Here is a 72,089-nt window from a genome sequence, read left to right on the forward strand (position 1 = left end):
AGAGAGAGATGTCCATAAATATACAAGAAACCTACAGAATTCCAAACAGACTGGACCAGAACAGAAATACCTCCCATCACATAATAATCAAAACACAAACTATACTAAAGAAAGAAAGAATATTAAAGGCAGTAAGAGAAAAAGGCCAAGTAACATATAAAGGAAGACCTATCAGAATCACACCAGACTTCTCACCAGAGACTATGAAAGCTAGAAGATCCTGGGCAGATCTCACACAGACTCTAAGAGAACACAAATGCCAGCCAAAACTACTATACCCAGCAAAACTCTCAATCACCATAGATGGAGAAACCAAGATATTCCATGACAAAACCAAATTTACACAATACCTTTCTACAAACTCAGCCCTACAAAGAATAACATGAGGAAAACTCCAATACAAGGAGGAAAACTTCACCCTGGAAAAAGCAAGAGAGTAACGTTCTTTCATCAAACCCAAAAGAAGATAAGCAATCAAATATAAAAAACAACATCAAAAATGACAGGAAGTAATGATAACTATTCCTTAATATCTCTTAACATCAATGGACTTAATTCCCTAATAAAAAAACATAGACTAACAGACTAGATACGTAAAAAGGACCCTACATTTTGCTGCATACAGGAAACACACCTCAGTATCAAAGACAAACACTATCTTAGAGTAAAAGGCTGGAAGACAATTTTACAAGCAAATGATCTCAGGAAACAAGCCAGAATAGCCACTCTAATATCAGATAAAATTGACTTTCAACCTAAAGTCATCAAAAGAGACACTGAGGGACACTTCTTGATGGTCAAAGGAAAAATACAGCAAGAAGAACTCTCAATCCTGAACATCTATGGTCCAAATGCAAGGGTTTCCTCATTCATGAAAGAAACTTTACTAAAGCTCAAAGCACACATTGCACCTAACACAATAATTATGTGTGACTTCAACACTCCACTCTCCTCAATAGACCAATCAGGGAAACAGAAACTAAACAGGGACACAGTGAAACTAATTGAAGCTTTGGAACAATTAGAGTTAACAGATATATATAGAACATTTCATTCTAAAACAAAAGAATTTACGTTTTTCTCAGCACCCCACGGGACCTTCTTCAAAATCGACCATAAAATTGGTCACAAGACAGACCTCAACAAATATAAAAATATCAAAATAATCCCATGCCTCCTATCAGATCACTATGAAGGAAAAGTTGTCTTCAATAGCAACAAAATCAACAGAAAGCTCACATATAGAACAATACTATACTCAATGATACCTTGGTCAAGGAAGAAATAAAGAAAGAAATCAAAGACTTTTTAGAATTTAATGAAAATGAAGACACAACATACCCAAATCTATGAGACACAATAAAAGCAGTGCTAAGAGGAAAACTCATAGCCCGGAGAGCCTCCAAAAAGAAAATTGGGAGAGCATACACTAACAGTTTAATGACACACCTGAAAGTCCTGGAACAAAAAGAAGCTAATTCACCCAGGAGGAGTAGAAGACAGGAAATCATCAAACTCAGGGCAGAAATCAATCAAGCAGAAACAAAGAGAACTATACAAAGAATCAACAAAACCAGGGGCTGCTTCTTTGAAAAAAATCAACAAGATAGATAAACCCTTAGCCAGATTAACCAAGAGGCACAGAGACAGTATCCAGATTAACAAAATTAGAAATGAAAAGGGAGATATAACAACAGAAACAGAGGAAATTCAAAAACTCATCGGATCCTACTATAAAAGCCTATACTCAACACAACTAGAGAATTTGGAGGATATGGATAGTTTCCTGGACAGGTATGATATACCAAAATTAAATCAGGATCTAATAGATCATCTAAACAGAATGATAACCCCTAAAGAAATGAAAGGTGTCATAGAAAGTCTCCCAACCAAAAAAAAAAAGTAAGGGACCAGATGGTTTTAGTGCAGAATTCTATCAGACCTTCAAAGAAGACCTGACACCAATACTCTGCAAACTATTCCACAAAATAGAAACAGAAGGAACACTACCCAACTCATTCTATGAACCCACTATTATGCTGATATCAAAACAACACAAAGATCCAACAAAGAAAGAGAACTACAGGCCAATTTCCCTTATGAATATCAATGCAAAAATACTAAATAAAATTCTTGCTAAACGAATCTAAGAACACATCAAAACAATCATCCACTATGATCAAGTAGGCTTCATTCCAGGGATGCAGAGATGGTTCAATGTAAGGAAATCCATCAATGCAATCCACTATGTAAACAAACTCAAAGAAAAAAAACAATATGATTATTTCATTAGATGCTGAAAAAGCATTTGAAAAAATTTAGCATCCTTTCATGCTTAAAGTCTTGGAAAGAACAGGAATTCAAGGCCCATACCTAAACATAGTTAAAGCAAAATACAGCAAACTGGTAGCCAACATCAAACTAAATGGAGAGAAACTTGAAGCAATCCCACTAAAATCAGGGACTAGACAAGGCTGCCCTCTCTCTCCATATCTTTTCAATATAGTAATTGAAGTTTTCACTAGAGAAATTAGACAACAGAAGGAGAACAAAGGGATACAAAATGGAAAGGAAGAAATCAAATTGTCACTATTTACAGATAATTTGATAGTATATTTAAGTGACCCAAAAACCTCCACCAGAGAACTCCTACAGCTGATAAACAACTTCAGCAAAGTGGCTGGTTATAAAATCAACTCAAGCAAATCAGTAGCCTTCCTATACTCAAAGGATAGGCAGGCTGAGAAAGAAGTTAGGGAAATGACACCCTTCCCAATAGCCACAAACAATATAAATTATCTTGGTGTGACTCTAACCAAACATATAAAATATCTGTATGAGAAGAACTTTAGGTCTCTGAAGATGGAAATCGAAGAAGACCTCAGAAAAAATGGAAAATGGAAAGAAGACCTCATGGAAAAACCTGCCATTCTCTTGGATTGGCATGATTAATATAGTTAAAATGGCCATCTTACCAAAAGCAATATACAGATTCAATGCAATCCCCATCAAAATCCCAACTCAGTTCTTATTAGAGTTAGAAAAAGCAATTCTCAAATTCATCTGGAATAACAAAAAACAAAAACAAAAACAAAAACCAAAAAAACAGGATAGCTAAAACTATTCTCAACAGTAAAAGAGCTTCTGGGGGAATCAATATCCCAGACCTCAAGCAATACTACAGAGCAATAGTGTTAAAAACTGCATGGTATTGGCACAGGAACAGACAAGTGGACCAATGGAATAGAATTGAAGACCCAAAAATGAGTCTATACACCTATCATCACTTGATCTTCAACAAAGGAGCTGAAAACATCCAGTGGGAAAAAGATAGCCTTTTCACCAAATGGTGCTGGTTCAACTGGGGGTCAGCATGCAGAAGATTACAAATTGATCCTTTTTTATCTCCTTGTAATAAGCGCAACTCCAAGTGGATCAAGGACCTCCACATAAAACCAGACACACTGAAACTAATAGAAAAGAAACTGGGGAAAGCCCTTGAGGACATGGGCACAGGGGAAAAGTTCCTGAACAGAACACCAATAGCTTATGCTTTAAGATCAAGAATTGACAAATGGGACCTCATAAAATTACAAAGTTTCTTTCTGTAAGGCAAAGGACACTGTCAAAAGGACAAAATGGCAACCAACAAACTGGGAAAAAATCTTCACCAACCCTACATCCGACAGAGGGCTAATATTAAATATATACAAAGAACTCAAGAAGTTATACCCCAGGGAACCAAATAACCCTATTAAAAAAATGGTGTGCAAATCTACACAAAGAATTTTCACCTGAAGAATTTCAGATGGCTGAGAAACACCTTAAGAAATGCTCAACATCATTAGTCATTAGGGAAATGCAGATCAAAACAAACCTGAGATTTCACCTCACACCAATCAGAATGACTAAGGTTAAAAACTCAGGAGACAGCAGGTATTGGGGAGGATGTGGAGTAAGAGGAACACTCCTCCACTGCTGGTGGGATTGCAAAATGGTACAACCAATCTGCAAATCAGTCTGGCGGTTTCTCAGAAAACTGAACGTGACAATTCAGGAGGACCCTGCTATACCACTGCTCAGCATATACCCAGAGGATTCCCCAACATGCAATAAGGACACATGCTCCACTATGTTCATAGCAGCCCTATTTATAATATCCACAAGCTGAAAAGAACCCAGATGTCCCTCAATGAAGGAATGGATACAGAAAATGTGGTATATTTACAAAATGGAATACTACTCAGCAATTAAAAACAATGAATTCATGAAATTTGTAGGCAAATGGTTGGAACTGAAAAATATCATCCTAAGTGAGGTAACTCAATCACAAAAGAATATACATGAAATGCAATCACTGATTAGTGGATATTAACTAGCCCAGAAGCTATGAATACACAAGATACAAGTAGCATACAAAATGACTCCCATGAAGAAGTAAGAGGCAGGTCCTGATCCAGGAAAGGCCTGATTCAGCATTGTAGGGGAGTACCAGGACAGAGAAAAAAGGAGGGAGGTGATTGGAGAATGGGTGTAGAGAAGACTTATGGGACATATTGGGTGGGGGGAACTGGGAAAGGGGAAAGCATTTGGAATGTAAACAAAGAATTTAGAAAATAAAAATATAAAAAAAGCAAAAAAAGATTTACATGGAAAATATTTCAGATACAATAGAAGAGATACATAGAAAAACACATTAAAATTGACTATTTCATAGAAAATTAAAGAATAAAATGGTAGACATGTAAAACATTGCTAAATTAATTGAAATATGAGATAGAAACTTTTTATGATAAAACTGAAATTTTACATGGAAAATATTTATATAAACATGTAGATAAATTTCAGGTGTTAAAAATTTTAAACATGTTAAGATTGAAGATTATCATGGAAAATTTTATATAGATGTAACCATAGTAGGCATAAAAGTATTTCTAAGTTAATTGAAAGTGGAATTATAAACATTTTCTAATAGAAAATTTTCTTGAAGAATTACATGGAAAATATTTCTGATAAAATTGAAGAAATATATGGAAAAACATGTTAAAATCAAAGATTATCATGGAAATTATAAAGATAAAGTGATATGCATAAAGATAATTCTAAGTTGATTGATGGTGGAACTATAAATATTTTCAGATAAAATTGAAGATTTATATTGAAAATATTTCAGATAAAATTCAAGAAATATATAGAAAAACATGTTAAAATTGACTATTTCATGGAAAATTTTACATATAAAATGGTAGATATAAAGCCTCTTTCTAAATTAATTGAAGGTGGAATTAGAACCATTTGTAATAAAAAAAGATTTACATTGAAAGCATTTCTGATAAAATAGAGGAAATATATAGAAAGACATTAAAATTGAAGATTATCATGAAAAATAATGCAGATAAAATGGTAGACATAAAAAGCATTACTAAATTAATTAAAAGGGGAATTACATTTTCTTATATAACTGAAGATTTATATGAGAAATATTTCTGTTAGTCCATGTATTTTTATTGGGCAGTCGAGTGCATTGTGGAGAAAGAGGAACACTCCTCCACTGCTGGTGGGATTGCAAGATGGTGCAACCACTTTGGAAATCAGTTTGGCAGTTCCTCAGAAAACTGGGCATGATACTTCCTGAGGACCAGGTTATACCACTCCTGGGCATTCTGAAGAGGATACTTCAGAGGTTTCTTCAGCATGTAATAAGGACACATGTTCCACTATGTTCATAGCAGCCCTATTTGTAGTAGCCAGAAGCTGGAAAGAACCCTGGTGTCCTTCAACGGAGGAAAGGATACAAAAAAGGTGGTATATTTACACAATGGAGTACTATTCAGCCATTAGAAACAATGAATTCATGAAATTCTTAGACAAATGGATGGAGCTGGAGAACATCATACTAAGTGAGGTAACCCAGTCTCAAAGGATCAATCATGGTGTGCACTCACTGATAAGTGGATAATAGCCTAGAAACTTCGAATACCCAAGACATAATCCACATATTAAATGATGTCCAAAAAGAATGGAGGAGTGGCCCCTGGTTCTGGAAAGACTCAATGCAAGAGTATAGGCGAATTCCAGAACAGGGAAGCGGGAAGGGGTAGATGGAGGAACAGGGGGAGGGAAGAGGGCTTATGGGACTTGCGGGTAGTGGGAACCCAGAAAAGGGGAAATCATTTGAAATGTAAATAAAAAATATATCAATAAAAATAAAATAAAATAAAGAGATATTAAGGAACAGTGATTCTTGCTTCCTGTTATTTTGAAGTTATTTTTATGTTTGTATGAGTATCTTCTTTTGGGTTTGTTGGAAGAAGATTACTTTTTTGCTTTTTTTTAGGATGTAGTTTCCCTCTTTGTGTTGGTATGTTCCATCTATTATCCTTTGCAGGGCTGTATTTGTGGACAGATATTGTGTAAATTTGGTTTTAGCATGGAATATCTTGGTTTCTCCATCTATGATGGTTGAGAGTTTTGCTGGGTATAGTAGCCTGGGCTGGCATTTGTGTTCTCTTAGGGTCTGTATGAGGTCTGCCCAGGATCTTCTAGCTTATTTTGTCTCTGGTGAGAAGTCTGGTGCAATTCTGATAGGTCTTCCTGTATATGTTACTTGCCCTTTTTCCCTTACTACTTTTAATATTCTTTCTTTGTTTAGTGAATTTGGTGTTTTGGTTATTATGTGCCATGAGAGGTTTCTGTTCTAGTCCAGTCTGTTTGGAGTTCTGAAGGCTTCTTGTATGTTCATGGACATCTCTTTCTCTAGGTTAGGGAAGTTTTCTTCTATAATTATGTTGAAGATATCCACTGGCCATTTAAGTTGGAAATCCTCGCTCTCATCTATACCTATAATCCTTAGGTTTGGTCTTCTCATTGTGTCCTGGTGTTCATGGATGTTTTGGGTTGCCAGTTTTACGCATTTTGCATTTTCTTTGACTGTTGAGTCAATGTTTTCTATGGTATATTCGGCACCTGATATTCTTTCTTCTATTTCTTATATTCTGTTGTTGATGCTTGCATCTATGACTCCTAAATTCTTTCAAAGTTTGTCTTTTTTTTATTTTTTTATTCGATATAATTTATTTACATTTCAAATGATTTCCCCTTTTCTAGCACCCCCACTCCCCGAAAGTCCCATAAGCCCCCTTAACTTCCCCTGTCCTCCAACCCACCCCTTCCCACTTCCCCGTTCTAGTTTTGCCGAATAATGCTTCACTGAGTCTTTCCAGAACCAGGGGCCACTCCTCCTTTCTTCTTGTACCTCATTTGATGTGTGGATTATGTTTTGGGTATTCCAGTTTTCTAGGTTAATATCCACTTATTAGTGAGTGCATACCATGATTCACTTTTTGAGTCTGGGTTATGTCACTTAGTATGATGTTCTCTAGCTCCATCCATTTGCCTAAGAATGTCATGAATTCATTGTTTCTAATGGCTGAATAGTACTCCATTGTGTAGATATACCACATTTTTTGCATCCACTCTTCTGTTGAGGGATACCTGGGTTCTTTCCAGCATCTGGCAATTATAAATAGGGCTGATATGAACATATTAGAGCATGTATCCTTATTACATGGTGGGGAATCCTCTGGGTATATGCCCAGGAGTGGTATAACAGGATCTTCTGGAAGTGAGGTGCCCATTTTTCGGAGGAACCGCCAGACTGATTTCCAGAGTGGTTGTACCAATTTGCAACCCCACCAGCAGTGGAGGAGTGTTCCTCTTTCTCCAAAACCTCTCCAACATCTGCTGTCTCCTGAATTTTTAATCTTAGCCATTCTGACTGGTGTAAGATGAAATCTCAGGGTTGTTTTGATTTGCATTTCCCTAATGACTATTGAAGTTGAGCATTTTTTTTAAATTTTTTTTATTCGATATAATTTATTTACATTTCAAATGATTTCCCCTTTTCTAGCCCCCCCTCCCCGAAAGTCCCGTAAGGCCCCTTCTCTTCCCCTGTCCTCCCTCCCACCCCTTCCCAGTTCCCCGTTCTGGTTTTGCCGAATACTGTTTCACTGAGTCTTTCCAGAGCCAGGGACCACTCCTCCTTTCTTCTTGTACCTCATTTGATGTGTGGATTATGTTTTGGGTATTCCAGATTTCTAGGTTAATAACCACTTATTAGTGAGTGCATACCATGATTCACCTTTTGAGTCTGGGTTACCTCACTTAGTATGATGTTCTCTAGCTCCATCCATTTGCATAAGAATTTCATGAATTCGTTGTTTCTAATGGCTGAATAGTACTCCATTGTGTAGATATACCACATTTTTTGCATCCACTCTTCTGTTGAGGGATACCTGGGTTCTTTCCAGCATCTGGCAATTATAAATAGGGCTGCTATGAACATAGTAGAGCATGTATCCTTATTACATGGTGGGGAATCCTCTGGGTATATGCCCAGGAGTGGTATAGCAGGATCTTCTGGAAGTGAGGTGCCTAGTTTTCGGAGGAACCGCCAGACTGATTTCCAGAGTGTTTGTACCAATTTGCAACCCCACCAGCAGTGGAGGAGTGTTCCTCATTCTCCACACCCTTTCCAACACCTGCTGTCTCCTGAATTTTTAATCTTAGCCATTCTGACTGGTGTAAGATGAAATCTTAGTGTTGTTTTGATTTGCATTTCCCTAATGACTAATGAAGTTGAGCATTTTTTAAGATGCTTCTCTGCCATCCGAAGTTCTTCAGGTGAGAATTCTTTGTTTAACTCTGTACCCCATTTTTTAATAGGGTTGTCTGGTTTTCTGGAGTCTAACTTCTTGAGTTCTTTATATATATTGGATATTAGCCCTCTATCTGATGTAGGATTGGTGAAGATCTTTTCCCAATTTGTTGGTTGCCTATCTGTCCTCTTGATGGTGTCCTTTGTCTTACAGAAATTTTGTACTTTTTGAGGTCCCATTTGTCAATTCTTGATCTTAGAGCATACGCTATTGGTGTTCTGTTCAGAAACTTTCTCCCTGTATCGATGTCCTCAAGGGTCTTCCCCAGTTTCTTTTCTATTAGTTTCAGAGTGTCTGGCTTTATGTGGAGGTCCTTGATCCATTTGGATTTGAGCTTAGTACAAGGAGACAAGGATGGATCAATTCGCATTCTTCTGCATGCTGACCTCCAGTTGAACCAGCACCATTTGTTGAAAAGTGTGGGAAGCCATCCTGAGCTATTCGGACTATTGCTTACTCATGGCCCTAAGGTGGTGGCTGCTAAAATATAAGAACAATTAACTAGAGCCTCTCCCACTGGCATTGGTTTAGCCAATGTCTCGAAGATAACTGCAGAATGATCCTGCCTGCATCATCACCCGCGACTCCGGTAATTGTGGTGGAAGGAAGTCCTGAGATAACTGCGGCAGGCTCCAGCCTGTGCAAACACCTGTTGTCTCCACCAGAGGACCCTTATCTCTTCCTGCTGAAACTGCTAGGATTGCCCTTCCTTCCTTTGTCCTTGCCTTGGAGTACGCCCCTCCTGAAAGCCTTAAAACCTGTGTACCCCAGAACATTAAATGAGGCTTTGACACAACCCAGATTGATTTGCCGTTCTTGGTGCTTGGCCTCCTTCCTTCTCTCCCCCCTTTTGACCCTCAGGTAGCACCCCTTCAGAACCCTGGAATAACTGACCCACGGGACGGGTTACAGTGGCGCCCGAACCAGGGACCCAAAGTACGGTCAACTACCGGACGACGGAGGAGAAATCCCGGGAAAAGGAATCAAGGACCCCACAGACCGCATTGCTCATGTGTCGCTGGAGGGACAGGTGAGTGGCCAAACATTGTCGTCGATTGTCGTTGGGGGGAAAAAAAGAGGCTAAAGAGGCTTGATTCATAGGAGAAATCAAGCAATCATTCAGGGAGAGAGGAGTAAGAGTTAAGAAAAAAGATTTAATTAAGTTCATTTTGTCATGAGAAATGTCCTTGGTTAATTTTAAGTGGACCTGACATTCACCCGTTAACTTGAGATAAGGTTGGTAAAGAAATTAATAAGATTTTCATCAGATCCTACTACAAGAGCCTGTACTCAACACAACTGGAGAACCTGGAGGAAATGGACAATTTCCTTGACAGATACCAAATACCAAAATTAAATCAGGACCAACTAGACCATCTGAACAGTCCCATAAAGCCTAAAGAAATAGAAGGAGTCATAGAAAGTCTTCCAACCAAAAAAAGCACAGGACCAGATGGTTTCAGTGCAGAATTCTACCAGACCTTCAAAGAAGAGTTAACACCAATACTCTTCAAACTATTCCACAAAATAGAAACAGAAGGAACACTACCCAATTCCTTCTACGAAGCCACAATTACACTGATACCAAAGCCACACAAAGATCCAACAAAGAAAGAGAACTTCAGACCAATTTCCTTTATGAACATCGATGCAAAAATACTCAATAAAATTCTTGCCAACCGAACCCAAGAACACATCAAAACGATCATCCACCATGATCAAGTAGGCTTTATCCCGGGAATGCAGGGTTGGTTCAATATACGGAAATCCATCAATACAATCCACTACATAAACAAACTCAAAGAACAAAACCACATGGTCATTTCATTGGATGCTGAAAAAGCATTTGACAAAATTCAGCATCCTTTCATGCTTAAAGTCTTGGAGAGAACAGGAATTCAAGGCCCATACCTAAACATAGTAAAAGCAATATACAGCAAACTGGTAGCCAGCATCAAACTAAATGGAGAGAAACTTGAAGCAATCCCACTGAAATCAGGGACCAGACAAGGCTGCCCCCTTTCTCCTTATCTTTTCAATATTGTACTTGAGGTACTAGCTCGGGCAATTCGACAACATAAGGAGGTCAAAGGGATACAAATTGGAAAGGAGGAAGTCAAACTATCATTATTTGCAGACGACATGATAGTCTACCTAAGTGACCCAAAGAACTCCACTAGAGAGCTCCTACAGCTGATAAACAACTTCAGCAAAGTGGCAGGTTATAAAATCAACTCAAGCAAATCAGTGGCCTTCCTATACTCAAAGGATAAGCAGGCTGAGAAAGAAATTAGGGAAATGACCCCCTTCACAATAGCCACAAACAGTATAAAGTATCTTGGGTTGACTCTTACCAAACATGCGAAAGATCTGTATGACAAGAACTTCAAGACTCTGAAGAAGGAAATGGAAGAAGACTTCAAAAAATGGGAAAACCTCCCATGCTCATGGACCGGTAGAATCAATATAGTTAAAATGGCCATTTTGCCTAAAGCACTATACAGATTCAATGCAATACCCATCAAAATCCCAACTCAATTCTTCACAGAGTTAGAAAGAGCAATTATCAAATTCATCTGGAACAACAAAAAACCCAGGATAGCTAAAACTATTCTCAGCAACAAAAGAAAATCTGGGGGAATCAGTATCCCTGACCTCAAGCAATACTACAGAGCAATAGTTTTAAAAACTGCATGGTATTGGTACAGTGACAGGCAGGAGGATCAATGGAACAGGATTGAAGATCCAGAAATGAACCCACACACCTATGGCCACTTAATCCTCGACAAAGAGGCTGAAAACATCCAATGGAAAAAAGATAGCCTTTTCAACAAATGGTGCTGGTTCAACTGGAGGTCAGCATGCAGAAGAATGCGAATTGATCCATCCTTGTCTCCTTGTACTAAGCTCAAATCCAAATGGATCAAGGACCTCCACATAAAGCCAGACACTCTGAAGCTAATAGAAAAGAAACTGGGGAAGACCCTTGAGGACATCGGTACAGGGAGAAAGTTTCTGAACAGAACACCAATAGCGTATGCTCTAAGAGCAAGAATTGACAAATGGGACCTCATAAGGTTACAGAGTTTCTGTCAGGCAAAGGACACCATCAAGAGGACAGATCGGCAACCAACAAATTGGGAAAAGATCTTCGCCAATCCTACATCAGATAGAGGGCTAATATCCAATATATATAAAGAACTCAAGAAGTTAGACTCCAGAAAACCGAACAACCCTATTAAAAAATGGGGTACAGAGTTAAACAAAGAATTCTCACCTGAAGAACTTCGGATGGCGGAGAAGCATCTTAAAAAATGCTCAACTTCATTAGTCATTAGGGAAATGCAAATCAAAACAACCCTAAAATTTCATCTTACACCAGTCAGAATGGCTAAGATTAAAAATTCAGGAGACAGCAGGTGTTGGAGAGGGTGCGGAGAAAGAGGAACACTCCTCCACTGCTGGTGGGGTTGCAAATTGGTACAACCACTCTGGAAAGCAGTCTGGCGGTTCCTCCGAAAACTGGGCACCTCACTTCCAGAAGATCCTGCTATACCACTCCTGGGCATATACCCAGAGTATTCCCCACCATGTAATAAGGATACATGCTCTACTATGTTCATAGCAGCCCTATTTATAATTGCCAGATGCTGGAAAGGACCCAGGTATCCCTCAACAGAACAGTGGATACAAAAAATGTGGTATATCTACACAATGGAGTACTATTCAGCCATTAGAAACAATGAATTCATGAAATTCTTAGGCAAATGGATGGAGCTAGAGAACATCATACTAAGTGAGGTAACCCAGACTCAAAAGGTGAATCATGGTATGCACTCACTAATAAGTGGTTATTAACGTAGAAAACTGGAATACCCAAAACATAATCCACACATCAAATGAGATACAAGAAGAAAGCAGGAGTGGTCCCTGGTTCTGGAAAGTCTCAGTGAAACAGTATTTGGCAAAACCAGAATGGGGAACTGGGAAGGGGTGGTAGGGAGGACAGGGGAACAGAAGGGGGCTTACGGGACTTTCGGGGAGTTGGGGGGGCTAGAAAAGGGGAAATCATTTGAAATGTAAATAAATTATATCGAATAAAAAAAAACAAACAAAAAAAAGAAATTAATAAGATTTTAAAAACAGGTAGAGGTGAACCAATGTTTGATATATTCTTTAGTTACTGGAGGCTCATTCAGAGTATGAACGAGGACCCTGCTGAATATTGCCTCCGCCCTTTGTCTCAGGCAGCTTCTGTGACCTCGCTTTCCCCTAAAAAGAACTCTCCAAAACCTTCCTTGGTCTTTATAGACAGGTCTGAGTCCCCACCATCTGCTCCTGTAACTTCTCTTTATCCTCCGCTCCTGAGGGACCCATGCCTTGCTGATATGCCATTAAGTTTAGAGACCCCCTGGAGAGAAAGCCAACTTGGAGGAGAAAAGCTGCAGAGAGCAAGCAGTCCTCTTAAAGGAGCTAAGAGGGACAAATGGTCATTCTAACTTCAAGATTTATTTCAAAGTCAAATGCCTAGAAAAAGCCAGAGCCAAAACAAGCCCCTCCACGTGGCCCGCCACCCTATACCCAGCGATAGGCATGCAGTGCGGCTACTCTCAGCAAAGTCCCTCAGACCTTAACTGGGTCCAGGAAATCACCAGAGATCGTCCTATACTCAGCCTTAAAATAAATGGTAAAAGCTTTGAGGGTATCTTTGACTCAGGTGCCGATTCAACTGTGATCTCACAATGTGCTTGGCCCCCTGCTTGGCCTATTGCAAGCCTCTCTAACCCATCTGCAGGGGATTGGACAATCAAAAAAATACTCTCCAGAGCTCACAGTTGCTGACTTGGGAGGACAGAGGGAAATACTGTCTCTACTCAGCCCTTCATGGTCCCTGGTCTGCCTGTTAACCTCTAGGGAAGAGACATTCTCTCTCAAATGAAAGTCCTTATGTGTAGTCCCAATGAGGTTATTGCTCAACAAATGCTCTCCCAGGGCTATGTCCCTGGACAGGGACTAGGCAAAAATGGACAGGGGAGACCCATGCAGGTAGAATTCAGAGACTGCTGCTGAGGCGGCCAGAGAAAAACTGCTCATGGACAGCATGTAAGACCTGGACTCTCCTCCCACCCCTCTCCACAGGTGTGTGTGTTCGACTAGGCATCCTCCTTCCCCCTTGTTAAATCTTAAACAAGAGAAAAAGCAGATTACAGAAAAGCAGGTTTCCATGTGTAGGACACGGTATCAAAAAAAAAAAATATATATATATATATATATATATATATATATATATATATATATATATATATATATAATGGTTAGAAGCTATTTCAAAACTCTCCTAGAAAGGAGAAGAATATGGGAGACGTCCTGCTTTCTCTCTGAAACCTACTGGAGATCTCCTTAGTTCAGGTTAAGATATTTGGATCTTTTGGGGACATCAAGTTCCCTCACTGTCTATTGTACGTCTTTGGTGCACCAAAACTTGTCTATATGTGTGTCAATTCATGTTGTCTATTGTTTTGTTTGGCTGAATGATTGGTTGTTTTTATGTTTTATGTAAAAAAAAAATGGTAAAAAGGCGTTATTTTGCTGGCAGTCCTGCCAATTCCAGTTTACACAGAGGAGGCTAATTTGAGGTGCCTCACATTCTAAGATAGGAGTCAAAGACAACTGGAAAAAAAAGCTGCTTCTTAAAGGGCCAGGAGCCGGACAAGTGGAAATGGTTAATTCTCCTAGAAAAATTTCTATCATGATGATGATTGGGTTCAAAGTGCTTTATTCCTCTGAAGTTACAGCTAGAAAAAAAAATATGTATTTGGTGTAAATTTATGAGATTTGTATGATCGCTTCATTTTTATTTCTAATTAGTCTTAAAGGTATAAATGTTTTACATATCTTGGCTATAGAGTTATAAATTAATTGGTTATAATTTAAAAGGTATAGTGTTTTTAAGGAAAGGTTAGTTTAAAACTGGTGATTCAGTGTCAGAGCCATCTTAACTAGCTACACGAGGCTTTGACACAACCCAGATTGGCTTGTCGTTCTTGGTGCTTGGCCTCCCTCCTTCTCTCCCCTCCTTTTGACCCGCAGGTAGCACCCCTTCGGAACCCTGGAATAACTGACCCGCGGAACGGGTTACAGTGGCGCCCGAACAGGGACCTGAACCGCAACCCAGGAAATACAGGCCACTAAGATGCTTCTAAATTAGCATGGTGATTTTTGTGAATCTTGGCCTGGAGATTGGATTTATAAGAAATACGATTTAAAATAATGTCTCTTCAATAAGTTACAAAGTCATACATTCAAACACAAGATGATGGACAAACTTTACAATATAAAAATATATTTGCCATTAATTTTAAGGAGAAAAGATTGTTTAAAACTTGGTTTTGCTTCCACAAATTATAGTTATGCTTTGATATTACAGGTTCCTTTTGTTATTTGACCTCCATACAATAGGGTCTGATTACAGGCTACTCCTTGCAGGACCGGTGGGTGTAGGTCTGGCTTAAGAGATAACAAACTCAAATCAGGAGTTTTACATTTGAGTTAATACTAAGCTCAGAGCTTCCTCAAAGCTGCTCAAAGCTGCAGAGGCTTGAGAGATGCAGTTTTGTCTTGCAGGCCTCACTTAGAGAGTTTCTGGCCAAAAGAACATGTTTAACAGATTCATACAGATATGGTTTAAAATAAAGTTCACAGTTAGATCTGTAAAAGATAATAAGGCTATGTAAAAATTATAAAGGCATTAAAATTTGGCCTGTCTACTCCATACAAGATTATTATAGGTATAGAGGGTAGTTTTTTGCTTTGCATTCTGATAATTATAAAAACATTCACTTCTAATTTTAAAGGAGCATAAGCTAACTTAAAAAAAAAAACCAATAAAATAATTTCATTAGAAAGTTATTCCTCAAGAAATGGCTTGCTCTTAACATGGGCTTTTGAAGTTTTTAAGAAAATGATTTTCAAAAGGTGTTAAGATAAATATTTTGCCTAAGACACTGCTTTAAGTTTGTCATTTAAGCCTCTGATGTTCTCAAGATAGATGCAAAACAAATACTGAGAGACATAACTTGGAGAAAGCTACCATAAATATTTGTCAACAGTTTATGATATATGTTCAATTCCATTCCTTAACAAAGAGAACATTAATATAAAATCTCTCCAAATAAGGTTTTGACATCCTCCAATAAAGATTTGATATAATAATAAAATGTTACAAAATAAAATCATAAAAATATTTTTAAAAAGAATGTTTTAAGAGCATGATAAAATGTTTGTTCCTTATTTTAAACAACAATCAAATTGATTATTATTAATTGTTAATCTATTACATGACAAGCCTTTTTGACAAAATTAATAATTGTTATCTAAAAGATAAATTGTTAAAAATTTGCCTCTATACATGTTTTTATATTGTTATTGATTTATACATGCATCCTATAAAAATGCATCTACTATGGGAGTAAAGCTCATATAATTAGATCACATATTTATTCTTTTGAGTGTCCCCTTGCTTCAGCACAGATAATTGAACTGGGTGCTGTAGCTGTTCTTTTAAAATGTTAAAAATCAAACTTTTGATTTTTATATTAATAATATACATATATAGCTCATGGCTTACAATTGCTTGAAGTTGTTTCTTTTTAATGATACTAATTCTTAACTTTTACAATTATTTATACAAATACAATTCAAAAAATTAATCAAAAATATACATACAACTATTGACAGCTTTTCAAGCTTTCTAGTTATAACTGTTTTAACATAGAAACAAAATATAAAATTAGTCATTACATATGTTATTTTTAATACTAAATGTTCCAAATCAGATTAAGACAAATATTATAACTGATTATTATAATCAGTCATTTGAGATGTCTTATTAACAATTTGATATTAGTCATATTACTGAGATTCCTTATAATTCGCAAAGACAAGTTATTATAGAACAAGCCCATAGAACTTTACAATATTTTTATAATAAAAGAGGGGAGAATCACATCTCTATATACCACAAAAATTTAAAAATTTTAATGCCAGGGAACTCTAAGTGTAGAGAAGAGGTATGTTTGTGTTCTTTCTACAGGATGCTGAAGGAACATGCTAGCTGCCAGAGTATGCTGATGCTGAGATTTCACCCTGGCTCTCCACCTTGCTCTCCAGCCTTTTGGGGCCCCTCCCGGGTCTTTTGTTTCTTTTGTCATTTGGCCCCTGGGCTTTTAACAGATTAACCAGTTTTGTTAAATCACAGATCGATTCTGCCTTGACAGAAGCAGAGGTAGCAACCATAGGTATTCAGTTCTCCACCCTTGCTGCAGGCACAGAGCTTTCTTGGTTCCATAAGCGGTAGAAACGTCAATGCCAGGGAGGGTGACCTCTGGCTCCTAATAGTGGCTGAGGGCCATAAGCTGTGGAGTAGCCAATGACGGGAAATATTGTGGTGCCACGAGCCAGATGCACACCGCCTCTTGGCTGCAGGGTGACTCCATGACGGGATTATTGTGAGTCCGCTACCTGGATACCCGTCACACCCACCAAGGGCCTGATTAAGCCATTGGAGTGGGATGTGATGCCAGGAGTGGATGCAACTTACATAGCCTAAGGCAGAGGCCCTGCCCTACTAGGATCTAAAAAGGCCTAGTTACTGCAGTGCTGGACGTGGGGGCAAAACCACATAGCCTAAAACAGGCTCTCCACCGACCCTCTTTCCATAGCCACCACCCAACATAAGAAAGAAAAAAGGAGGAGATATGGGAAGCCATCTGAGCTATTCAGACTATTGCTTACTCATGGCCCTAAGGTGGTGGCTGCTAAAATATAAGAACAATTAACTAGAGCCTCTCCCGCTGGCATTGGTTTAGCCATTGTCTCGAAGATAACTGCAGAATGATCCTGCCGGCATCATCACCCATGAATCCGGTAATTGCGGTGGAAGGAAGTCCTGAGATAACTGCAGCAGGCTCCAGCCTGTGCAAACACCTGTTGTCTCCACCAGAGGACCCTTATCTCTTCCTGCTGAAACTGCTAGGATTGCCCTTTCTTCCTTTGTCCTTGCCTTGGGGTACGCCCCTCCTGAAAGCCTTAAAATCTGTGTACCCCGGAACATTAAACGAGGCTTTGACACAACCCAGATTGACTTGCCGTTCTTGGTGCTTGGCCTCCTTCCTTCTCTCCCCCCTTTTGACCCTCAGGTAGCACCCCTTCGGAACCCTGGAATAACTGACCCGCGGGACAGGTTACAGAAAAGGCTATCTTTTTTCCATTGGATGTTTTCAGCCTCTTTGTCGAGGATCAAGTGGCTATAGGTGTGTGGGTTCATTTCTGGATCTTCAATCCTGTTACATTGATCCTCCTGCCTGTCACTGTACCAATACCATGCAGTTTTTAACACTATTGCCCTGTAGTATTGCTTGAGGTCAGGGATACTCATTCCCCCAGATTTTCTTTTGTTGCTGAGAATAGTTTTAGCTATCCTGGGTTTTTTGTTGTTCCAGATGAATTTGATAATTGCTCTTTCTAACTCTGTGAAGAATTGAGTTGGGATTTTGATGGGTATTGCATTGAATCTGTATATTGCTTTTGGCAAAATGGCCATTTTAACTATATTGATTCTACCGATCCATGAGCATGGGAGGTTTTCCCATTTCTTGAGGTCTTCTTCCATTTTCTTCTTCAGATTCTTGAAGTTCTTGTCATACAGATCTTTCACATGTTTGGTAAGAGTCACTCCAAGATACTTTATACTGTTTGTGGCTATTGTGAAGGGGGTCATTTCCCTAATTTCTTTCTCAGCCTGCTTATCCTTTGAGTATAGGAAGGCCACTGATTTGCTTGTGTTGATTTTATAACCTGCCACTTTGCTGAAGATGTTTATCAGCTGTAGGAGCTCTCTAGTGGAGTTTTTTGGGTCACTTAGGTAGACTATCATGTCGTCTGCAAATAATGATAGTTTGACTTCTTCCTTTCCAATTTGTATCCCTTTGACCTCCTTATGTTGTCGAATTGCCTGAGCTAGTACATCAAGTACAATATTGAAAAGATAAGAAGAAAGGGGGCAGCCTTGTCTGGTCCCTGATTTCAGTGGGATTGCTTCAAGTTTCTCTCCATTTAGTTTGATGCTGGCTACCGGTTTGCTGTATATTGCTTTTACTATGTTTAGGTATGGGGCTTGAATTCCTGTTCTCTCCAAGACTTTAAGCATGAAAGGATGCTGAATTTTGTCAAATGGTTTTTCAGCATCCAATGAAATGACCATGTGGTTTTTTTTCTTTGAGTTTGTTTATGTAGTGGATTACATTGATGGATTTCCATATATTAAATCAACCCTGCATTCCCGGGATAAAGCCTACTTGATCATGGTGGATGATCGTTTTGATGTGTTCTTGGATTCGGTTGGCAAGAATTTTATTGAGTATTTTTGCATCGATATTCGTAAGGGAAATTGGTCTGAAATTCTCTTTCTTTGTTGGATCTTTGTGTGGCTTTGGTATCAGCGTAATTGTGGCTTCGTAGAAAAATTTGGGTAGTGTTCCTTCTGTTTCTATTTTGTGGAATAGTTTGAAGAGTATTGGTGTTAACTCTTTTTTAAAGGTCTGATAAAATTCTGCACTGAAACCATCTGTTCCTGTGCTTTTTTGGTTGGAAGACTTTCTATGACTCCTTCTATTTCTTTATGCATTATGAGACTGTTTAGATGGTCTAGTTGGTCCTGATTTAATTTTGGTATTTAGTATCTGTCAAGGAAATTGTCCATTTCCTCCAGATTCTCCCGTTGTGCTGAGTACAGGCTCTTGTAGTAGGATCTGATGATTTTTTTGGAATTCTTCAGTTTCCTTTGTTATATCTCCCTTTTCATTTCTAAGTTTGTTAATTTGGATACTTTCTCTGTGGCCTTAGGTCAGTCTGGCTAAGGGTTTATCGATCTTGTTGATTTTCTCAAAGAACCAGCTCCTGGTTTTGTTGATTTTTTGTATGGTTCTCTTTGTTTCTACTTGATTGATTTCGGCCCTGAGTTTGATGATTTCCTGTCTTCTACTCCTCCTGGGTGAAATAGCTTCTTTTTGTTCCAGGGCTTTCAGGTGTGTCATTAAGCTGGTAATGTATGCTCTCTCCATTTTCTTTTTGGAGGCACTCAGGGCTATGAGTTTTCCTCTTAGCACTGCTTTCATTGTGTCCCATAGATTTGGGTATGTTGTGTTTTCATTTTCATTGTGTTCTAAAAAGTCTTTAATTTCTTTCTTTATTTCTTCCTTGACCAAGGTATCATTGAGTAGAATATTTTTCAGTTTCCACGTGTATGTGGGTTTTCTGTTGTTTTTGTTGCTATTGAAGACCACTTTTACTCCATAGTGATCTGATAGGAGTCATGGGATTAGTTCGATCTTCTTATATTTGTTGAGGTCTGTCTTGTGACCAATTATATGGTCGATTTTGGAGAAGGTGCCATGAGGTGCTGAAAGAAAAGGTATATTCTTTTGTTTTAGGATAGAATGTTCTATATATATCTGTTAAATCTAATTTTTCCAAAGCTTCAATTAGTTTCATTGTGTCCCTGTTTAGTTTCTGTTTTCCTGATCGGTCCATTGAGGAAAGTGCAGTGTTGAAGTCACCCACAATTATTGTGTTAGGTGCAATGTGTGCTTTGAGTTTTAATAAATTTTCTTTTACGAAAGAGGATGCCCTTGCATTTGGAGCATACATGTTCAGGATTGAGAGTTCTTCTTGTTGTATTTTTCCTTTGACCAACAAGAAGTGTCCCTCAGAGTCTCTTTTGATGACTTTGGGTTGAAAGTCAATTGTTTCCTGAGACCATTTGCTTGTAAAATTGTCTTCCAGCCTTTTACTCTAAGGTAGTGTTTGTCTTTGACCCTGAGGTGTGTTTCCTGTAAGCAGCAAAATGTAGGGTCTTGTTTACGTATCCAGTCAGTTAGTCTGTGTCTTTTTATTGGGGCATTAAGTCTATTGATGCTAAGAGATATTAAAGAATAGTGATTGTTACTTCTTGTCATTTTTGACGTTATTTTTTAAATATGATTGCTTAACTTCTTTTGGGTTTGATGAAAGGTTACTATCTTGCTTTTTCCAGGGTGAAGTTTCCCTCCTTGTATTGGTGTTTTCCTCCTATTATCCTTTGTAGGGCTGGGTTTGTGGATAGATATTGGGTAAACTTGGTTTTGTCATGAAATATCTTAGTTTCTCCATCTACGGTGATTGAGAGTTTTGCTGGATATAGTAGTTTTGGTTGGCATTTGTGTTCTCTTAGAGTCTGCATGAGATCTGCCCAGGACCTTCTAGCCTTCATAGTCTCAGGTGAAAAGTCTGCTGTGATTCTGATAGGTCTTCCTTTATATGTTACTTGGCCTTTTTCTCTTACTGCCTTTAATATTCTTTCTTTGTTTAGTACATTTGGTGTTTTGATTATTATGTGACGGGAAGTATTTCTGTTCTGGTCCAGTCTGTTTGGAGTTCTGTAGGCTTCTTGTATATTCATGGGCATCTCTCTCTTTAGGTTAGGGAAGTTTTCTTCCATAATTTTATTGAAGATATTTGCTGGCCCTTTAAGTTGTAAATCTTCACTCTCATCTATGCCTATAATCCTTAGGTTTGGTCTTCTCATTGTGTCCTGGATTTCCTGGATATTTTGGGTTACAAGCTTTTTGCATTTTGCATTTTGTTTAACTGTTGAGTCCATGGTTTCTATGGAATCTTCAGCATCTGAGATTCTTTCTTCTATCTCTTGTATTCTGTTGTTGATATTTGCATCTCTGTCCCCTGATTTCTTCCCAAGGCTTTCTATCTCCAAAGTTGTCTCCTTTTGAGTTTTCTTAGTTGTTTCTACTTCTGATTTTTAGATCCTGGATGGTTTTGCTTAGCTCCTTCACTTGCTTGTGTGCTTTCCTGTAAGTCTTAAGAGATTTTTGTGTTTCCTCTTTCACAGCCTGTTGACCAAAGTTCTCCTGTATTTCTTTAAGTGTTTTTTGTGTTTCCTCATTGTTGGCTTTTGTATTCTCCTGAATTTCTTTCAATGATTTTTGTGTTTCCCTTGCAAGGGCTTCTAACTTTTGATCCATTTTCTCCTGAATTTCTTTAAGTATGTCCTTCATGTGTTCCTGTACCAGCATCATGACCAGTGATTTTAGTTCCAAATCTTGTTTTACTGGTGTGATGGGGTATCCAGGACATGTTTGTAGAGGAGAATTGGGTTCAGATGTTGCCATATTGCCTTGATTTCTGTTAGTGACGTTCCTGTGTTTGCCTTTTGCCATCTAGTTCTCACTGGCGTTAGTTTGTCTTGTCAATGTTGGACTCACCAGTGCAAGCTGCCCCTTCCCAGTTGGCCTCTGGTGCACAGCTTACCTCCTGCACTGCCTGTAAACAGGGTGCTGCTGCCCAGACTGTTCAGATCCCGAAGCAGGCCCCCGAAGGCTCCTGCTGGGGCCTGCTGGATTCACCGGAGCACACAAACTTCTCCCATCTGGCCACCCGGAAGCCCCTCTAGCCTCTTGCAGGACATGGAGATGTGGTGCTGCCGCCCAGATGATCTGGATCTCAGTCTCTCCGATCTCTCTGGAGCCGGAAACCAAGATGGAGGTGAGCCTCTCCTGACTGGCGGGAGGCCAAGTTCTGAAGTGGCTTCCATGCAGCGAAAGGCGCTGCAAAACTGCAGCTGCTTGTAGTCCGGCTGGTCAGCGAAGGTCAGTGGTCGTGGGCACAGGGCCTTACTGGACCCTCTATCGCCTTGGTTCCACTGCTGATGGCCCTTCAGCAGGACCAGCCACTGAAGCACTACTGCAGCTGCCGCCGCCACAGCTGCCAAAGTCTCAAAGTTTTTCTATCTCCAGAGATGTCTCACTTTGTGATTTCTTTATTGTTTCTACTTTCACTTTTAGATCCTGGATGGTTTTGTTCAGTTCCTTCACTTGATTGTTTGTGCTTTCCTCTAATTCTTTAAGGAATTTTTCTGTTTGTTCTTTAAGGGCTTCTGACTGTTGACCCATGATCTCCTCTATTTATTTAAGGGATTTTTGTGTTTCCTCTTTAAGGCCTTTTACCTGTTGACCAATGTTCCCCTGTATTTCTTTAAGGGAGTTATTTAAGTCTTTCTTGAAGTCCTCTATCAGTATCATGAGATATCATTTTAAATCCAACTCTTGCTTTCCCGGTGTGTTGGGGTATCCGAGACTTGCTGTGGTGGAAGAACTGGGTTCTGATGTTGCCATGTGGCCTTGGTTTCTGTTGATAGGGTTCTTGTGCTTGCCTTTCCCCATCTGGTTATCTCTGGTGCCAGTTGGTATTGTTGTCTCTGGCTGGAGTTTGTTCATCCTTTGAGCCTGTAAGCCTGTGTCCTTTCTCCTCTGACCTCAGAAGTGAAAGCACTGCTGGGTGATCACTCTTTCCTGGTGGGCTTTGCACAGAAGGCTGTGGAGTCACCTGGCTCCCTGGTGCAAATGGAGGTATAAAGACTTCTGTCCAAGCTGCTTCAGTGATCTTAGGCCCTGTGTGCTCCTAGCTGTTCCACTCCAGAAAGAAGGTGGAAATCTCATCTTTGTGCTCAGAAGTGAAAGTGCTGCTGGGAGATCACTCTCCTGGTGAGCTGTGCACAGAAGGCTATGGAGTCTTCTGGTTCCCTAGTGCAAAATCAAAACAATTTAAATGTTGCTTTTTTATGTTTTTATCTTTTTACAAGATGATATTAGAAGAGTGTTGTTTCAACTCAGTTGGCAGACTGCTTGCCTGACAAAATTAAGCTTGGGCTCAACCCCTCACACCATAGGCACTGAGCATGGCATATCATATTTATAATCCCACCACTGAACAGGTAGAGGGTGGAGGCTGGAGGCTGGAGGTTGGAGGCTGGAGGCTGGAGGCTCAGAACTCAAAAGCCATCCTCTACTACTTAGCAATATCAAGGCTAATAGTTGTTACAGGAAATTTCTCCTATGTGCAGTGCCATGTTGGGGTGTCATGCCATATGGTAGAAACTCAACATTGGCCAAGGACAATTCCTGACTTCAGGCAGGAATCTGACTTTAGGGTATAACAGGGAAGTAGGTTACAGCAGCAATTTTTATCCTAGGGTGAAGTGCTCAGAGTGTACTTGACATTTGTCAAGGTGAACTTCTCCCAGCCTATGTTGAGCATGGATTCCCCTGCTAGTCAGGATCCTGCTCCACCTAGGGTGGAGAAGCACAGAGTGAAGGTTAAGTTCATTGTTCCTCCAGGTCTACGAATTCCTGAATTAAGCGGGTGAGCCACCCAGCTGCCTGAGCAGTAGAGCCAAGGACAGCCAGAAGACTTCCCCAGAACTCAGCCCAGAGTCTGGGGGGATGGGCTTGCCCAAACTGTTAAAAGGTCTGACCCCGATTAAAGTTGGGGCCTGGATTGGTAAACTATCATCCTGGCCTTGTTCTTTTCATCCCTTCTCCATCTATCCCTCCAGCTTCTGTTTCAGCAGCCCAGTTCGTAGTAGCAGCAGGCAGCTGCAGACAGAATACAACATTCCTAAACTGTATTTTGTGAATGTAACAATAAATAAAATTAAATATTTACATATAAAATGCAATTGGGTAAGTATAAAATATGTATATATGAAAAACTGGGGAGTATTTAAAGATAATATAACCTATATTTCTAACACTGAAACACGTGGTCCAATGATGGCCTTTGATGTATTCTGATTTTACTAATTAAAAATTGTCTCATGAGACAATTTCCAGAGCTGTATGCTATTGGTTCACTTGCTGGTATTTTCCTGTTTCAGTCTGTCTTTAAAAAAGTCAACCAGCCCCCAAAAGAAAACCTCTGATGCATATATTTGAATAGTGCCCAAAGATTTTGAAACTCTCTGAAAAACTACCATGTTAATAGGTTTAGTAGTTTATTTTGAATAATATCTAAGTGGTGATCATTGCTCAGAAGAGAAACACACTTTTCATAGTAATTATTGATCTTGAGTGCTGTTGAAACAGGGATGCATTAAATTCTTTTCTCCTTCACTATATTTAATTGACATAGATACAACAATGGAAACAGTTTTACTCAATTGAAATGTCAGGTGTTTTAGAAGCCAGATAGCAAGGACAAAGTATTCATTTTTAGACAGTGTTGAATATATTCTAAATCACATCTTTCAGATTTTGATAATATCTAGGTAGAAGTTTAATAAATGTCCTCCCCTAAAATAATCATTTCACTAAGCTTCCTTAAGTTCAAGCACAGGGTAAAAAAACTTGCTGATATCTCAGGGAAGGAGTGGCATAGAAGTGTTGAGAAGAATGATGGCAGATTCAGGGGGCTACAATCAGAAGTCCTTTGTATTCCTCAGAGGCACACTCTCTAATGCGTGTTTTTTTTATTTTTTTTATTTTTTATTTTATTTATTTATTTATTTATTTATTTATTTATTTATTTATTTATTTAGCTTTCTTGTGGCTTCTATATCACCGAATGGAGGCAGGTATGCGAAATGAATGTGATGACTTCAGTTTACAAAGGGCTCAAAACTGTCTCCTTGAGTGTCAGTCTGTCTCATAGAAAATGCCTGCTTTCCATTTACAAGTTTTCCAGAGCCTGGCTAGAGAGCAGCAGCAAATTTTGACAAATTATGCTTTCTACAGAGAGCTTTCTGTGGCATCCAATATTGTGCTAGTAGACATGTCATGGTCTCTAGACTGCTGCATCACTGCTGGATGCTAGCCAGAGGTCAAACATATAGCATTTGTTAATAGTTAGGGAATAAACCAGATTGTTTTAATGATGTAGATAGTTTTAATTTAATTTAACTATAAACTACTAATCTAAACCTCAAGCAGTTCTTACGTATGTGTCTGTATACCCTTGGGACATACCTACTTTTTATATATTTTTAAAGGTTTATTTATTTTTATATGATTTAATTAAACCTTCTGCATGCATGCTTATGTAAATGCCACATGCACACATATATTGTGCCTGTGAAGAGTTGGAGTGGATGTTGGATTCCTTGGAACTGAAGTTACAGACAATGGTTGTAGGCTGTCATTTGTGTAACAGTAATAAGACCTATGTCCTCTGAAAAAACAGACAGTGGTCATAGCTGAAAAGTAATCTCTTCAATCTTTCATAAAATTTATTTAGCAGCCTACATGGGTCTGATTTATGTCCTCTGCATATATGTTATGTTTGTGCAACTTGGTGTGACTCCTAACAATGAGGAGAGTCTCTGACTCTTTGCTCTTGGGACCCTTTTCCCATTTGGTGGCTTGATTGTTACAACTTTGCTTATGAAGATTTGTGAGTAGTCTTACTGTAACTTGTTCTGAAGTGTTCAGTTGACATCCCTAACAGGCTTTCTCTTTTCTGAAGGGAAACGGAGGAGGAATGGATCTGAGGGAGAGGAAAGATGAGGAGAAATTGGGAGGAAGAGAGGGAGAGGGGTGGTATTGTATGAGAGAAAAATAAATATGTAAAAAATTAAATTCGGCAGAAAATTCAAAACAAAATATTAGTGATAGCATCAGAGTTTCCTTGGTACTACAATTATAGGTATGAATATATATGTATATGGTATTAAATATGTAATACAAAACATTAAGTCTGGAGAATTCAAGGTAGATTGCAATGTGGGCATCAATGAATGGAGAGGGTTGACTTTGAGCAAGAAAAGCTTTTAGTTCTGCTTCCTGTTTAGAACAGCTCTTCGTTTAGGGGTGAGCCCACTCTAGAGGGCGGGCAAACTTCTGTAGGAGCCTGGGTTTCATCAGTCACAGACTCTATCCCCTGCCATAAGCTGAGCTTGTAGGCGTGAATCTGCATTTATGTGGATCTCTGCAGACTGTTCTCTTTTGTTAAATTCTGAAGGGGATGCATTGGGAGCCTCTTTTGTTTCTGAGCAGACATTCTTCATCTTTGATTGCTTGTCCTTTCTTCTATAAAAATGCTTTGTTTTAACTTTGTCAAGCACTCCAAGGTAAGAAGTTGATTGCAATTACTGAAGAAGGAGAGTTGGAAAGCCTTGTATCTCCTGAATACTTGAAATTAAAAATCTCAGAGAAAGTTCAACCTCTACCTTAACATTGTTACTGCTGAAATATTTCAGTATCTCCAGTTCTTCAGTCAGAGCCTGCGTCTTCTTTTGTTTTTAATTGTGCATTGTCATGGCCAGATCCATAAAGATATCTTAAATTTTTGATACTGAAATCATTGCACATTAATTTCTTCTATGTTTTAGCAGGATACCACAATCACAGCTCTCCTCACATGTAGCAATGTGCACACTTTCTCTTGTTTAATATATCAGGGTGGTTTTGTCTTTTTGCATGGAAAAGTTTTCAAGTGCTATGATACTTGTTTCTGGATATTGAAAATTTTAGTTTGGGAACTGGTATTCTTTTAACAAGATTAGATGTGTGTGGACATATGATTCAGTTGTTAAAAGTCCATAATGCTTTACCACAGCACCTGAGTTTGGTTCACAACATCCATATTGGGTGGTTTATAACTCATTTTAACTAGTGCTGCACAGAATCAGATATCCTCTTCTCTACTGTGCAGGCATACACACTTGTCCATACCTAACATAGACATACACAAAATAATTTCTAATATAAAATAAACATTTAAAGTAAGCAAAGGTGAAGGCATGGTTAAGGCAGACACGTTTTTTTTTCTTTTTTTTTCTTTCTTTCTTTTTCTTTTTTTTTTCGAGACAGGGTTTCTCTGGAACTCACTCTGTAGACCAGGCTGGCCTTGAACTCAGAAATCCACCTGCCTCTGCCTCCCAGAGTGCTGGGATTACAGGCGTGCGCCACCACTGCCCAGCTAAGGCAGACACATTTTAAGCACATTATATTTTTTTGTTAAATAATGAGGTTTTCAATCTAGTTATCAGTTGGTTTCTGCTGTGTGCCAGATATGTTTCTAACCTGCTGTGTAATAGCCAACATATCATAACTGTGTATGTGCCATTTGTATGAAAAGACATGTGTTGGGGGAAGAGAGAAAATAATCAGTTTAAGAGGCATTGAATTTGTGCTGTGTCAAAATATGGCTAGTGCCATGGAGAACGCGTGAGGTGACAGAAAGCAAAGGACTGACTGAGAAACTAGGGGAAAATGTCCTCAGAGCCCTTGGGAGAGTACCTAGTAAACCAATGCTGTGACAGACAGAGCAGGCAGCAGGAAATAAAGCAGAGTGTGGCTGAGGTTGGGGGAGCATCAGGAAGGATGATGTAATAAATGTATGTAGACAAAATATCTTATATATTTTATAGATATACCACCTGCCAATTAAATAATAATTTAACCTATGGCCTATAGGAAAGGGTAGAATACAAGGTGAGGCTTCTGTTAGGAAAAAAGAATTCTGGGATAGAGTCAGGTGTGAGTACAGTCCCCTGGGAAGATGTAAGAAGGGCAGACTCATGGTACCTGCTCAGAGACAGCTAGCCATGTAGCAGAATACAGATGAGTATTAATGGGTTACTTTAAATTACTATGTAGTCAGGGAGTGAGGCTAGCTACAGAGCCTAGGCATTTGTAAATATATTTTGAGTCTGAGTCATTATTAGGGGAGCCTGCAGCTGAAAGGTAAGCATGCACTTTAAAAGAAGTGTCATAGGTTAGAGGGGAATGATACCACAGAGAAAAAACTGGTGACATTTATTAGAACATTGCAGAAGGTTTTTTTTTTTTATGAAGAATTTAAAAAGTGAGGATGGCTAAGATGTAGTGTTTTCACTGCTGAAATCAGAGCATCAGAAGACAGGCAAGGGAATTGTGAGTTCCAGGTGAGCCTGAGCTCTATAGAGAGTTCTTATAAAAAAATTCAACTTAAAATATAAACAGGAGAAAGCACCGAATGACTCAAATGAGAAAGAAAATATAATTCACTTCTATATTACAATTGTCCCTCTCCTCCATGGAAAATGGACTATTTAAGTGAATCTTTAGGGTGCTTACAAATCAAGTTCTACAAAAAGGATGGCTTAGGGCACAATTACAAGAGGTTAGTTAAGAATGTAACATAAAAAAAAATTGAAAAGTAAAGCCAATTGGAGTTCTTGGAGGGCTAGGGACTTCCTTTTGTTCAGTCCATCATATGAAATTGGTAAGAGGAATATGAAAGAGCTGGTCATGTAACACTTATTATCAGAAGGCCCAGTAAAATAAATGGTAGGTCTCAACCCACTTCTCTTTTATTCAATCTGAGAGCCCATCCCATAGGCATGGTACTGCCCAGGTTCAGCATGGTTCTTCTCTTCGCTGTTGTTTCTTTCTAGAAATTCATAATCATTTTCATAAATACTCACACAGTGTTGTGTTTCCACAATGGTTCTATACCCAGACAAGTCAAGAATGAAGATGAACAGTCAAAGCACACATAGGACCAGATTTGATAAATCTGCACATTTTCCTACTCATGAAAATCTGAATTCTTCTCTCTCATGGTCAATCCAACATTTCTCAATGAGCACAGTACTGGGTGTTCTAGATGAAGCAACATAATTTGAATATGAAGTTGGGCAAGGAAGAAATGAATTGTCGATGTTTGCAAATTACCTGTTCATTTATGCAGAAAATCTTTAAAAAATGATGAAAACAGCAAAATTAAAACTGCTTTTACTAAGAAGCAACTGTAATTTTGCTGACGTAAAATCAACAAGAAAGAAATGCATTTCTCTGTCTTTTAAGCAGTATTTAGCTATTTATTTCATATTAAAAGTCCATATTAATAATACAACGAACACATATGCAGAAATTCTAAAAAATATGTTCAGAAATCTAAATCTGAGTGCCAATCAAGAAATGAATGATTACAGCCTATACTGACATCCTGAAAAAGCTAACATGAATATTTCAACTCTTTCCAAATTTTTCTAGTTGAAAATAAGCAATTACAATGGCAGAATTGTATTTTGTAGATATAAAAGCTGGTCCTCAAGTTTATATGTATAGTTAGGAGAGATGGCTCAATGGCTAAGGGTGCTTGCTGCTCTTGCCCAAAACACTGTGTTCATTTCCCGGAATTTATATAGTGCCTTACAACTGCCTATAACTTCAATTCCATTAGGTTTATGACTCCCATTTTTGACTCCAGAGGCACAGTTTTCATGTGGTACACATATAAACATGCAAACAAAACACACATATAATAAAATAAAGAAATCTCTGTAAATTATTTGTTTGTCTGAGATAACAATATAATTCCAAAATTTCCCCTTCCTTTCCCTCCCTCCACTCTTATATATACTACTTTCAACTCTATCAAATTCATGGCTTCTTTTATTTAATGTAATTGTTTTTTGTTGTTGTTGTTGTTATGTATGTGTGTGTGTGTATGTGTGCATTGCAAGATTTTTAACTATAGCCTTCTGAGTTTGTGTATATTATTTCATATGTATTTGTATATATATTTCTATGTATATATTTTCAGGGCTGACCACTGGATATCAGAACTTGCATGCATAGAGTCTCACAGCATGTGTCTGAGGGCTTAAACGTGAGCTAAAAAAAAATACAACAATAGACATGCTAATGTGGATAGAAGATAGACCAAGAGGCCTCAATCCTATTAAGAAGTGCAGGCAATTAAGGGATGCTGAGAGTGGGAGAAATAACACTTTTCAGGGAAAAGCATTCCAATTCTTTATCTAATATTTACATATTTTTTAAAAGGTATGCATACCATGCTTTAGAGAACCTGAATTCAGAGTTTAGCACCCAGAATAGGCTGCTTACAGTAGTGTATAACTTCAGTCCCAGTGAGATCCAGTGCATCTCTTCCTGTTTTGCATTTACAATTATATGTACATAATTAACATTTAAAAATCTGTAAAAATTCTGCCAATTTAGTGGACTTCACTCTGCCTATAATATAGTATCACTCAACTAAATAACTTTTTAAAGCAAATACATATACTTATATGATTGGTAACACCAAATTTTCAATGAAGCTCCCATAAATAAGATGCCACACTATTAAAAGACTAAACACCTATAAAAAAAACCCAGTGTATAGAGTCTAAAAAATAATCTTCAGTTCTCATCAATTTTTTAATTAGTGGTAAAGAGTTCAACAAAGAATGGATAGTCTTTTTAGCAAATTATGCTGAAATATGTAGTTTCTAGTGGGCAAAGAAATGGACGCAGAAATAAATTTTATAACATATAAAATCAATTTAGGGGACAGATGAGATTGCTCAGTCACTAAAGTGTTTGCTACAAGAAGACCTAAGTTCCAATCTTCACAAGTCAAGGCCAGGTATGGTAGTGTCTATCTGTAACCAGCATTCCTATGACAAGATATGAAGGGAGTAAAAGGGTCTGCAGAAGCAGATGTGACAGATTGTCATGCATGGGCAAAAATGATCATAAAGGTATGAGATCTTGACTTCAAAGCAGGTAGAAAACAGTGACTGATGATCCAGATTGTTCTGACACAAACACACATGCATTTTGGCATACACAATTCCTTTAATAAGCACATGAAAGTACATATATAAATAAACACACACACACAAAATGCATAAATGTAATAAATTATATTCAAACCTTACCACTAAGCAAAATAGGAAGCTACTGATCTTCTAGAAGAAAAATGAGATAAACTCTATGTTTAGTGGATTTTGAAGTGGTAGAATTCTAATGTGGTAAGCAGGTTGTTGTACATAGTGAACAAGAGATACACAGCTAAAATCAGGAAAATTTAATAGTGGTATTTAAATCTTTTATGATAATGCAACTACATTAATTATTGAAGTTCATAGAGCTTACAACAATACCCAATATATGTTCAAATAGCTATACATACTTTCCAATGGATAGATAGATGTATAAATAATGTAATAAAATAGTAATAAATGTAATAAAATAATAATAAAAATAAGATAAAATATATAATGTGATAAAATCTTAAATACACTAGAAATATATAAAATGAAGGCATTTCATGTTTGGAGGTCTAAGAAGATGAATTATTAATTTAGGAAAGAATCTGTATATTGACATAAAGAAACCACACAAACCCATTTTATCTAGGTTAAAATGTGGACCACCTGAGTGTACAAGATAGTAACTCTAAAAATCTTTTACATAAAAAGGATAGAATAAGCAGTAACTATGAACTAGTAGGAGCTATGTTCAATGATAGTTTATTAAAGTAGAGTATAGCCTATAACAATTCTTATGACAATGCACTTGTGACAGAACCAAGTAAAAAGTAAAAATTACCTTAGCTTAATAGTATATATTTATATGTTTAATATGCATAGGACATATGTATTGCTTTGAATTTTATAAACATTGCTTTATATTATATATATATATATATGAATTTAAAGCAGCATGCACAGGCTCATGAGATTGAATATTTTATTTTAGTTCTGAATCAGAAAGTTGACCAACATTTAGGATGTGCAGGCATACTGAAGGAACAAATTCTAACATTTTTAGCCTGACCTATTAGTTCTTAATAACTCTGTTTCATGGCTACAGATCCAATGTGATCAGTATAATAGCCCCCTTTAAACCGTAAGCCAGATAATCTGGTTCTCTCTTCATCACTTCTTGTCAAGTGTTTTGTTCCATCGAAGTAAAAAAGCTGCTAACGGAACACACATCTGCATTTTTGTCTCAAGGATCTAGAAACAATGATTCCAGGAAAATGAGCTCATCTTGCATCTAAATATGTTTCTTACACCATTCTTCATTAAAAGGAGCTAGGGCTGCTTAGATAAATGACTCATTATAGGACTTAGGACTGAAATATGCAAAGTGAGCTTAGAGCATCTTGGTCTTTACTACATCAGAAAATAAGATTGTACTTAAAACAAAATACATTCAGAAATCCAAAGGACAACATTGAAACAATATCACCAGCCAAGTAAACAGACTGATGTTCTTTTGGCACAAAAAGTGTAAAATAAATACTTGTAATATATTTACTATAAATGCTCAAACACAAAAACAGAACAGAATATGTCTCTGGGGCAGATTATCTCTGAACAATTTATGTAGAAATATTTGAACACTCAGGATTCAAAAGATTGTGTCCCCACTTCAAAAACTGACTTTCTTTCATAGTATGGAAAGTTGCTTTCAAAAGAATGAATTCAGTACTAAAGGAAACTGGCAAACAATAACTCAAGGCAGCAATCGAGGTTAACATGAGGAGAGATAAGTCATATTGATAAGATGCACCCTTGGGGGGCTGTGAAAGAAAAGGCTCTTTATCACCGTGGCCTTCTCTCCTCTTACACCAACCTTATAACTCTTGTGTAGTCATGAGGAAACATCAGACAGCTTTCCATGAAGGGCATTCTGCTAAATACCTGAAAGGGTGTCTTACTGCTGTATTCAACAAAACAGAGAAACCCTAATGATTCTCACAGTCAATAAGAAAATAAGCTGGCATTGTCAAGCTAAGCTGTGTGGAACCACACTGCAACAGAGAAAACATGAAAGTAATAGTAAAGTTTGAATGACAATGACTTTTGAACATTTTCAGGTAATGACATATGGATGTTGATTTGCTAATCATGATAAATAAAACTTTTATGTAAGCCATCTGCAGTAGACAGAGCAATTGTCTTCCTTAAAAGAAGCTTTTAGCAGAAAATGTATGCATAAAACCATACTCCACTTCTCAGGGTTGGCCTGAGATTAAATGCTTTTTTGTAGGGAGGAATGTGTTGGAAGAGAAACTTATTGGCTAAGCCCTGTATTTCTAGCTACCTAATTAGCATGAGCCTACATAACCACAGGACACATTTCTTAAAAAAAAAAAATTAAAAATTTAAAAAATGAAGCTTTTAGTGCCAGTACCCAATGTCTGTGAATCAGCTATTTTATATGGGCACAGGAAACAGTATGAGTAGTAAGTTAAAAGATCTAGGCATATTAGTCTTATTAATTAAATGTGCTGATCATAAGGTGTAGTGGTGTGAATGAGGATGTTTTTTGATAGACTCAAGCATATTTATATATATAGTTTCCAGGTGGTGGCACTGTTTAGGGAGGTTTATGAGGTATGGCCTTGTTGGAAAGGTATGTAACTGCTGTCAGGCTCAAAGAGGTAGACTCCAGACAACCAAATAACCCTATTAAAAATAGGGTACAGAGATAAACAAAGAATTCTTAAATAAGGAATACTGGATGGCTGAGAAACACCTAAAGAAATGTTCAACATCCTTAATCATCAGGGAAATGCAAATCTCTAGAAATGAGTTTGGCGGTTCCTCAGAAAAATGGACATACTTGAGGACCCAGCTATATCCATTCTTCTACAATGGGACATCTGGGCTATTTCCATCTACTGATATCACAAATAAGGCCACTATGAACATAGTGGAGCACATCCTCCTGTGCATGGTGGGGCATCTTTTGGGTATATTCCCAAGAGTGGTATAGCTAGGTCTTTAGCTAGATCTATTCCAATTTTCTGAGGAACCTCCAGAGTGATTTCTAGAGTTGGTGTAACAGTTTGCAATCCCACCAGCAATGAAGAAGTGTTGCTCTTTCTTTTTTTTTAAATTTTTTTCCTTTATTGATATATTTTTTATTTACATTTCAAATGATTTCCCCTTTTCTGGGTCCCCACTCCCCGCAAGTCCCATAAGCCCTCTTCCCTCCCCCTGTTCCTCCATCTACCCCCTTCCCACTTCCCTGTTCTGGAATTCCCCTATACTCTTGCACTGAGTCTTTCCAGAACCAGGGGCCACACCTCCATTCTTTTTGGACATCATTTAATATGTGGATTATGTCCGGGGTATTCAAAGTTTCTAAGCTAATATCCACTTATCAGTGAGTGCATACCATGATTGATCTTTTGAGACTGGGTTACCTCACTTAGTATGATGTTCTCCAGATCCATCCATTTGTCTAAGAATTTCATGAATTCATTGTTTCTAATGGCTGAATAGTATTCCATTGTGTAAATATATCACATTTTTTGTATCCATTCTTCCGTTGAAGGACACCTGGGTTCTTTCCAGCTTCTGGATACTACAAATAGGGCTGCTATGAACATAGAGGAGCATGTGTCCATATTGCATGCTGAAGAATCCTCTGCGTATATGCTACGGAGAGGTATAGCAGGGTCCTCAGGAAGTGTCATGCCCAGTCTTCTGAGGAACCGCCAGACTGATTTCCAAAGTGGTTGCACCATCTTGCAATCCCACTAGCAGTGGAGGAGTGTTCCTCTTTCTTCACATCCTTGCCAACACCTGCTGTCTCCTGAGTTTTTGACCTTAGCCATTCTGACTGGTGTGAGGTGAAATCTCAAGGTTGTTTTCATTTGCATTTCCATAATGATTAATGATGTTGAACATTTCTTAAGGTGTTTCTCAGCCCTCAGAAGTTCTTCATGTGAAAATTCTTTGTTTAGCTCCATACCTCAGTTTTTAATGGGGTTATTTGGGTCTCTGGGTTCTACCTTCTTGAGTTCTTTGTACATATTAGATATTAGCCTTCTGTCAGATTTAGGGTTGGTGAAGATCCTTCCCAATCTGTTGGTTGATGTTTTGTCCTTTTGACAGTGTCCTTTGCCTTACAGAAACTTTGTAGTTTCATGAGGTACCATTTGTCAATTCTTGATCTTAGAGAATAAGCTATTGGCGTTCTATTCAGGAAATTTTCCCTGTGCCCATGTCCTCAAGAGTCTTCCCCAGTTTCTTTTCTATTAGTTTCAGTGTGTCTGGTTTTATGTGGAGGTCCTTGATCCATTTGAAGTTGAGCTTAGTACAAGGAGATAAGAATGGATCGTTTCACATTCTTCTGCATGCTGACATCCAATTGAACCAGCACCATTTGTTGAAAAGACTATCTTTTTTCCACTGGATGATTTCAGCTCCTTTGTCGAAGATCAAGTGACCATAAGTGTGTGGGTTCATTTCTGGGTCTTCAATCCTATTCCATTGATCCGCTTGCCAGACATTCTACCAATACCATGCAGTTTTTATCACTATTGCTCTGTAGTAAAGTTTGAGGTCTGGGATACTGAATCCCCCAGAAGTTCGTTTACTGTTGAGAATAGTTTTAGCTATCCAGGGTTTTTTGTTATTCCAGATGAATTTGAGAATTGCTCTTGCTGGCTCTATGACAAGCAGGGTTGGGATTTTTATGGGGATAGCATTGAATCTGTAGATTGCCTTTGGCAAGATGGCCATTTTAACTATATTAACCCTGCCAATCCAAGAGCATGGATTTTCTGAGATCTTCTTCAATTTCCTTCTTTAGAGATCTGAAGTTCTTGTCATATAGGTCTTTCACTTATTTGGTTAGAGTCAACCCAAGATACTTTATGCTGTTTGTGGCTATTGTGAAGGGTGTCATTTCCCTAATTTCTTTCTCAGTCTGCTTATCCTTTGAGTATATAAAGGCTACTGATTTGCTTGCATTGATTTTGTAGCCAGCCACTTTGCTGAAGTACTTTATCAGCTGTAGGAGTTCTCTTGTAGAGTTTTTGGGGTATAATATCATATCATCTGCAAATAGTGATACTTTGACTTCTTCCTTTCCAATTTGTATCCCTTTGACCTCCTGATGTTGTCTAATTGCTATAGCTAGGACTTCAAGAACTATATTGAAAAGATATGGAGAGAGGGGGCAGCCTTGTCTAGTCCCTGATTTTAGTGGGATTGCTTGAAGTTTCTCTCCATTTAGTTTGATGTTGGCTACCAGTTTGCTGTATATTGCTTTTACTATGTTTAGATATGGGCCTTGAATTCCTGTCTTTTCCAAGACTTTTAGCATGAAAGGGTGCTGAATTTTTTCAAATGCTTTTTCAGCATCTAATGATATGAGCATGTGTTTTTTTTTTCTTTGAGTTTGTTTATGTAGTGGATTGCATTTATGGATTTCCTTATATTGAACTATTCCTGCATCCCTGGGATGAAGCCTACTTGATCATGGTGGATGATTGTTTTGATGTGTTCTTGGATTTGGTGGGCAAGAATTTTATTGAGTATTTTTGCATCGATATTCATAAGGGAAATTGTCCTGAAATTCTCTTTCTTAGTTGGTTCTTTGTGTGGTTTTGGTATCAACGTAATAGTGGCTTCATAGAAGGAGTTTGGTAGTGTTCCTTCTGTTTTTATTTGGTGGAAAAATTTGAAGAGTATTGGTGTTAATTCTTCTTTGAAGGTCTGATAGAATTCTGCACTGAAACCATCTGGTCCTGTCCTTTTTTTGGTCGGAAGCCTATCTATGACCCCTTCTATTTTTTTAGGGGTTATGGGACTGTTTAGAAGGTCTATTTGATCCTGGTTTAGTTTTGGTAATTGGTATCTGTCTAAGAAAATGTCCTATTCTTCCAGATTCTCCAGTTGTCTTGAGCACAGGTTTTTGTAGTAGGATCTGATGATGTTTTGAATTTCCTTGGTTTCTGTTGTGATATCTCCGTTTTCATTTCTAATTTTGTTAATTTGGATACTTTCTCTATGCCCTTTGGTTAGTCTGGCTAAGGGTTTACCTATCTTGTTGATTTTCTCAAAGAACCAGCTTTTGGTTTTGTTGCTTTTTTGTATGGTTCTTTTGGTTTCTACTTGATTGATTTCGTCCCTGAGTTTGATGATTTCCTGTCTTCTTCTACTCCTGGTTGAATTAGCTTCTTTTTGTTCCAGGGTTTTCAGTTGTTCCGTTAATCTTCTAGTGTATGCTCTCTCTAATTTCATTTTGGAGGCACTCAAAGCTATGAGTTTTCCTCTTAGCACTGCTTTCATTGTGTCCCAAAGATTTGTGTATGTCGTGCCTTCATTTTCGTTAAATTCTAAGAAATCTTTGATTTCTTTCTTTATTTCTTCCTTGACCAAGGTATCATTGGGTAGAGTATTGTTCAGTTTACATGTATATGTGGGCTTTCTGTTGTTTTTATTGTTATTAAAGACCACTTTTTCTCCATAGTGATCTCATAGGAGACATGGGATTATTTCAGTCTTCTTATATTTGTTGAGGTCTGTTTTGTGACCTACTATATGATTGATTTTGGAGAAGGTACCATGAGGTGCTGAGAAAAAGGTATATTCTTTTGCTTTAGGATAAAATGTTCTCTCTCTATATATATATCTGTTAAATCTAATTGTTCCAAAGCTTCAATTAGTTTCACTGTGTCCCTGTTCACTTTCTGTTTTCCTGATCGGTCCATTGATGAGAGTGGAGTGTTGAAGTCACCCACAATTATTGTGTTAGGTGCAATGTGTGCTTTGACCTTTAATAAAGTTTCTTTTATGAATGAGGGTGCCCTTGTATTTGGAGCATAGATGTTCAGGATTGAGAGTTCTTCTTGGATTTTTCCTTTGACCAGCAAGAAGTGGCCTTCCATGTCTCTTTTGATGACATTAGGTTGAAAGTCAATTTTATCTGATATTAGAATGGCAACTACAGCTTGTTTCCTGGAACTATTTGCTTGTAGAATTGTCTATATCTTTTTATTGCGGAATTGAGTCCATTGATGTTAAGAGATATTAAAGAGTAGTGGTTATTGCTTCCTATCATTCTTTATTTTAATTTTATACTTGTGTGGTTATCTTCTTTTGGGTTTGATGAAAGAAGCTTAATATCCTGCTTTTTCCAGGGCATAGTTTCCCTCGTTGTAATGGTGTTTTCCCCCTATTATCCTTTGTAGGGCTGGGTTCATGGAAAGATATTGTGTAAATTTGGTTTTGTCATGGAATATCTTGGTTTCTCCATCTATAGTAATTGAGACCCCTGGAGATTTGAATTCCCAGAGATCTAAAGCTCAGGGTGATCCGTACCTAGTAACCCTTTTCTGTCCTGGCAGGGAGTAAATACAGCCGCAAGGAATCTCTTCCTCTGCTGCTTTCCGGGCAGAACACAGGTCCCAAGCCCAGCAGGCTGGTGAACACACCAACTATGTGCTCAGTTCTTTGGAGCAGGCAGACCCCTGGCGGTTTGCACCACCCGAGATATAAAGTTCAGGGTGATACAGTACCTCCTGACCCTTTTCTGTTCTGGCAGGGAGCGAATATGGCCGCTGCGCTTCTCTCTTTCTGCTGCTCTCTGGGCAGGACACAGGCCTCATGCCTGAAGGGCTCGCAGACAGACTGCCTATGTGCTCAGTTCTTTGGCACAGGCAGACCCCTGGTGGTTTGCACCACCAGAGATCTAAAGCTCAGGGTGATACAGTACCTAGTGACCCTTTTCTGTCCCTGCAGGGAACAAATATGGCCGCGGGGCTTCTCTCCTTCTGCTGCTCTCTGGGCAGGACACAGGCCCCATGCCCAGCGGGCTGGCAGACAAACCGCCTACTGTGTACCTCTTTCTCCACATCTTCCTCAGCATGTGTTGTCACCTGAGGTTTTAATCTTAGCTATTCTGATTGGTTTAAGGTGGAATCGCAGGGTCATTTTGATTTGCATTTCTCTGATCCCTAAGAACTTTGAACACATTTTTAGGTGCTTCTCAGTTATTTGAGATTCCTCTGTTGTAAATTCTCAGTTTAGTTCTATACCCCATTTTTTGATAGGGCTGTTTGACTTTTAGTGGTCAGCTTGAGTTCTTTATGTATTTTGGATATTAACCCTGCATGTTGGATGTGGGTTAGTGAAGATTTTTTTCCCCATTTGTAAGTTGCTTATTTGTCTTAGTGGCTATGTTATTGCCTTACAGAAGCGTTCCAGTTTCATGAGGTCCCATTTATCAATTCTTGATCTTAGAGTGTGATCCATTGGAGTTCCATTTAGGAAATTTCCCCCTATACCAATGACTCCAAGGCTCTTTCCCATTTTCCCTTCAGTTAGAATCAGTGTATCAGGTTTTATGTTGAGTTCCTTGATCCACTTGGAATTCAGTTTTGTGTGAGGTGGCAAATATGTGTTAATGTTCATTTTTCTACATATTGACAGCTAGTTAGACCAGTACTATTTGTTGAACATGCTTTCTTTTTTCAATTGTATATGTTTGGCTTCTTTGACAAAGATAAAATGGATTTTATTCCACTGATAAACTTGTCTGTCTCTGTACCAATCCCATACAGTTTTTATCACTATTGCTCTGTAGTATAAAGCTTGAGGTCAGGGACTGTGATTCTCCCAGCCATTCTTTAATTGTTAAGTATTGTTTTAGCTATTCTGGGTTTTTTGCCTTTCCAGATGAATTTGAAAATTGCTCTTTCCATGCCTTTGAACTATTGTGTTGGGATTTTGATGGAGATTGCATTGAATCTATAGGATGAATTAATTGGTAGCAATGACACTTTTACTATGTTAATTCTTCAAATCCATGACCATGGGAGACCACTCCATTTTGAAATCTTCTTTGATTTTTCTTGAGAGACTTGAGGTTGTTGTCATATAGATCTTTCACTTGTTTGGTTATAGTTACCCAAGATATTTTATATTATTTGTGGCTATTGTGAAGGGGGTTGCTTCACTTATTTCTGTCTCAGCCTCTTTATCATTTGTGTAAAGGGAGGCTACTGATTTATTTGAGTTAATTTTATATCCAGCCACTTTGCTGAAGCCGTTTGTCAGCTGGAGAAGTTCTCTGGTAGAGTTTTTGGAGGTCACTTATGTATACTATCATATCATCTGCAAGTAGTGATACCTTTATTTTTTTCTTTGCCAATTTGTATCCCCCTTGATCTTTCTTTGTTTTCTTATAGTTATAGCTAGCACTTTGAGTACAATATTAAATAGCTATGGGGAAAGTGGGCATCCTTGGCTTGTTCCTGATTTTAGTGGGATTGCCTCAAATATCTCTCCATTTAATATTGATTAATTTGATATTGACTGCTGGTTTTCTGTATATTGGTTTTTATTATGTTTAGGTATGGGCCTTGAATTCCTGATAGCTCCAATATTTTTAACACGACAAGGTGTTGATTTTGTCAAACACTTTTTCTGCATCTAAGGAGATGATCATGTGATCCCCCTTTGGGTTTGTTTATAGAGTGAATTATTAATGGATTTTCATATAGTGGGCCAACCTTTCCTGGGATGAAGCCTACTTGATTGTGGTGAATCAAGTGGTGTTTTGATATGTTCTTGGATCTGGTTTGCAAGAATTTTATTGAGTATTTTTGCATTGATATTCAAAAAAGAGATTGATCTGATGTTCTCTTTTTTTGGTTGGGTCCTTGTGTGGTTTAGGTATCAAAGTAATTGTGGCTTCATATAATGAATTAGGTAGTGTTCCTTCTGTTTCAATTTTAAGGAATAGTTTGAGGAATATTGGTATCAGGTCTTCTTCGAAGATCTGTAGAATTCTCAATTAAATTCATCTGGCCCTAGACTTTTTTTTTTTTTTTTTTTTTTTTTTTTTTTTGGTTGGGAGTATTTTATGACTTCTATTTCATTGTGGGATATGGTCTGTTTTGATAGTTTACCTGCTCTTGATTTACCATTGGTATATGGTATCTGTCTAGAAAACCATCCATTTCATCTAGATTTTCCAGTTTTGTTGAGAATAGGTTTTTGTAGTAGAATCTGATTATTTTTTGAATTTCCTGTGTTTCTGTTATATCTCCCTTTTCATTTCTGATTTTGTTAAATTGGATACTGCCTCTGGGTCCTTTATTTAGTTTGGCTAGTGGTTTACCTAATTTGTTGATTTACTCAAAGAATTAGTTTTGTTGATTCTTTATATTGTTCTCTTTGTTTCTATTTGGTTGATTTCACCCTTGAGTTTGACTATTTCCAGCCTTGTACTCTTCATGGGTATGTTTGGGTTTTTTTTGTTCTAAAGCTTTCAGGTGTGCTGTAAAGTTGCTAGTGTAATGCTAGTGTAAGATCACCCCAGTTTCTTTACCAGGGCTCTTAGAGCTAAGAATTTTCCTCTTAGTATTTCTTTCATTGTGTCCAATAAGTTTGGATATGATGTGTCAACATTTTCATTAAATTCCAGAAGGTCTTTATTTTTTTTATTTCTTCCCTGACCAAATTATCATTGAGCAGAGAGTTGTTCAATTTCCATATGTATGTGGGCTTTCTGTTGTTTTTGCTGTTATTGAAGACCAGCCTTAGGCCATGGTGATCTGATAGGATGCATGGAATTATTTCAATCTTCTTGTATTGGTTGAGGGTTGCTTGGTGACCAGTTATACTGTTGATTTTGGAGAAGTTACCATGAGGTGCTGAAATGAAGTTGCATCCTTTGTTTTGATGAAATGTTCTGTAGATATCTATTAAATCCATTTTGTTCATAACCTTGCTTAGTTTCACTGTGTCTCTATTTAGTTTCTGTTTCAATAATATGTTCAGTGGTGAAAGTGGGGGTGCTGAAGTCTCCCACTATTATTGTGTGGGGTTCAAAGTGTGTTTTGAGCTTTTGAAAATTTCTTTTATAAATGTGGGTGCCCTTACATTTGGGGCATTGATATTCAGAATTGAGACTTTCTCTTGGTGGGTTTTCCCTTTGATGAATATGAAGTGTCCTTCATCATCATGCTTGGTAACTTTTGGCTCAAAGTCTATTTTATTGGATATTAGGATGGCAACTCTAGCTGGTTTCCTGAAACCATTTGCTTAGAAGAACTTTTTCCATCCTTTTACTCTGAGATAGTGTCTGTCTTTGTTATTTTAGGAGTGTTTCTTGTATGTAGCAAAATGCTGTATCTTGTTTGCAGATCCAGTCTGTTAGCTTATATCTTTTTATAGGTGAGTTGAGTTCATTAATATTGAGAGATATTAAAGACAGATTACAGTTGGTTCCTGATGTTTGTTTTTAATAGGTGGCTTTATATGCTTGTGGTTCTCTTCTTTTTGCTTTGTTGTGAGATGCTTAATATTATGTCTTTTGTTTGGTATAGTACCTTCCTTGTGTTAGAGTTTTCCTTTTGGGATCCTCTGTATGATTGGTAGATATTTACTGTTTGAATTTGGTTTTGTACTGGAATATTTTGTTTTCTCCATCTATGTTGATTGAGTTTTGCTGAGTATAGTAGCCTAGACAAGCATTTTTGCTTTCTTAGAGTCTGCATGACCTCTGAGCAGGCTCTTCTGGCTTTCATAGACTCTGTTGAGAAGTTTGATGTAATTCTGATTGGTTTACCTTTGCATGTTACTTGGCCCTTTTCCCTTGCAGCTTTTAATATTATTTCTTTGTTCTGTGGGTTTAGTGTTTTAATTATCATGTGACAATAGGATTTTCTTTTCTGGCCTCATTTATTTGGTGTTCTATAGGCTTCCTGTACCTTTATGTTCATCTCTTTTTTTTAAGTTGGAGACATTTTCTTCTATGATTTAGTTGAAGGCATTTTTCAGGTCTTTTGAGCTGGGAATCTTCATTCTCCTCTATTGCAATTACTCTTAGATTTGGTCTTTTCATTGTGTCCCGAGTTTCCTGATGTTTTGGGTTAGGAGTGTTTTATGTTTGAATTTTCTTTGACAGTTGTAATAATCTCTTCTAAGGTATCTTCTACATCCAAGATTCTTTCTTCTATCTCTTGTATTCGGTTGGTGATACTTATATCTGTTATTCCTAACCTCTTTCCTAGTTTTTTCCATTTCCATATTTGCCTCCATTTGTGTTTTCTTTATTGTTTCCACTTCTACTTTTAGGTCTTGAACTGATTTATTCAATTCCTTCACCTGTTTAATTGTGTTATCCTGTATTTCTTTCAGTGAGTTATTTATATCCTCCTTAAAGGACTCTAGTATTTTCATGAGATAGCACTTTAGTTCAGCTTCCTGATTTTCAGATGTGTTGGTGTATTCAGGGCTCGCTGAGGTGGGAGAACTTGGTTCTGACAATGCCTGTGTATATTAGCTTCTGTTGCTTATGGTCTTGCTCTTGCCTCTGGTCAGTTGGTTGTCCCTGGCATTTGCTGGTCTGGGTGATTCTGTCTGGAGTCTGCCTCTCTTGTCTCTGGATTGCTTCAGGTCTTCTGGTAGGCCTGAAGCCCTAGCTGCAGCAGACCACAAGTGGGCTCTTCCAACTGGGGGCTCTTCAGAGAATCAGAGAAGCTGCTGCTCTGTTTCTGTGGCTGCATTAGATCCACTGGGGGAGTCTTCTGACTTTTGGGGCTTTAGAGGAGCAGTCAGGCTAATGTCCTGTGTGAAGATGTTCTTCAGTGGGGTCTACTGACTGTGGTTTCTGTTTCCCTGTGTGCAGCAGAAATCCAGGGAGGCTTTCAGTCTGCTGTGTCAATTGGCATGCATGCCATAGAGCTGCCAGGACATCTTCAGACTGTGGTGTCTGTTGCTCAGTTTCTCTGTATAGAGGAGCTCCTGGGATGCCTTCAGGCTGTGGTGTCTTCAGGGAAGCAGGGAAGCTGGAGATCAGTTGCTCAGTTGCCCTATGTGCAGGAGGTCTCCTTGGACATCTCAGGCTATAGTGTCAGTTGCCCTGTGGGTAGTGGATCTCCTGGGATGCCTCAGATTGGCACATAACCAACTTCTCGGAGTGCCAAGGATCTTCTGGGCTGTTTCAGAATATGGTGTCTCCAGGGGAGTAGACTAGCATTAAATAACCCCAATTTTGATAGTATATTATAGCTACTATTCTCTGAAAATCATGCTTTGAAAGGATGAAAGAATGGCTGAAGTAATTGCTCAAGGGTTGAAAGCCCGGTTCCTAACACCCAAGACAATCGTATAACTGTCACCTGTAAATTCAAGGATCTGGCATAGTTTTCTGGCCTCTGTTTCCATCTGTCCTCAGAAAGTCACATGTAGTTACACATACGGGATAACACATGTATGCATAAATTCACTGAGACATAAATAAAAACTTTGGGGAGAAATTATGAGACTGCAAGAGCCCAAGGTATGTGTCATAGAGTGTCTTTGAGACAAAGCAGAGCCATTGCTCTCAAGAACTAACTGTTAATGCATGTAGAAATCTATAAAAGACTGAGCTACCCCCAAATCCCAGCATGAATTGGGGAAGGACTCCTGTAATCTCTCCTCACTAAGGAGTTATTGGCAATTGACAGCAACTTGAGAAAGGAGAATCAGTTGTTTCAGGCATGCTGCCTTTGAGATGTTGTCCATGCTTCCATAGATAGACCTTTACCCATACATTTAAAGCATGGCTGAAGTTAGGGAACTCGGTGTGGTTTTTGCAGAGGGCATATGATGACGGGAAGAAAGAGCAGTAAAATGTAGAGGACTAATTGGAGATGCTGCAGGGTGGCATTGATCAATCCACAGTACACGCATACATGAAATTCAAAAAAAATTAATTAAAAGGACAAAAAATAACTGCTAAAAAGTTGAAAAGGCTGTATTTGACCTACCAGCATTTTTCAAAATAATTTATGATGAGTTAACTTGGAAAAATAAACTTTAACATTGAAAAATGTAACGCATAATAAAAGAGATTTTAGGGAGACAAACAAAAAGATTGATTATAAATATAAATTACTATTATATATATTTAAAATATATTTATAATCAAATGCTAGTATTAAATAAGAGTAATGTTTTTGGAAAGGATACATTTAATGTATTTTCATATTTAATTAATATTGTCTACTCTAACTTTATTCATCATGGTATTATTTCCTTTACTTAGAATCAACACTACCTTATCCTTCCAGACATCTCTCCTGACCCCTAAAAACCATATTTTGATATACTGGGAAATATTCACTGATTATTAAACTATTAAAAACTAACATTTATTATCTAAAATCATTTTTGTATTTTAGAAAACACCATTTTCATAATCTTTACTCATTTCTTTTCTTGTTTACATTTTATGTTTAAATTTATTTTGTAATGGTGGAAAAAATAAAATATTAAAACAAAAACAAATGTTTCAGAATAGAAAGAAAGAACTTCACTGTTTAAAACTTTACTTCACTTCCCATTCCACCACAAAGGTTAGCATCTCACATAACAATGGATGATGAAATCTTCCCAATCACAGACAATTGTCCTACCCATAAAATACACTGTTGTATTTACTTTAATATTCTGCTTGTCCTAAATGTGTGCCTTGGAAAGTCTCTTGAATTTCATATGTCTCCCTAACTACTACATTCTGCAGTGGCCCTGTGTTAGCCTACTAAGATGTTCTCCATTCTGTGAATTGCTACTATACTGCAAGAGATACTCTGAACTACCTGGGACACAAGGACTAAGGACCCATTCAGGTCCCTCCTAGTTTTATCATGACTAGAATTAATGTGGTTCAAAAGGAGGATCTCAGAGTATTTTATAACAGAGATGTAAAATATAAGATAGATGATTAAATATTTTCCCAATAAATAAATTAAAAGTATTAAACTTACATTTTACAACACACTACGTTGTCCATTCTAAACCCTACTCTGTCTTTCTAATGATGAGGTACTTAATAATTTCATCTTGCTTTTTAAAATACTTTCTAATGTTTGAGATTTTAATATAATTAAATTTCTCCTCCATTCTTTATCCTCCATTAAACTTCCTCATATTTCTCCTTGCTCTTTTACAAATTCATGGCATTTTTTCATCTATTATGCCATGCCCATTGGCATCCTCCTAGTTCAGCCCACATTTGAAAGATCATATTAGTGAACTTTATTAGTGGCTATGACATTACTAAGGACATGATTTCACAGAAAACTTTCTGATCTGGTTCTTACAATCTTCTCCCTAACCCTGTCTTTTCTGCAATATTCCCCAATCTTTAGGCATCAGAATATTTATAGTTGTGTACATAGGGACTGAGATGCCCAACTCTAAGGTTTGATTGGTGGTGGTTTTCTGTATCTTCTTTGACAAAGAGTGACAAAAACAGTTATCTGTGGGTATAAAGACAAACAGACTGTTATTAGGAATTACTATGGCTTAGTAGACGTGATTCTCCAATAACCATGACTATATTAGCCTAGATCTTATTGGTACCCTCAACACTGTGCACAGGACCTTCACCAGATGCCCAACATTAGAGAAACTAATGGAGAGACAGATGGTTGCTAGTGTCCTACGTTTACAAGTGATCAGTTAAAGCCATACACCTTCTCTCACACATTCACTAGCTTATAAATTGCCATGGTATAGGATGATATCAATATAACTTACACTGTACAATATATGAATATTTAAGTAAAAACATTCAACATTGTAAAGATTAGAATTTATTTATTTTTTTTAAAACAATAATTCATTTCTTTTGCTCACTGGAGGTTTGCTGTGGCCCAATCAATTTTGCCCATTAATTAACTTATTTACTTATTTTACATTCTGATCATAGCGTCCCCTTTCTCCTTACCTTCTAATCCCACCCTCTTACCTCCATCCTCTCATCTCTTTGTGTTCAGAAAATGGGATTACTCCTATGGATATCAACTCTTCTTGGCATATCAAGTTGCAGTAGGACTAGATCCATCTACTCCTGATGAGGCTAGATGTAGCAGTCCAGTTAGGGGAAAGGGATCCAAATGCAGTCAGTAGAGTCAAACAGCCTCTGTTCTTGCTGTTAAGGACCCACATCAAGATCAAGGTACAGGTCTTTTGTATATGTGTAGGGGGCCTAGGTCGGCCTCAAACGTGTTCTCTGGTTATAGATTTCATCTCTGTGACTCCTTATGGGCCCAGGTTAGTTGGGCTCTTCCAATTCTTCCTCCCACTCATTCACAAGTTTCCCAAACTCTGACCAATTTTTTTAATAATTTTTATTTTTTATTACGTATTTTCTTTATTTACATTTGAAATTTTGTCCCCTTTCCTGGTTTCCCTTCTGAAAACACCTTATCCCACCTCCCCCTTCCCCTGCTCGCCAACCCACCCACTCCCGCTTCCCTGACCTGAGCTTTGCCTATACTAAGCTGTGGGTCTCTGCCTCTATTTCTGTCAGCTGCAGAGTGAATTCTCTCCAATGACAGTTATTCTAGGCTCCAGTCTGCAAGTATAGAAGAATATAATTACTAATATTAGGGGTTAGATCTCTCTCATGTCATAGGTCCCAAATTGGGCCAATTCTTGATCATACATTCCATCAATGTCTCTTCTATCTTTTATCTCTGCACAACTTGGAGGCAGGATAAATTGTGGATTGAAGGTTCTGTGGCTGGGTTTGTGTCATTATACCACCATTTAAAGTTTTGCCTGGTTTTAGGAGGTAGCCATTTCAGGCTACATGATGCTCATTGCTACTAGTCTTAGCTAGTATCACCTTAGATTCCTGAGAGTTTCAATTGTCCTAAGTTTCTGACTCATCTGGAGATTCCCATCCCCTGCCTCCACCCCCACCCCCACCCCCGCCACACACACACACAGAGATTCCAGATCTCCATCCAAGTTTCCTCTCCATCCTTCCTTCCCAGACTTAAGCCCTCCAGTTTTCTTCCTACCCCTTTTTCCACCTTGTTCTTTCCCTCCAACCACTCCTAATATTCATTTTATTGCCCCTCTCAGTGAGATTCAAGCATCTTCCCATGGGCCTTCTTTGTTACTTAGTATATTTGTGTCTGTGGATTCTAATATGGTTATCCTATCCATTATGTCTAACATACACTCACAAGTGTGTACAGACATGTTTGTCTTTCTGGGCCTGGGTTATTACACTCAATATGATCTCTTCTAGTTTCATCAGTTTGTCTTCAAATTTTATTATGTCTTTTTTTAAAAATAGCCAGATAATATTGAGTATTTCTTTCACCATTCTTCAGTTGAAGGACATGTAGGTTGTATGTACTTTCTGGCTAATATGAATAAAGCTGTGATGAACATAGTTACCTTGTAGCTGTTCTCAATTTTCTGAGAACCTCTAAATTGAATTCCAAAGTGGTTGTACAAGTTTGTGCTCCTATCAGCAATAGAGGAATGTTCCCCTTGCTCCACATCCTTGGTAACATGTGTTGCCTGTTGAGATTTTGATGTTGGTATAAGATGGAATTTCAGAGTTTTGATTTTAATTTTTCTGATGACCAAGTATGTTGAAGATATCTTTAAGTGCTTCCTAGATATTAGAGATTCCTTTGTCAAGAATTCTTTGTTAGGATCTTTCAGGTTATATGTTTTACTGTTGTCTAGTTTCTTGAGTTCTTTATATATTTTGAATATTACCTCTCTGTCAGGTATGGGGTTGGTGAAGATCTTTCCCCATTTTCTAGGCTATCATTTTGCTCTGTTGACAATGTCCTTTACCTTAAAAGACCTTTTACGTTTCATAGTATCTCATGTTCCAGGGATGTCAGTATTCTGTTCGTGAAGTTTTGTCCTATACCTATGTATTGCTTTCTCTCTGTTCTGCTCTTTCTCTGATGTGCTTTCTCTGCAGATTTCCAGAAAGCTCTCTCTCTATGTTCTGCTTGAGATAGATCTCCTTGCTAGTCTAAAAATTCTTAAGATAGCTCATCTCTTGCAGATAATAAAATCTTTCCTTTACATATCAATCTGGTCATTTCCTACAGTTTCCCTTTTTGATATCTTATGAATCAGCATCCAGGGACCTAGACCCTTAACTCTTAGGAGAAAGCTAGCACACATTTTCTTTTTACATTACAAAAGAATTCAGAGATCTGCAGGCCTGCCTCTGTTAAACACAAATGCTAAGAAAGCTGAGTAGGACCTTGTCTTGAAATTACCATTTCTACCACACCTAGGCATAACAGCACTCTGTCCCAGGCCTATGCTGAACTCAGGAATCTCTGCCTTTGTAAGCATAAACAGACAAACAAAATGTAGCTGGGTGTGATCACCTCTGTTGACCACTCCCTAAATCTCTTTATCTCCTTCCTTAGTATCTTTCTGAGAAGTTGGCTCACAACACATCTGCTTTTGTTCCTTTAGATTTTTGAGCCCTTCATAACTTATATTGCATCCTTATATTTTGCATAGTTGATAAATTACACACTGTTGAACTGATGTTTCTTGAGCTATTTTCCACAGTCTTAAGAGCTTTTCTAAACGCTCTAGTATTTTCCACAATGCTGAGACATTAGCCAGCCACACTTTTACATCCTGACTCTTATTGTTACTGGTTATTAAGGAGTTGTTAATGTTAACAGGAAGGACAATCTTTGCAGGAGGAAAGTAAAACATTTACGTTATTATACAAACAAGCCAGTAGAGCCATGTACACTCTTGGAGGCCCACACTTGCAGGCCCTGTCGCAAAGACAGGAACTATCATTCTATCCCTACCAAAGCCATGCTGGACCCAACAACTGTTCAGGATTGTTTTAGCAATCCTGAGATGTTTGCTTGTCTGCACAAAATTGAGTATTGTTCTTTCAAGGCTTGTAAAAATTGGGTTGGAATTTGGATGGGAATTGTGATGAATCTGTAAACTGGGAAGATGGCTATTTTTGTTAGGTTAATCATACAGGTGGATGAGTACTGGAGAGTTTTCAACCCTCTGATATCTTCATTATTTTTTTAAAGACTTGAAGTTCTTGTCCTACAGATCTTTTACTTGCTTGGTTAGAGTTACACCAAGGGACTTTATATTATTTGTGCTATTGTGAAGGGTGTAAGTTCCCTAACTTCTTTCTAATTCATTTATAATTTGTAAATAGGACTGATTTTTTTCCTGTGAATTTTGATCTACTTTGTTGAAGGCATTACAGTTTCTGGTAGAAATTTTGGGGCCACTTAATGATATTATCAAATCCTCTGTGAAAAACTACACTTTCTCTTCTTCCTTCCTAGATTGTATCCCGTTGATCCCCTTTAATTTTCTTATTACTCTAGCCAAATCTTCAAGTGCTACATTGAATTGATATGGAGAAAGTAGACAGCCTTGTCTTATTCCTGATTTTACTGGAATTGCTTTAAATTTTGCTCCATTTAATTTATCTTGCTGCTTGACTTGCTGTTTATTGTCTTTATTGTATTTAGGTATGTGACTTGAATCCCTGATCTCTCAAAGGCTTTTAACATGAAGGGATGCTGGATTTTTGTCAAATACTTTTGTTCATCTAATGAGATTATCATAGGATTTTTTTCTTTCTGTTTGTTTATATGGTGGATTATGTTGATGAACTTTTGTGTATTGAACCATTACTGTGTCCCTGGCATGAAATTTATTTGATCATGTTGGATGACGTTTGTGATATGTTCTGCCATTCAGCTTGCAAGTATTTTATTGAATATTTTGCATCAGTGGTCATAAGGGAAATTGGTCCAAAATTCCCTTTCTTTGTTGAGTTTTTGTGTGGTTTGGATATCAGTGTGACTGTGGACTCACAGAATGAGGTTGGCAATATTGTTTTGTGGAATATTCCTGATTTTACTGGAATTGCTTTAAATTTTGCTCCATTGCAATATTGGAGCAGAATCTGTTTCTGTTTTGCGGAATATTCTGAGAAGTATTGGTATTAACAGTCTCATAGAATTCAACCCTAATACCATGTGGCCCTGGGCTTTTTTGTTTTTTTGGTTAGGAGATTTGTAGTAACTGCTTCTACTTCCTTAGGGATTAAATTGTCTACCTGATCCTGATTTAACTTTGGTAAGTAGAATCTATCAAGAAAATAGTCCATTTCATTTGTATTTTCCAATTTGTGGAGTACAAAGTTTTGAATTGAGACCTAATGATTATTTGGAATTCCCAGTTCTATATTGTTTTACTCTTTTTTCATTTCTGATTGTGTTAATTTGGGTACTTTCCCTATGACTTTTAGTTAGGTCAGCTCAGGTTTATCTATCTTGTTGATTTTTCTCAAAGAACCAACTCTTGGTTCAGTTGATTATTTGCATTGGTCTCTTAGTTTCTAATTGAGCAATTTTAACCCTTGGCTTGATTATTTACTGCCATGATCATCTCGTAGGTTTGTTTGCTTTGTTGTTCTTCTTGTTCTTGTTGTTCTTGTTCTAGAGCTTTCAGGTATGCTGTTAAGTTTTTAGTGTAAGATGTCTCTTATTTCTTTATGAATGCACCTAATTCCATGAACTTTCTCCTTAGCACTGCTTTCATTGTATCCATAAGTTCAGGTATATTATGACTTCATTTCTTTGAGTTCTAAAAGTCTGTAATTTCTTTGTTTATGTCTTCCCTGATCCAGTGGTCATTGAGTAGAGAGTTGTTCAGTTTCCGTGAGTTTCTAGGCTTTCTGTTCTTTCTGCTGTTGAAGTCCAGTTTTAATCCATGTTGATCAGTTAAGATACAAGGGATCTTTTAATTTTCTCGTATCCATTGAGATTTGTTTTGTGACTATGGAGAATTTTGGAGAAGGTACTTTGTGGTGCTGAGAAGATGCAATATTCTTTTGTCTTTAAGTGAAATGGTCTGTATATATCTGTGAGAGCTTTTTGGGTCATAACCTTTGTTAGTTTCATTATTTCTCTGTTTGGTTGCTGTCAGGATGACCTGTCCATTGGTGAAACTGGGGTGTTTAAATCTCCCACTATATATAGTGGGTTTTAATGTACAAGTTAAGTTTTAGTAATGTGTCCTGACCCGCAGGACAGTCAGCAGGGTCCCTGAACCACCTAGGGAACGGTGAGAGACAAGAGAGATGAGAAAACTGACAGCAAGTCTTTATTCTGATCAAGCTGTCAATCTTTAATTTTCCACACAAGGCCTTATAAAGGCAAGTAAGCAGATGTGGGGAGGGATGAAGGGGGAAAGTCATTGTATTCGGGGAACAGTCTCAGGGGGCTAGCATCATTCCTCAGGAACAGTTTCTCAGAATTGTCTCTCAGAATCTCAGGGAAGATTTAACAGGTGCAATAGGTACTTGGCATCATATTTCAATCATGAAGAGGTCAGGTGGAAAGGAGTTGCTATGGTAACTTAACCATGGGTGAGCTTGATTTGTTTGAGCCCACTTGGGTGAGCTCTGTATGTACTGACCATCTAGCTTAGTTGGCTATTATTTAAACTAGTACATTTCCTTCTAAAAGCAGCCTAGAGAAAGCAGGCTAGAAATGGCTGAGAGGAGGGGGTTTCGAGATCTCTGTGAGAATGGCTTCTAGCAGTAATATTTCCTTTATGAATGTCAGTAGCTTTGCATTTGGAGCAGAGATAGAGTTGAGATGTCATATGATTGATTTTTCCTTTTATGAGTATGAAATGTTCTTCCCATCTCTTTTGATTCATTTTGGTTGAAACTCTATTTCAGGAGATATTAGAATGGTTACTCCAATTTTCTTCTTGATTCTGTTTGCTTTGAAAATTTTTTCTATCCCATTATTCTGAGCTTTGTCTATCTTTGTTGCTGAGGCAAGTTTCTTATATGCAGTAGAATGATGGATCCTATTTTCTCATCCATTAGCTAGCCTATGTCTTTTTATTGGGTGTTGCTTTACACCCTGGACTGCCTGATATCTGACCATACTCGTCCTTGGTGGTCGGGGATTAGGTGGTAAGGCATCAATGCATAAAATTCCAGGAGCAGGTGAGAATGTGGCAGCAAGCTTGTCTACTAATGATCAGGGAGTGCCCTTTATACCCTCTACTCACACATTCCCATTCCATTGTTTCCTTATGGACGGGCACAAATTGTCTGCATCACCACTTTCTAGGCACTCAGCAAGGCTTCTTTTTGGCCTTCATGCAGATGTTGCCTAGGTGGCTGGTTGAGCCCACTATCTCTTTAATGAAGTGTATGTAGAAGCAGCCACTGTCTTGTCAGTGAGGCCTGCTGTTCCTCCTACTGTTGGGGACTTGAGTCCATTGGTACTAAGTGATATTAATAACCAATGATTGTTATTTTTTGTTATTTAATGTTGGTGATAGTAGTAATAAATGTGTGTGTGTGTTTGTGTGTGTGTCTTCTGAATTTGGTGGTGTGGAATTATGTATTTCCTATAAAATTTATTTTTTATTTATTTGTTTGTGTAGGATGTAGTTATGATGTAGTTGGAGTTTTCCTTCTAGTAGCTTCTGTAGGGAAGGATTTGTAGATATTGTTCAAATTTAATTTTGTCATGGAATATCATGTTTCTTCATCTATGGTGATAGAAAGTTTTACACGGTATAGTAAGTACTCTGGGATGACATCTGTAATCTCCTAGAGTTTGAAAGACATGTGCCTTGGCTCTTCTAGCTTTTAGAGTCTGTATTGAACACTTGGTTATAATTCTGATATGACTGCCTTTGTATGTTAATTGGTTTTTTTCCCTTGGAGCTTTTAATAGTCATTCTTTGTTCTGTACATTTAATGTTTTGATTATTGTGCAGCAGAAGGATTTTCTTTTTTGGTCCAATCTATTTGGTGTTCTAGAAGCTTCTTGAATGTTTATAGGTATATATTTCTTTAGGTTGAGAACATTTTCTTCTATAATTTTGTTGAAAATATTCTCTGGGCCTTCGAGCTGGGAACCTTCTATTTCCAATATTCTGAAGTTTGATATTTTTTCACAGTGTTCCAGATTTTTCTGGATAATTTGTGTCAGGAAATTTTAGATTTATATTTTGTCTGACAGATGTGTCAATTTCTTCTATAGTATCTTCTGTGCTTGATATTCTCTCTTCTGTCTCTTGGATTCTGTAGGTGATGCTTGTGTTTGTGCTATCTGTTCTGTTACTTAGGTTTCCAATCTCCTGGATGTTTTTCTGTTTGTGGTTTTTTTTTTCTTTTGTTCTGTTTTTTTCTTTTTTTGGTTTTGGTTTTATGTTTATTTTATTTTAGTTTGTTGCTTCTTATTTTCATTTGAAAGACTTGAACAGTTTTAGAACTTTCCTTCACCTGTTTGATTGTATATTGTTTTCTTGGACTTCTTTGCAGGGTATATTGATTTCCTCATTAAGGGCTTGTATCATCTTCATAAGATTAGATTTAAGCTCATTTTTTATGCTTGCTGTAGTAGGATAACTGGTATCAGGTGGTGTCCATTCCTTGGCTCTTGTTGATTGTCTTCTTCTTCTTCTTCTTCTTTTTATTTTAAGATTTATTTATTATATGTAAGTACACTGTAGCTGTTTTCAGACACACCAGAAGAGGGCATCAGATCTCATTACAGCTTTAGCCTTTACCCATCTGATTGTGCCTGGTTCCGGCAAGCCTCTGTGACTTCAGAAAGAGTTGTGTGATGAAAAATATGGAGGGCAGAAACTGGGTGCTGTTTATAGCTGTTTGGTGCCATATGGAAATTTATTTGGTAGAGAGAAAAAGGAGAGGTTTAAACCTCTTTGTTCCTGATATCAACAGGACTCTGGGAATACAGATAGAATGGTGGGCTGGATGATAGATTGGAGGACATGGAACATCTCACTGCTACTGGCATCTCACAGCTACTGGGTGTGTTTCAGAGGAAACCTCAATGGTTAAAATTTATAGATTAAAATTTTTACATATTTTCTCATATATATGGTATAAGCAAATAACATATATATTTATATACATATATACACAAACATATTCATTTGACAAGCAATGAGAAATGAAGACTATTTTAGAAGAGGAATGGAACTAGCAAGATAAGGAAGAAGGAATGGAAGAATAAATAAAAAATATAGAATAACAAGTTTGAAAATATAATAATAAAACTTATTATTTTGTATATTGTGGAAATAATAACAATACATAAAATAATTTAATTTTATTTGTGTGCAGTATACTTTATTTTCACATTCTCAATCTATGATACTATGACACATGGCAACTCTATCATGAATATTATATGATTGAGGAAACTTCCGAAATAAAGCATTATATATGGAGAGTACAGAATGCTGATAAGAGGGTGTATAACCTAAGAATAGCAGACTGTGCTTTCAATGTGGACTCACTTTGATTCCTGGGCTGATAAGTTTTATGCTACTTTGTCTGCACAAGTGGTTAGAAGACATGGCCCAAAGCCTAATTATGAAGTTAACACGGGGTCTTTCAGGCATTTTATCATCTTTCCTTTAAAAATCTTCTTCCTTTACAATGCCGAACAAAGGAATGACCCTTCTTTTGTGTAAGAAGAGTGATCTGTTCAGTTACTTAAAAGGAAGATATCAAACTCACAAGTCTATGTTTAAATAGACCATTCTCACCTGAAAAGCTGCCCAGAATCAATGTCCAACTAACAGGAAGTAAAATTTTCTCCTCTTTACAAGTTGTACATTGAAGAGAGAATCTCTATGAATTTTGGCAGGAAGCATGTCACTACTTGTACCTGTGTTTCATACTGCTCTTCTGTAAGGGTTGCTATAGAAATTACCTTCTTAGCAAAATACATAAACCCGAATCTATTGAGTATGATTTTTGCAATGTTGTGACTTACTTTTAATTAAAATTATTCAAATTGGATGGCCAGGATTTTCTATACATATATTATATTACCTAATACATTCATAAGAAAATAAAATACATATTCATAAGTATTGATGACTTTAATGTGGGGTTTATACAATCCATAGCCAAAATCAATATGGAAGATGAAAGATTTTACACTTAACTACATGAAATAAACCCTAGAAGCTAACTCAGTGCCTTGCATTCACTGAAAAGTAAACATTCCTTTTTAAAATGGTATGTCCAAGGATAGCCTCAATACATTTCAAAGATTACATATTAGAACAGTGTCTTTATCAAATATGAATAAAATAGAAGCAATTGTGATGGCTTAGTAGGGATAGTGCTTCTCACTAAGCCTTGGGTTCAATCCCCAGAGCTCACATGCTGGAAGGAAAGAATCAAATGAAAAATTATCTCAAACTATATTTATAGAGGTAAACCCCAAACAAAAATGAACAAAGGCTTTACGGTAAGCACAGAGTAAGATGTCTACATTTAAAGTTGTTGGTATTTTGTGGCACAGGACTTCTTCCCTCTGGGTGTGGGTCAGAAGTAAGAAAAAGAACACAGGCAAAATATTGTAAAAGAGAAAGAGCCCTGGCATTTTTTTCTATCCTTGTATATGCCTTTTTACCACAAGGCTCCCTCCTCCCCTCTCTTCCTTCCTCCCTTCCTCCCCCCCTCTCTATCTCTCTCTCTCTCTCTGTGGTACATACATATGTACATACATGTGTAAACATATGCACTTTGAGCCCCTAGGTTGATTTTTAAGAACCTTTCTTCATTGTTCTAACACCTCGTTCTCTTTGAACCAATATTTCATAATCAAATGCAGAGCATATTGATAAGTCTAGTCACTGACACCTTATTCTGCAGACATGCTGTCTCTGCTTCCCAAGATTGGAATAAGGGTTACATATCCACTTGCTGTCGTAGCCTCTGGTATCCAAACTCGGGACCACTTATGTTCTAGCCCTTTAAAGTCAGAAATCAGACTAGTTTATATTTAAGGCTAATTTAAATCTGTTCATTAATACCGGCCCTCAGTCTAGTTTCTGTTGCAGTTACTGAAACTTCTTTGGGACATTTCAATGCGTAAGAATTTCATAAAAAAGCCCTTTAACTTTTATTCATAATATACTTTTACTTCATCAAATTGGTAGATCAGTTTTGAAAAATCAGTCTCAACCACATGGAGTCTTCTAATCCAAGAAGTTCTGGATCTCTCTCTCTCATTGTTTATGACTTATTTAATTTCTCTCCATAATTTTTATATATTTGGATCCTCCCACCCCATTTCTTGATTGTACTAACATTAAATTTTAGTTATTTTTTTAAAAATCAGATAATATCAATATACCTTGCAGGACATATTGCCTTCATGATACTTTTGCTGAGTAAAGAAACGTAAATATGAAATAAGAAAGAGCAGTGATAGTCATCATTTTGAATGCCTAGACGGTTAACAGGTCAAGGGAATTGGGTCAGATTGGGATAACAGGTATGCTGAGAAATAATAGATCAACCAAGAAGATATTAAAGTAAATGTTTTAAAAATAGGCCTAAATTTTTCTACTCTCCTCTCTTCTTATTTGACTAGTTAACATATAAGGTTACCTTAATTACCTATGCATTAGGATGAATGGGATAATGCAGTCCTCCTGCTGAGCATCTATTTTTATTTATCATGAGCAATGATACAAAGGCTTTTGTTTGTCACTTTAAAGCAATGAGACTTGTATCCTGTCTTCACATGATGTTAGCTATAGCTTGCAAGGCTATCTTGTTCTCATTTAATAAATATTTAACAGTAAATGTACTTTATTCCTCTACTACTTTTCTATGGGAGAACTTTAGGAATTGGAGATCATTTCTGAATTACATTGCTACAATAATAAAATGCTAGTGACCTATATTCCAATGACTTGACAAAAGCAAAGATCGAAGTGAGACAAAGAATATTACAGTTCAATAGGAATGATAGGCATTGGTTATGCTAATTTCAGAAAGCTAAAAAAAAAAAAAAAGAATGATAGCATATGAAACTGAAGAAGAAAAAAGAAGTTTTAGAGACTTACACCAACCAAATTAGGATATGATATGTTTAAGCTTTATTCTAATTTCAATGCATATAGGTTGAGATTATTTGAGCTGTAACCAGTTAGCATTTATAAATGACTTACCCAGCTGCTGTGTTAGGAATTAATTTAAAGGTCTGGTGTGGAATGGATGCAGTTGGTGTTGCAGTATTTTTAGAAAGATACAATATAGGAATATAAGCATTGAAATTAAGACTTATGGGTCTGAAGCAATGGCTAAGTTGGTAACAACATGTACCTTTTTTTTTCTTTTTCTTTTCTTTCTTTCTTTTTTCTTTTCTTTCTTTCTTTGTTTTTTCTTTTTTTGCAGAAGAGCTGAGTTTGGTTCCCAGTACTCACACTGAATATTTGACAGTAACCTGTAAGTCTAACTTGAGGGGTTCTGATACCTCTTGCCTCCATAGTCACCTACACTCATATACACATACTCACAATAAAAACAAAAATGTAATTAAAATTAAAATAAATATATTTTTAAAGAACTAGAATATTTGTAGCTATGTGTAGAGTATAATTTCCATTTTTTGCAGCCCATTTGTAGTTTTTATATAGTAGAGCTACTGTTTTTTTTTTAAAGTAATCTTGTATTCAGCCACATCACTGAAGGTGTTCATAGGGTGACAGAATTTTGGGGGTCACTTATGTATGCTATCATATCATCTGCAAATAATGACTTTGACTTCTTCCTTTCCAATTTGTATCACCATGATCTCCTTAGTTGTCTTACTACTCTAGCTGGAACTTCATTTACTATATTGAATAGATATGGAGAGAATGGACAGGCTCATCCTGCTCCTTATTTTAGTGGAATGAATTGCTTTGGGTTTCTCTCCATTAAATTTGATGTTGGCTATTGACTTACTGTAAATTGCCTTTATTATGTTTAGGTATGTCTCTTGTACTCTGCTATCTCAAAGACTTTTATCATGAAGGGGTGTTAGACACTGCTTAGATGGCCAAGAAATAGTCTCGATAATCTAGAGACTTGGATAGAACTAAACAAAACCAGCATCCCCCAAAAAATCAGTGAAATGATTTTTAATGATATTCTGCTACATGCTATACTTATAGACAAAAGAGAGTTGTCACCCAGCAACTGTTGGGAACCGTAAGGACACACAGCCGAATATTATGGGGAGCTTGGGGAATCTTGAAGAAAGAGATGGGAAGGATTGTAGTACACCACAAAAAAACGCACCCAAAGAATTAACTAACCTTGGTTGATAGTGACTCATGGAATCTCAACTGGTAATTAGACAGTTTGCATGGTTCTGACCTAGACTCTATGCATCTATGCTATGATTGTAAGCTTAATCTCCCTGTGGAGCTTCCAACAGTAGGAGCAAGAGCTATCTCTGACATTTTTGTCTGATTTTGGAACCCTTTTCTTCCCCCTGTGTTGCTTCATCCATCCTTAATATGAGGGGGCCTGCCAAGGCTTACAGCAACATGCTATGTGCCATGTTTGGTTGATATCCCTGGGAATCCTGCACTTAATGAAGGAAAATGGAGGCAGAATTGTTATTAGGGAGAGAGGAGGTGGAGGGAAAAGACTGCGAGGAAAGGAGAGAAGGAAAATTGTGGATATAATACAAGTCAGAAGAACAAATTAAAAATTAAAATTAAAAAGAACAAGAATAAGGCAAAAAGAAACAAATGAAACAAAATAAAACAATGTAGAAGAAACAAGATGTAGTCATAACTCTTTTGCCAGATGTCATTGTTATATTGGAGGCTTATTTCTGAATAAGCTCAATTTTTCTAGTTTGCTCTGAAGTCTGGCTGTCTGTGTCAATCAGCTGTTCTGGTTCACACTCCTCTTCAAGCTGATTAATTCCAGCTGGTTTCACTAGGCTTCTGACTTGGTCTGCTTGGTCTCAAACTAACTGGCAATCTATTCTGATCTTGTGGCTCATTCTCATTCTCTCACTCCTTTTGTCTTCATCTTCATCTTTTCTTTGTAAAATTATCCTGGTTAAACTGGTTCCACTGAGCTGCATGGAACTACCTGAACTGAACTCAAGGAATTGCACTTAGATGACTATATTGCACACAATGAACTGATGTAACTGAATTTGACTGCGCTCTCTCTCTCTCTCTCTCTCTCTCTCTCTCTCTCTCTCTGGCTCTCTCCCCCCCCCCCCCACTGACGTAAAGTACCTTCCATAGTGATTTTTTGTTTTCCTGAGAGTTGGGCATATCCTATCTCTGACTAATTCTGTCAAATCTTTCTCTGATTCATCACTTTTTCTGTCCCTCAATTAGAGTTCACTCTTAAATATACCTGCCTCCTTTTACAAACTAACCTTATCTTATTATTTGGGATTAAAAGTGTGTACTACAGGCATATCCAGTCAGAAGTAAATGAGTGTCTTAGAGTAGTTTGAAGCAAGTTTTTTTTTGTTTTGTTTTGTTATTTTGTTTTTGTTTTTGTTTTTGTCTTGGTAAGAAAGCTATTTATTTTAGATGAATTTTGAACATTTAAAAGCAGGTATCTGTTTCTTCCAAACCAGAGTTTGATTCATAGAGTGAATTGGGGCCATTTCCTTCAATATAGAGACAGAGAAACTTGGCTTCTTTTGGCCTTCATACACATTGTCTTATTACTTTCAATAATAATTACATCAATCTTGATATAATTCTAAAGTTGTTTAACAATGCTATTTCTTTATATCTTTTTTTGCTTTTTATTATGCACATATGTGAATGTGTTGTGTATGCATATCTGCAAATGAGAGCAATGCATGTGGAGCCAGAGTAGGGTACTGGATATCCTGGAGCTAAGGTAAAGGTGGATGCTGGCCACCTGACAAGGGTGCTAAAACTGAACTCAGGTCCTCAGTGAGAGCAATCAATATACACTCTGAACTGCTGGGACATCTCCCCAGCTCCAGGAATTTTACTCTTATAAAAACTATTTTTGCTGGATTTTGGCATCATGTTTGGTGAAAGACTGATCATTGGTAATTCTTATTTTTATTTCTGATATTGCCACAGCAATATGTTTGATTGGTAATAACAATCTATGATCTAATTATCTAAAAATATCTAAAAAGGAGAATAATTAACAGTTGGTCACTCAATAATTCTAATTATGAAAATTATAAATGTCTATAACAAACATTTTTATTCCAAGTACTAATATTTAATGAGAAAATATTGAAAGAGGAAATAGCCCAAAATTTACTGCTAACATGCGTATTTCTCTTTTAGAAAATGATCTTGCATGCACTTCTAAGATGAGTGCAGGTATTAAATCCTTCACTTAAGAAGCAATGATCATGCCAACATGTAAAGATTAAGGGCATCTCTTCACAGTGTAACGCTTGGATCCCAGGAATCTCCCAGGCACCTTTCCCCTGCCTAGGAACTTTTGAGCTAGAGAAGATTAGCCACTTTCTTCCAATTTTTCCAAGCAGAACTGTTGTGGCAGGTATCAAAGGAAATATACCCAAAGCCTTATGAACCCTGTGAAGTATAACCTTAATGGGGGGAATTCCATTTCTGTACAGGAACCTGTTCAGGGGAATGTTTTATAACACAACAAGCATTTCAAATAACACAATACAAGGTCATTATTTTCTGTTGACAACCTTGGCCTTTCTCACTGAAATCAGTGACCTTATTTGAACCTGAAGTCATCTCAATGAGTGAACATTATAATCTGTAATAGTCTATATCATACAACTTTACAATAGATACAATTACAAGTATCATTCTTTTACATTTAAACATCTTGATGAAAAGAAAAAATTAGGAAATATGAAGTAATGGTGAGTTTTAAAGGGGTTAAAAAATGAAAAATTTGATTTTTCCATGTTTTAATTAAGCTTCCTACATATGATTTTAATGATATAAACATACCCATTTCAACTCACAAAGCAGTGCAAAGTAATCTTAGTATCTTAGATAAAGAGTCAAAATGGCAAAAAATATTTTAAAACACAAAACAGAAACCACATAATATGTTGCTGATGTTGTAAATTTAGATCATGCAAGCTTTGTGTTCAACACCTGGAAAAGCATCCATGTTTAAGAAAAAGAATCAAAGTGAGCAATCTAAGAGAAGTGCGAAATAGAAGTAAGCCAGAAAGCAAAAACAAATGATAAAGAAGATTGTATGAGTATCTGTCAAGCGCAGCTCACTGTCCTCCAGGCAGGAGCAGAACTGAGGAAAGGTTTGCCAAGAAGATGGCTTAGCAGAAAAAAAGGTGCTTTTCACCAATCCTGATGACCTGAGTTCAGTCTGCAAGACTCACATGATAGAGACAGAAAGAAAAAGAAAAACTTATTCTTGTAAGTTGTCCTCTCTTGTCCACTAGCAATCTGTGACTTGTACATACAAATAGCCAACATATGAGTTACATGTAGAAAGGAAAGGTAAAGTGATGCCCAGAACTTTCTCACTTGTTCAGAACACACACTGTAGACTCAGGAGTCCTAGTCCTTGCTTGGAAACATCATGCCCTTCCCTAGCCTGCATCAGGCCATTTCAGATTTAGCCAATATTCATACTCTTGGTAAACAAAATTTTATACACTTTTCTAATCAGAAGTTTTGTGATGGTATGCTAATCAATCAATATGATCTACCTAAAAATATTAAAAAATCTTAATATTGAGCAAAGGTAATACTAGCAATTATCAGTTATGTTGTTGTATGTTTTATGCCATTAAGACTCATTTTTAAAACAACTGTACTTTGTATTTCCTCTAATATCAAAATGTAGAAAAGAACAGAATATTTGGGGACCCTTACCTAATCCATCATATCAGTTTAGTATAACTAAGAATGTTGTTCTTTATGGCCAGTTCCAGTTCTAATATCAACTCTTTACAATGTTTCTCAAAGAGGCTATCTTTAAAAAGAACAAGGATTTTAATATGCATCATTTTCCCAATGCATTTAAACTTGATTTTCACCAATTTATATTTGTGTGTGTGTTGACAATATACATTTATGTGCATATAAATATTTATGCTAGTTTTACTCTGTTGATTTAAATTTCTTCTTTAGCCTTCCTTGTGATTGTTAGGTACGGATAATTAATCTTAATTACATTTTGATGAAGAGACCAAAACTTGTTAAACATTCATGAAAACAAATTTTTAGCTACCATCAAACAGGCAGGGTATTTTCTGTCATGAGTTCTCAACATCAGTACTTTTCCTTTGCACTCACTGGTTGAGCTCAGTTACTTTTCCAATCAGTTCTCATTAGATGTGGAAATGCGTAGCAGGAAAGTCGGGTCTACCTCTTTATAAACACCACGGGCCATGAAGCCTCAAAAGTATCTCCTGTAGGAGGACTTAATTGAGGACTGCTTGAGACACAGGAATTGCTAATGCAGACAATGTCAGCCAATCAGGAACTGTTGTTTAGAAGAAATGCTTTCTTGGAACCAATAGTGCACTGGTGGAGGGTATTAAAGGAGCTCGCAGCAGTGTTCAGATGAGCTTGCTGCAGTGTTTCTCATCTGCTCCTGGAGTCAGTGACTTTGACTCTGTGTCACCTCATCTACAACCTCCAAGGCCGAGTAGGCTCATGCAGTGAGTTGTCTAGAGCACAGGCAGCAGAAATGCACTTATAATTTGCAAATTAAAAAATGTTATGACTTTTATCTGTTTAAATTCACGTGTGTGTGTGTGTGTGTGTGTGTCTGTGTATATGTGTGTGAGTGCGTGTGTGTGTATGCGTGTGTGTGTATGTGTGTGTGTGTGTTATGCTATGGACATGTGTGTATACAACATGGTGCTTATGTGGAGGTCTGAGGAAAAGCTGTAGGACTCAGCATTCTGCTTCCATGTGGGTTCTTTTGATGCAACACAAGTCATCGACCTTGGCTACAATACCTTTACCTACTGAACAATCTTACAGTTTCTGATTTACTTTGTTTTATATATCACTTAAATATTAGCTTCTGAAGTAATGTTAAGTAGTTTCAGGATGCTGAGCTGGAAGAAAACCTTGTGCTGCATTAAAGAATGTAGAATATGAGCTGCATTTTGGTCTATTAGTCAGAAGTTTTGGTCTTTTTTTAATTTAAATTTGCCATTTCTTCTGGGGATCATGCTTAAATAATTTCTCAAAAGTCATACAACATCAAACACTGTCAGTGCTTACATTTTTCCTTTTATCATTTTAATAATTACTATATAGTTTCATGTTGTTTTCTTGACCGACAGTCAATGTTATGTTGCACATGCTTGTGTATATTTAGTTCTAAAACAGCTTATTGTCTTGAAATGTTTACATATCTCTCTATTGAAATGTCTTTTAAAATTAATATTTATATTCATATAAAAACAGAGAAATGTAGCTTCTATCAACACTATACACCTAATTCATGCTTGTTATTATTCCCTTTGAACACCTAAAAGCATAATTGAAAACCAAAATATACAAGAAAACGATCTGTAAGATAAAGTGCTCTGACAAAGCACTGAGAGACCAAAAAAAAAAAAAAAAAAAAAAAAACACTTAAAAAAATAAAAACAAAGCAAAACAAAAAACCAGCCCAAAGTCCAAAAGTAGCACAGAGTTAATTTACAGATAAACAGAAGCCTTAACATTAATTATTTGTGTGTGTGTGTGTGTGTGTGTGTGTCTGTGTGTGTGTGTGTGTGTGTGTGTGTGTGCACTCCAAGTGCTCTGTCAGTGGCCACATTAAGAGAGTATCAGATTCCTTGAACCTGGAGTCACACTTGGTGGTGGGCCTCCTGACAAGGATACTGGGAACTACACTTAGGTCCTCTGGAACAACAAAAATAACAGCAAGCACATTTAAATTCATTTCTCCAGCCTCCAATACTATTTTTTTTTGTAAACACTCATTATGATAAATTTTTCCATGTGTTTTTTATAAACAAAATATACATGACCTTTGGTTTTCCTAACTGACAAAGAGCTAGACTTATTTGGAAAGAGGTCATCTCAGTAGAGGAACTGTCTCCACCAGATTTGTAGGGCATTTTATTGATTAATTGAAGTAAAAGGACCCAGTTCACTGTGTGCAGTGGCACTCCTGGGCACATGGTCACTGGTGAGGCAGTCTGATAGCATTTTGGCCAGTAAGCAGACTTATTCCACAGCTTCTACTTCAGTTCCTACCTACAAGTTCCTGCCTTGGTTTCCTTTCATGTTGGCCTACAACTCTGAGTAAAAATCCTTTCCTACCCAAGTTGGTCTTCATGATTATAGCCATTTGCTTCCACAGATATCAATCCTTTATCAATGCCTCCCGGCAAATGACCCATTTCTTACAGTAAATGAAGTTTGAGGTGATTTGCCATTACCAGTCAATGACCAGAAACTATATAAAATTTTACTATTTGATGACTAAATCGCATGCATTTGATTAAAAATAGTGGCATATATCCATTATTCTTGTCATTCCCTGTGCTTTTACTGTTGGCCTTCTGGGTCTGGTTCCTTACCTGCCTGGCACAACTCAATTAGCCTGCTCTCATGACCACTGAGAGAGGAAGCCAATAGATTTGACCTGGAACTGTTAGGACCACAGGCAGCTATGAACAGGATGAGATGAGAACAGACTGTTGGGAAACAGCTTCATTGAGACACTCATTTAATGAGTGTTACTTAAACCTTTGGCAGTTGGTCAGGGTTTTGGGGTAAGTAAGGGTACATAATTAGCCAGTGTCTGGACACTGAGGATGTCTCATTTGTATAAAGAGGAATGCCAAGCACTGCCAGACATGACTTTATATGGGGAGAGGAAGTTTAACCTGGCTACTGGGTTACATGATCTCTGGGAAGGCCCATGGCAGGTGAAGAGTATGTTAATCCTGCTGATCTCAGGATGAGATTTCCAGGGTTTTGACACATATACCTGGACTCCACTCTTGCTTAGGGCCAACTCCTTCTGTTCCCATAGCTCTCCAGCCCCACATACTTTCCTGCCTTTCTGCCAATCTCACTTCTTCCGAATGCTATCACTCACTGTTCCTATACTGTGATCCTACTTGTGTCTTTCCTAGAAAACCATACAGCTCACAGAATAATATGCAGCCTTTCCAGAGTTGCTTGTTTTGTTAATGTGTGTGCAAGTGTGGCTCTCTCCTAAGTTTTTCATGAATAAATACTACATTTTTTGGCTTTTATAAAGTCAAGGAAATGTATTTTCTGAGGTCATTTTTCTAAGGTCACATTTAAAAAAAAATTACTGAATACCACAATGTTGTCTGGCCTTGCCTTTCCCATAATCAGCCCAGTTGCTTGTGGTTTCTAAGTTTTACTTGATTTTTTCCCAAGGAGTCTATGAGGGTGGTCTTAACAAGGACACCTAGTATTGTTACTCCTTGTTTATCCATTTATTTGTGAAACAATCCTTTGGTACTTAAAGTTTCCATAACCATCAGTATCCAGGTTTCAGGTGGATGTTCCATTTCTACCTATTTAGATAAATACCAAGAAATAATTTTTGCAAAATTTTTGTAAGAGCAGCTGTTTCTCTGACATTCTTTATTGTTCTGACAAAATAGAAAGCAACTTATGTGAGGAAGGGCTTGTTTTGTCCTCATTTTAGAAGAAAGCAGTTCTTTACCCTCATGGGGAAGATCAGATAATCTTGGTGTATTACACTGACCAATGAAGCAAAGAAAGGATTGTTGCTTCCTCATTCTTAGTGAAATTGCCTTCAGAGACATATATAGATGTATGTCTAAGAGATGATCATAAATCCAGTCAGTCTAATAATGTATTTAACCATCAAAATAGGTTTGTATTATAAGAAAGATGCATAGAGTCTCCCACAGTCACCGCAATATATTACATTCTAGTAATAATGAAGGGCAGATCCTACTCCTCTACATACTCCCCAGCATTGGCTGTCAGCTTTCTGAATGATGTCCCTTTTAAGATCAAATGATGAAACCTTTTCTTTTCTTTTCTTTTCTTTTCTTTTCTTTTCTTTTCTTTTCTTTTCTTTTCTTTTCTTTTCTTGTCTTGTCTTGTCTTTTCTTGTCTTTTCTTTCTTTTCCTTTTCTTTCTATCCTTCTTCTTTCTATTTTATTTAAATATGTCCCTGACAATACAAAACTTTCATATACTTAATGTCTATTTTGATGTTCTTTGGTGAGATATACACTAAGGTCCTTATTCTACCTTTTTCTGGTTGTTAATTTTCATATTATTGCATATTTTAAAGTACAATAGAGCACTTTAGATATGAGCCTTGAAGACATATATATTTACAAATTTCCCTCCTTTGATTCCTTTTGTTGTAATAAACTACTCACATAAAGAGTAACTTGGGAGAGAAAGAGGTTTGTTTCATCTTGAAAATACTAGTTGACAAACATCAGTGAGGAAGAGTCAGGGCAAGAACTTAAGGCAATAAACCTGGAGCAAGAAACCATGGAGAAAAGCTATTGTACACACAAACAAACACCACTAGCTAGAATTTTGACTAGTACTACCTTGCAAATATAGAAGAAATGGAAAAAGCAGACATACTGAGGTGTTAGTGTCTTTCAACCAAGGTACCTAAAATATCTTCCCATGTATATGGTTATTTAACATTTTCACTGTTTTGCATTTTTTTCAAATAGACTGTGTGTGTATGTATATGTGAGACTTTAATTAGTGACTACAGAACTTTGCATTTTATAAATATGTATATCAATCATTATCTCATATGAACAAAATGGATATGGTAATTAATGAATCAAGAGACATATAGACCACCTCATTGTTCTAGAGGTTACAGACACCAGAGACTTTAGCATCTGGAGAAATTCACAGATTCTGGCAGGAGCATTTGTAAAAACAAACTACACAAACAGTGAACCAAAAAGAGTAACAAAGAGAGAATAGAATGCCACAGTCCCTTTTGAGACCCATCACCAGAGACTTGATATGTTAGAGCCATTTCCTAAAGGTTTCAACCACCTTTCAGCAGTACTACTTTGTGAACCAAGATATTAGCATACAGACCTTGAAGAAGCAAACATCCAACTTACAACAATAAATTCATTGAGATAACACTAATTATTAAAATTAAGTCTGGGAAACACTTTGGCTGGAGAGTAACTCACCAATTCTGAGCATCTGTTGTTCTTGCAGAGGGTCAGATTTTGCAGGCAGAGAAATCTGGGAGGTTACAACTTCCTGTAATTACAGTCCAGGAATCCTATTGTGCATACCTATGCACACACACACATATGCACAACACACACACATACACATATCATAGATGCCTGAGTTCTCTCTCTCACGCACACACATACACACATGCATGTAGAGTTATTGAAAGTACATAGAGAATAACAACAGAGTGATGAGAGTGATGTAGTACTGATGCACATACAGTTTATGTATATGAAGTTATAAAAATAAATTGCTAAAACATAATAATCTAAAATTTAAAAGAAGAAAACTTGGGAAATCATAAAATGTGCTCTTTCTTTTAGTTTGTATGCTAGGACAAATGAAAGCTTTTAAAAATCTACATAGAAAGGTATATTTAAATTAAAACCACCACTGAATTTCTTCAATATTATTTAAATTCATAATTATACAGAAAACACAAAAATGAATGAATTTTGGAAGAGAGAGTCAAACCACTTCTAATGTCATTTTAGAAAACATGGAAATATATTTGTTTCTAGGTGATAGTTGTCTATGGATTGCTGTTTTTTCTCTAAATGATATTTAATTCTCATATTTTTACTTTTGTAGATTTGAACATGGCAAAAGAAATTTTCTTGACTTATTTGGAAATAAATGAGTTTCTTTTTTAGTGTTTCCTTTAGAAATATAGTATTCCTGAGTGGGGTGCTTATACATATATTCATTTCTGCAAACTTTAAAACTGAAAAGTTGAAGCAGTTAATCAATAATTTTGAGTGCCAAGTATATGTAAAGAAGGTGAAGGATACCGGATTGCAGAGGAAATTTTAAAATTTAAATGAACTGCAAAGCATTTCATTACCATGCTTAGTAGAAACTGATACATTCACAGCTGGTGTTCTCTGTGCCTTCAGGGCTAAAGTTTCTTGTTACTCCCCTTCATTTCTTTGTCCCTGAAGCCTGGCAGAGCCCTATATTTATGAAGTGTTAACTTCTTTGCTGAACTCACCTGGGAAGTTCCTAACCCTACAAAAAGCCTTCTACTGAACAGACATGAAATACATTATGATTAAATACAAATAACCAAGTAACACAAGAGAAACTCAGAGGAAGAGCAATTAAATTCTATGGCTTCTTTCAGTATAACAACTTTTCTCCTTTTCTGTTGAGCTAGGATTTTCAATAATCATCAAAGCAACCTCTAAGCCAGAAGTATCAAGTGTGTTGTCTCATGCCCAAGACAAATAAGGATCCTGAGACCAGATGTGAGCAAAGATTGATTTATTATAGAAAATGAGAATTAGCTTCTGAAGATGTAAGGGTGCTCCGATCAAGGTGCAGAGTTGTAGATTCCAGTCTCGTTGGATACATCCATAAACCACCCCTGCACCTATGGCTCAGAGAACACTGTAAAAAGGAGACAGAAACATGTAAGAGCCAGAGGATCAGGAAATTTCACATGGGATTGTGTCAACAAGTAATGTTAGAACACTTGTAAAGTCTTACCTCCGTAACTAATCATGACCTGAACAAGGATTACAATGGACATGCCAAAGTGGATGGAGAACGACACAACACCTCAACCTTCCACAAAGAATTTTAGGGAGTTAAGGAATGGTGAGAGTTGGAAAAACAGTTTCCCTTAGGGAGGAACACTCCACTGCATATCTATGACTTAACAAAATTCTCTGAAAATATACATACAATTGCTAATATAAAGATTATTGTGATGAAACACTATGTCCTGGGAAGGAAATGCTTTGTTTGGCTTACATATCTTGAATCATAGTACACTGAGGAAAACCAAGCCAGGAACTTAAATGTATACCTATATGCACATAACAGCAACTGATGAAAGAGGAAGCCATGAATTTGAACAAGAACAGAAACAGGTATAAGGGATGGATTTTCAAGGAGAAATAAAAGGAGAGAAAGAATGTGATAGTATTATAATCCCCAAAATAATAAAAAGTAAATAAAAGAATTTAACACTTCCATTATTGTTTTACTCTGGTAGTGTATGATAGAAATGTGTGTGTGTGTGTGTGTGTGTGTGTGTGTGTGTAGTTATATATGGTAATGACAGGTTTGTTCTAGGGACAGAAAAAGAATTGAAGGACCATGAAGGACAAAACAAATGAAGAAAGCAAAATTGTTCTCTTTCTGGTGGGAGGGGCTCCAGAGCTATGAGCCCATTAAATATCATCTGGATTGGTGTTTTAATAAGAAATCTGGAGTCCTTCTCTTTCTCTTATTGGTGTGATTTCTGCATCTGCCTCCACTGCTAACCTATGGCTTTCTTCGCAATGTCTTCTGGGACCAAAATGCTGACATTTTGGGGACCCTGCTTTTGGATTTCCTGTCCACTTATGTCCTTCTTATTCTCCATCAGGAAGGTAAACATTATTTCAGGAAGTTCCAGTACTGTTAATGAAAGTAAACTCAGAAGAACATATGGGTTTTGGTCTTACTCTATCCACATCTCACCAGTGTCCTGTAGGCAGCCTTCCTCTTCGTATTAGTACTGCACAAATTCTCTTTTCCTCTCTCATTCCACTTCACATGCCTACCCTCAAGGATAGGGAGACTTTGAATATAAGTATAGTGTTCCATACTTTTAAGTTACCTCAAGACTTCTCTTTTACTATTTTAGTATTCACATTTATTTATTTTCTGTGAGTGATATATGCTTGTGTGTATGCCTGTGTTTATACATGAAGAAGTCAGAAGTTCATACTAGAGGTTTCCCCTCCTGCTATTCATAGTATTTTTTGAAATAGGGAGAATCACTCACTAAGCTGAGATCTTCCTGCTTTGGGTAGACCAGCTAATAGCAATCTCCCAGAACACTCCTTGCTGTACACTCCTACACTGTACTCCCCATGTACAGTGCTAACATGACAGATGAATGCCATCACATTTGGGTTTTACATGCGTTGTAGTAATATGAACTCAAGTCTTCATGCTTGCATACAAAACCTTTCTAACGGTAAGGGAGTACCCATTAGTTATGACCTTCAAGAGGTGTCCCCATAAAACTATCCATACATAATATTCTAAGTTTGAGCCTCTCCAAACAACCTGTACCTCCAATAACTCATTAAAAGTTTCTCAGAGAAGGTATTGTGGTTCTGTACTCACAGATAATAGTTATACCACAATAAGGAACACGTTAGAGCATGAAAACAGTCAAACCAAACCACCCAACATAACACCCAAACCCAAACCAAAATGTCCCTTCCCCCCTCCAGAGTTTGAGCTGGGCTTTCAGCCTCTGCTCTGATCATCAGTTCTCAGCCTGTGAAATTCCTGGCCTTTGTTCTTTTTTTTTTATTATATATTTTTATTTTCTATATTCTTTGTTTACATTCCAAATGATTTCCCCTTTCCCAGTTCGCCCCTTCCCATATGTCCCATAAATCTTCTTCTCTCCATCCATTCTCCAATCACCTCTCTCCTTTTTCTCTGTCCTGATACTTCCCTCCAATGCTAGATCAAGCCTTTCCAGGATCAGGACCCTCTCCTTACTTCTTCATGGGAGTCATTTGTTATGCTAATTGTGCCTTGAGTATTCAGAGCTTCTGGGATGCCAGGAGATGGTGGTGCATGCCTTTATTCCCAGCACTTGGGAGGCAAAGGCAGGTGGATTTCTGAGTTTGAGGCCTGCCTGGTCTACAGAGAAACCCTGTCTCAGAAAAAAAGAAAAAGAAAAAGAAAAAGAAAAAAGAAAAAGAAAAAAATCTGGCCTTTGTTCTTTATAGAACAATACAGCCCTGTTCCTGATCTGCTAGACTTGAAGTGCTCTAAGGAGCCAGAAAGATCTCAGAAAACACCTTGAAGTCTGGGAGGAGGGGTCTTCCCAAGCTAATATATTGACTAACATTCATTAAAGCTTCAGTCTTGATCAGCAAATGTCATCTTGACTCAATTCTCTTTTTGCTGCTTCCCCATCCATTCCTCAGTTTCTCTTCCAGGAAACAGTTCGCAGTAGCAACAGAATACAACACCCAAACCCAAACCCAAACCCAAAACCAAAACCAAAACCAAAACCGTAACCATAATCAAATCCAAGCAGTAGAGGAGAGAGACAGGTCCTAAATAGATTGCTCACAGTGAGCATGGATAGTCATCTGGTATGT

This window comes from Apodemus sylvaticus, chromosome 2 (genome assembly GCF_947179515.1).
Source record: "Apodemus sylvaticus chromosome 2, mApoSyl1.1, whole genome shotgun sequence".
NCBI lineage: Eukaryota > Metazoa > Chordata > Mammalia > Rodentia > Muridae > Apodemus > Apodemus sylvaticus.